At 35.3% G+C, this 72,089-nt stretch overlaps 1 pseudogene; it reads right to left on the bottom strand.

Moving 5' to 3' along the window:
- Positions 1-36,134: 36,134 nt before the first annotated feature.
- On the bottom strand, positions 36,135-47,298 carry LOC131876667 (glutamate decarboxylase-like; annotated as a pseudogene).
- Positions 47,299-72,089: the final 24,791 nt, after the last annotated feature.

Raw genomic sequence — 72,089 nt, 5'->3', positions numbered from 1 at the left:
GATCAAATACTGAGCGTGGACAAACCAGGTCCAAATCCAAGGGGCAAAAATGAATGAAATGTTGGAACTGTGGCAAGAATCAACATGCCAATAAGGATTGTAGGTTGCCAAAAGCAACCAAGGAGAATCCTAATACACCTGCATCTTAGGCTAACACTGTAGAAGTTCAAACACCACTAGAAGATGGAGAGGTATTAACTACTAATCTAAGAGGTTCTTTGCTTCATGTTTGGATTCTTGATTCTAGTGCTTTCTCTCATCTGACATTGCACAAAGACTAGTTTTCTACTTATCGATCTTGTGATGGAGGCATGATTTAGATGAGAAATGACAACCCATGTGAAATTGTTGGTGAAGGTGAGGTATGGATCAAGATGTTTGGTGGAGTAATTAGAACTATTCATCATGTTAGGCATGTACCTGGTTTAAAGAAAAAATTACTTTCACTTGGAGTGTCTGATGAACAAGGTTATTGATTCACTGGTGAAAATAGCTATCTCAAGGTAACAAAGGGAGTTTTTGTTGTACTAAAGAGAGAGAAAGCTAGCAATCTCTATAGGATGGCTGGACAAACTAACATTGGAGAGGTTGTTGTGCTATTTGATGTAGAGATGGACTCATTATCAACCTAGCATCAAAGGCTAGGCCATATGAGTGAATGAGATCTCAAGGTATTGCTAGACATAAATCTTCTCCCAGGTGCAAAATCTAAATATTTAAGTTTTTGTGAACATTGTTTGTTTGGAAAATAGAATAGACTGAGTTTTTCTAGAAATACTACCTGAAGCAAATATGTATTAGATTTAATTCATTTAAATACTTGGGAAGCTCCTATAACATCTATTGGAGGTTCATTGTGAGGCCTCACCTCGACTCAGTTTGACATTCAGTGGATTTTATATTTTAGACTACTATGGATACTTTGTTTTGATGCATTTTGAGACTTAGAAATTATATGATTTCAGGATATTGGATAACATTGCTATGAATTGATGTTTTACTTACATGCTTTATGTGATAGAACACTACATGATTATTAGATAGAATGATATTGCAATGATAGATGTCGTTAATGAATTTGCAGGACTTTACTTTGAATATAGAACTATGATGTATGTTTAGTTTATGTGAATTGGGATGAAAATTGTTTATGTGAATTTGCTTGACAAAAGATGTATTCAATCTGTGCAGATGAAAATTGTATGCAAGTAATGATGTGCATTGTTGTATAATTGATTATATTTTATATGAATATTTGGGAGTACTAATGTGTAAATTGAGATGCGCAGGAAATTTACCATGTGACCATGGAAAATTACGGAGAATCAAACCTAGACTTATGTATGTTCGTAAAGCCAGGGTTTGTCTATTTGGAGAGACAACACTCCGTTTGTGTTGTATTTTATTCGTATCAGTATATGCTGCATGTGTGTTGTGTGTTATTTAAATTTATTGTGTAAAAACCTCAAGAGACAATTTCACGTTTATTTTTGTAAAAAGTATTTTATTAGTGCCACTTGACACATGTGTGGATTTAAATTTTAATATTTTATCTTGTCTCTTGATGGGAAAGTGTTAATTATTATTATTTTTAAATAAAATAATGTGTTGTCAAAAAGATATTTTGAGAATATAATATTTGGTGTGGTCAACTTATGTTTGACCCGAAAATAAACTCCAGAGGGGTTTAAAATGGGTTAAATGTACACCTAGGGGTAGTTTATTAGGGTTTCCTGAAGCCCATAAGGTATACCTAGGGGTTAGGGGTAATTTTAGGCAAGTTTCTACTTTATTATGATCTTTTTAACGCTTTAAAAATTGGCTTTTTTGAGTTGAGCGAAAATTGAAAATTGAAGGAAAATCAAATCCAGATTTTTCCTCTTGGAAGGAAAAGTCTTTTTTGCATTTTTGCTTTCTTCCTTCTTTTTGTTGATTTTTCTTAGAATCCTGCGAGAACTCAGTGAGTGAGCTTCTTAAGGAGGATTTTTGGGAATAGCTGGTTAATCACCCACTCTCCATTTTTGGAGACAGAAGAAAAATTTGGAAGAAAAATAATGTTATGGGATAAAGAAATTGATTAAGGAAAATAAAGGATTGTGGATTGGGCAGCTCTTCTTCAGATATCATTATAACCTTTGGGCAGATTAAGGTTGGTTTCATTTTTACTTTTAATGACTTGTTTTTGTTTATTTCTGAAAGTTGTTGAATAAGAAAATCTGTATTCTTGAAAACGAATGTTTGAAAATCTTTTGGTTTTGTTTTATGAATGAATGTGTTTTGGGAGTTTTCTCAAGATCTCTCTTTCTCTTGGGAGAGAAGAGGATCTTGAGGGTGGTAGCAGTGACAGCCCTTGAGTGAGAGACTCTCTTTAGAGAGCGATCACAAGGGATCTTTGTGTGACCCTTGTTGCATGGCCTGTTTGTGCAATGGGGGTCATAAGGAGGGTTATAAGGCTAGAATGCCTTTGGGGGGCATAAGGATTATGGGGTTGAGATTTGATATTTTATTTGTGCCATGAGGTGGCTTTCTTGTTATTACATACTTGCAGATTCTCCTCAGGGTATTTGGTCCACTACCACCCTTTGAAAATGTTCACCACCAGAGTGTGGTGCTGTGAAAGCGAGGTTGGGAATGTGTCTGGAATATTTGTATGTTTTGGGTTTCTTTGTGTTTGCCTGTTTGTTACCCATCTAGGAATTGGTTCTCCGAGCTCGGGGGTGGCTACCAGTTAGCCTAGGCTGGGAGGTGAGCACTCCGTGGTCAATTTTGTGTTTTCTATTATGCAGGAAATTCAGAAGAAAGGGGATAGGATTCATGAAAGATATTCAGAAGATTGTATTTGAAGATATTTGAATTCAGTTGCAGATGTATGTTTAAAGTTGTTGTAAATAAATGCCTCAATTCAAGAGAAAGGAGAAGCAAGTTGAAATTTGTATTAGTAGACTTGAAATCTTAATGTTGTGACTGTTCAGAGAAATCATTCTGTAAATTTGGTAGAGTATTTAGAGATGTTTTAAAGAAAGAAAAGCTTGTTATTTCTACTTCTGGTTTTATAAAAAAAAAAGGGGTTAAATTGTGTTGCATGCAAAAAAAAAAGCTTCTTGTATTTTGGAGAGAAATAAAAGATTTGTTTTTTTTATTTAGACTTTAATTATGTTTCACTTGTGGCAAATAAAAGATTATTGTTGTTGATAGATTTCTGTATTTTTTTTATAAAAAAAAAGTTGTTTTAAGTAAATATTCTATTTTAAAAAAAAAAAGAATATATAGATGGATATCTTTATTTCCAGAAAAAAAAAATACAATGTATCTTTATAAAATACTTTGAATTGTATTTTTGTTAACATTGATTTAAAAGCTAGCTTTATAAATGAATTTATATATATATATATATATATATATATATATATATATATATATATATATATATATATATAAATATATATTTCTATTTTTGATTAAACTTAATGTTATCTTTTTCTTTATTATATTAGTTTAGAATTTTGTATGTAAAATTCTCTTCAAAAAAAAACCTTATATAAATTTATATTGAAATAAATTTCATTTTTATTTTTATTATGCTTATTTAAGTTATTTATAAATATATATATATATATAAATATATATATATTTATATATATATATATATACATATATATATTATTATGTATTTTTAAATTAAAAAAAAAATTAATTTTAAAAAAAAAAGGAAATGAGTTTTGGGGTCCCCGCGGACTCCACTGTGTGTTCACACAGTGGACGACCGCGCGGCGCCCACTGTGTGCACACACAGTGGAGCCGCTTGCGGCTCCCACTGTGTGGGCACACAGTGGACGGCCACGGCCGCCACTGTGTGGCCACACAGTGGTGCCGCTAGCGGCGCCCACTGTGTGGGCACACAGTGGTGCCGTGGCGCCCACTGTGCGCTCACACAGTGGCGCGCGCGCGGCCAAACTTGTGTTCTCTCCGTGACCTGCAATAAGAGGGGTTTATTTTCCATGGCCGCCAAGGGCTTCGGCCCAACTAAGATGTTTAACAGTTAAAAAAAGAAATATAATAATTTATAGGGTTTAAAACCCTAACCGAGTGGAGGTTAGGGCAGTTAATTAAAATAATTATTAAAATATTTACCAGTTTAGTAAATATACATATATATATGTTTCCATAAATACATATGGAAATTATATATATGTATGTAAATGTATGAATTTGAGCATTTTTGTATAAGTAATTAAATTTTAAATATATAAATATATGCAAAATCAATTATGTATATATGTATATATTTAATTAATCCCGATTTTAACTTTGGTTAAATTATAAAGAGAAATATAAAAGAATTAAAAAGACTATAAAGTCATATTGGAGAATAAATTAAAATATCTCTCCTAATACTTTTAGTATGAATAATTTAATAAAACTATTAATTAAATATCTTTTGGAGATAAAATTTAAACCAGTAGGTTATTCCGCGATTAGAATATAACCGATTGTCGATGCTTCGTTCGTTTCAGAATGAGCTCGAATTTATTAATGGAATTTTCGTTAACGCTTGTCGCAAGAGTGTGCTTGTTAATTAAATCAGTATCTTTTAAAAAAAAAATTTGTTCCGTTTTTGCCCTAAATTTTGGGCATGACATTTTGGTATCAGAGCAAGGTTTCCACACTAGGAGCCTTACTCACTTACGTTTCGCCTTAGAATATTTAAAAATTATTTTGTTAAATGGAATTTTGCATCTAAATAAATTTAATTCTAAAAGAAATAAATTAATTGTTTTGTATTATTTTCCTCTTAGGATGCCTCCGTTGACGCGACAAGCTCGCAAGCGCGGACGGGGTCCTAGACGTGAGCGCCTAGCTCGCGATGAGGAAGAGAGGGAGGCATCGGTTCCAGAGGAGAACCCAGGAGCACCTCCCGAACAGCCAAATGAACCTAACGGTGACCTTCTAGCAGCCATTCAGAATCTCATTGGCATTGTTCAGGAAAGGATTCCTGCAGAGAACCCTCCGGTTAGGAGTCATGACTCTGGGAGTCATAGATCTATTGATAGAGAACGAAGCAGGAGCCCGGCTCCGATTCCTGTAGAGAGCCAGGGTGGTAATGAGCCAGAGTCAGTGCATATGCCAGGACCACCTCCTGCAGTGGAACCAGTTTATTTTGAGAGAGGTCGTCGAGATCCAGGGGATCTCATCAGAGAGGTCATGCGCCTCCAACCACCATCCTTCGGAGGTTCTACAGATGGAGTAGAGGCCGAGGCATGGCTTCTGAGTCTTGAGAGGTGCTTTGCGTTGCGTTCTTATGAGAGCAACTTGAAAGCACGTGTTGCAGTTCATCTTCTGAGAGGGACTGCCTCCACCTGGTGGAGACAGGAAGAGTACAAATGTGGATTAGTACCTGATACACTCACTTGGGAGATATTCACCGAGAGGTTCCGTGAGAGGTACCTATCAGAGCACTTCAGGCAGCGTCGTATAGACGAATTTCATGATCTCCAACAAAAAGGCTTGTCAGTAACCCAGTATGAGAGTAAATTCTTTGAGTTGTTGCCATATGTAGATTATCTAAAGGATGAGAAACTTCTTGTAAACCGCTTCATCAGGGGATTGAATGCCGGTATAGCCGGGCCTGTTAGGATGTCCGCTCCAGAGAGCCTTCGGGTTGCTATAGAGAAGGCACTGATTGCCGAGGAAATTCAGGTTAGACCACAGGACAATAGGGATCGGTATCAGAACCGAAATCCCGCACCTCAGACTTATGGATTCCAGAAACCACATTGGAAGGGGAACAACCGAAATTCTCAGGGGTTCTCCAAACCCCCTCCTCCACAACAGACACCACAGAACCAGAGGCAGAAGCCTCCACAGTATCCGCAGGGCTCCAAGCCCAAGCAGTGGCAGACTCAGGGACAGAAACGTGATCAGAGAGCACAGGGGCAGTACACACAGCCGGCGGGGACTCAGCAGTCCTCCAGGGGTGGGTACAGCGGATCCAGTAGGACAGGAGGACAGGGTTTTTCTAGGCCTCAGGGTGCCCAGTTCCAGGCACGGGGTGCTTGCTTTACTTGTGGAGCCATGGGGCACTTGGCGAGGGATTGCCCTCAGGGACAGGTAGCAGGGAGTCAGCGGATGGCCGCTTCAGAGCCGACAGTTGGTGATATGGGCAGGTCCCATAGAGTATTCGCAGCGGTTGACAACCGCCAGGCCGACCATCAGGCCACGGTTATCGAATCTTCAGGTATAATCAGAGGTAACAATGTATCTATTTTGTTTGATTCAGGAGCTACTGACTCCTTTATATCTCCATTGGTTGTGGAGCGTTGCGGGCTAGTGGCAACTAGGCAGAGTGTCAGTTGAGAAGTGGAATTAGCTTCAGGGGCTAGAGTGTCAGTGGAATCCGAGGTTAGGGCATGTCAGTTGCAGATTGGCAAGACCACCACTGTAGTAGACCTTAGAGTGACTCCACTTGGATCTTACGGAATCGTACTTGGCATGGATTGGCTTTATGCCCACAGAGCCAAGATGGATTGCCGCCTGAAAAAGATCGAGTGTGAGGATGATCATGGTTCGCCCATAGTTATCACCGGGATTCAGAGGCCCGTGTCTCTTCGGATGATCTCCGCAATGCAGCTCAAGCGGAGCATGCGGAAGGGATGTCAGCTTTTTGCTATCACTATCAGTGACAGAGGAGAAGAGGAGGAAAAGGAAACATCGCTCGATGACCATCCTATCCTTCAGGGATATTCAGATGTATTTCCTTCAGAGTTACCGGGAATGCCTCCCCGCAGAGAGATTGATTTTCATATAGACCTAGTACCAGGAGCCGAGCCAGTTTCCAGAGCACCTTATAGAATGACCACAAATGAGCTTAATGAACTTAAAATTCAGCTTGAGGAACTTCTTGAGAAGGGTCATATCCGTCCTAGCGTATCCCCGTGGGGTGCACCAGTTATCTTCGTTAAGAAGAAGGATGGATCTCTCCGATTGTGTATGGATTATCGGCAGCTAAATAAAGTAACCATCAAGAACCGATATCCTTTGCCTAGAATTGATGATTTATTTGACCAGCTTCAGGGTGCCAAAGTCTTTTCCAAAATAGATCTGAAGTCAGGATACCATCAGTTGAGAATAGTGGAAAGTGATATCCACAAGACCGCTTTTCGCACTAGATATGGTCACTATGAGTTTACCGTAGTCCCCTTTGGACTTACGAATGCCCCAGCAGTTTTTATGAGTCTCATGAATGGGGTGTTCCGTACCTTTCTGGACCGTTTTGTTATTGTGTTCCTCGATGATATATTGATATATTCTCGGAATGAGAAGGAGCATGAGGAGCACCTGAAACAGGTATTGCAGTGTTTGCGAGATAACCAGTTGTTTGGCAGCCTATCGAAGTGTGCTTTCTTTCGATCTGAGGTCAAGTACCTTGGACATGTTATTTCCGGTGATGGGATCTCAATGGACCCATCAAAGATTAGGGCTATTATGGATTGGCCAGCGCCTACCAGTGTGACAGAGGTCAGGAGTTTCATGGGTTTAGCAGGATATTACCAACGTTTTGTCGAAGGTTTCTCCAGAGTCGCACACCCTATTACCTCTCTTCAGCGTAAAGGGAAGAAATTTGAGTGGACAGAGAAGTGCGAGAAGGCCTTTCAGGAACTCAAGAAGGCACTTACTAGCGCTCCTATCCTTGTTGTACCAGATCCTTCAGCTGATTTCATGGTTTGTACCGATGCTTCCTTAGAGGGTTTAGGGGCAGTTCTTATGCAAGGTGGTAGGGCCATAGCTTTCGAGTCTAGGAAACTTAAGACTCATGAACTTAATTATCCCACTCACGACCTTGAGCTCGCGGCAGTAGTGCATGCACTTGTGAGGTGGAGACACTTCCTTTTAGGACATCACTTTGAGTTGCATTCAGATCACCAGAGTCTTCAGTATATCTTCACTCAGCCGAACCTTAATGCACGTCAGAGGAGATGGATGGAGTTTTTGTGCGAATATGATTTTGACGTTCACTACATCAAGGGAAAAGAAAATGTAGTTGCAGATGCCTTGAGTAGGAGACGTCATGAGGTTTGCACCATTTCCATGGGCACAGACTTGAGGGACCGTATACTTCGGCACTTATCTGAGGATGGATGGTATGCAGAGGTTTGTCAGGTATTACGTTCTCAGGTCACTCTAGAAGGGAAATATGTGGATTATTCTTTGGAGTCCGATGGACTATTACGCCATAGAGGGCGCATTTATGTACCTTCCTCCGGAGGGTTGCGAGAGTTCATTGTCTCGGAAGCTCATAGAGCTCCTTATGCAGCGCATCCCGGGGTTAAGAAGTTGCATGCAGACTTGAGGCAGTTGTATCATTGGCCAGGAATGCGGCAGCTCATTGCTGAGATAGTAGCTCGGTGTCTCGAGTGTCAGAGGGTAAAGGCAGAGCACCGCCATCCAGGTGGGTTGCTTCAGTCTCATGCTATACCAGAGTGGAAGTGGGATACTATATCCATGGATTTCATCGTTGGTCTCCCTATGTCTTCTCGTCGCCATGATGCTATCTTGGTGACAGTTGACAAGCTGACCAAAGTAGCTCACTTTTCACCAGTCCGTACTACATTCACAGCTCCTGCAGTAGCACAGGTGTTCTTGCGAGACATTGTTAGACTTCATGGCGTACCCCGCAAGATTATTTCTGACAGGGATTCTCTTTTCACTTCTACCTTTTGGAAGTCATTACAGGCAGCTATGGGCACAAAGCTCAATTTCAGTACAGCTTATCACCCGGAGACAGATGGTCAGACAGAGAGAGTCAATCAGGTGTTAGAGGATATGCTTCGTATGTACGTCATGGATCATCAGACCCGGTGGGAGGAGTATCTTCCCTTAGTGGAGTTTGCCTATAACAATGGGCATCACACTTCTTTGGGAATGCCACCCTACCAGGCATTATACGGCAGGCCTTGCAGGACACCCTTGAGTTGGGATCGCATAGAGGATAGAGTTGCTATTGGTCCTGAGTTAGTTCGAGATATGGAACAGCAGGTGGATTTGATTAGGCAGCGTCTCAGAGAGGCTCAGGATAGACAGAAGAAGTATGCCGATGCAAAGAGGATTGACCGTAGTTACTTGGTTGGAGACAGAGTTTTCTTGAGAGTGCGACCGCATAAGAGTCCGATCCGCTACGGAAAGGGTTCTAAGCTCGCACCTCGCTTTGTAGGACCTTTTGAGATTCTGGAGAGGATAGGCCCAGTTGCCTACCGTTTAGCTTTGCCACCTAGCCTGTCACGCATCCACGATGTGTTTCATGTTTCAGTTTTGAGAAAATATATCTATGATGAGTCTCACCTTTTAGATTGGGATGCCTTGCAGGTGGAGTCGGACGGGCAGCTAGCTTTGGAGCCCATTCGCATTTTGGCACGCCGGACATTGGCCCTTCGAGGTCGAGAGCTGGACCAGGTTAGGGTCCAGTGGGATTGTTATGATGAGGTTACGGCTTCATGGGAGGACGCAGCACGTATGAGATCAGAGTACCCTCACCTCTTTGATGAACTCCAGGAGGAAGTTCATGCCTAGAGGGGGAGGATGTGAGGCCTCACCTCGACTCAGTTTGACATTCAGTGGATTTTATATTTTAGACTACTATGGATACTTTGTTTTGATGCATTTTGAGACTTAGAAATTATATGATTTCAGGATATTGGATAACATTGCTATGAATTGATGTTTTACTTACATGCTTTATGTGATAGAACACTACATGATTATTAGATAGAATGATATTGCAATGATAGATGTCGTTAATGAATTTGCAGGACTTTACTTTGAATATAGAACTATGATGTATGTTTAGTTTATGTGAATTGGGATGAAAATTGTTTATGTGAATTTGCTTGACAAAAGATGTATTCAATCTGTGCAGATGAAAATTGTATGCAAGTAATGATGTGCATTGTTGTATAATTGATTATATTTTATATGAATATTTGGGAGTACTAATGTGTAAATTGAGATGCGCAGGAAATTTACCATGTGACCATGGAAAATTACGGAGAATCAAACCTAGACTTATGTATGTTCGTAAAGCCAGGGTTTGTCTATTTGGAGAGACAACACTCCGTTTGTGTTGTATTTTATTCGTATCAGTATATGCTGCATGTGTGTTGTGTGTTATTTAAATTTATTGTGTAAAAACCTCAAGAGACAATTTCACGTTTATTTTTGTAAAAAGTATTTTATTAGTGCCACTTGACACATGTGTGGATTTAAATTTTAATATTTTATCTTGTCTCTTGATGGGAAAGTGTTAATTATTATTATTTTTAAATAAAATAATGTGTTGTCAAAAAGATATTTTGAGAATATAATATTTGGTGTGGTCAACTTATGTTTGACCCGAAAATAAACTCCAGAGGGGTTTAAAATGGGTTAAATGTACACCTAGGGGTAGTTTATTAGGGTTTCCTGAAGCCCATAAGGTATACCTAGGGGTTAGGGGTAATTTTAGGCAAGTTTCTACTTTATTATGATCTTTTTAACGCTTTAAAAATTGGCTTTTTTGAGTTGAGCGAAAATTGAAAATTGAAGGAAAATCAAATCCAGATTTTTCCTCTTGGAAGGAAAAGTCTTTTTTGCATTTTTGCTTTCTTCCTTCTTTTTGTTGATTTTTCTTAGAATCCTGTGAGAACTCAGTGAGTGAGCTTCTTAAGGAGGATTTTTGGGAATAGCTGGTTAATCACCCACTCTCCATTTTTGGAGACAGAAGAAAAATTTGGAAGAAAAATAATGTTATGGGATAAAGAAATTGATTAAGGAAAATAAAGGATTGTGGATTGGGCAGCTCTTCTTCAGATATCATTATAACCTTTGGGCAGATTAAGGTTGGTTTCATTTTTACTTTTAATGACTTGTTTTTGTTTATTTCTGAAAGTTGTTGAATAAGAAAATCTGTATTCTTGAAAACGAATGTTTGAAAATCTTTTGGTTTTGTTTTATGAATGAATGTGTTTTGGGAGTTTTCTCAAGATCTCTCTTTCTCTTGGGAGAGAAGAGGATCTTGAGGGTGGTAGCAGTGACAGCCCTTGAGTGAGAGACTCTCTTTAGAGAGCGATCACAAGGGATCTTTGTGTGACCCTTGCTGCATGGCCTGTTTGTGCAATGGGGGTCATAAGGAGGGTTATAAGGCTAGAATGCCTTTGGGGGGCATAAGGATTATGGGGTTGAGATTTGATATTTTATTTGTGCCATGAGGTGGCTTTCTTGTTATTACATACTTGCAGATTCTCCTCAGGGTATTTGGTCCACTACCACCCTTTGAAAATGTTCACCACCAGAGTGTGGTGCTGTGAAAGCCAGGTTGGGAATGTGTCTGGAATATTTGTATGTTTTGGGTTTCTTTGTGTTTGCCTGTTTGTTACCCGTCTAGGAATTGGTTCTCCGAGCTCGGGGGTGGCTACCAGTTAGCCTAGGCTGGGAGGTGAGCACTCCGTGGTCAATTTTGTGTTTTCTATTATGCAGGAAATTCAGAAGAAAGGGGATAGGATTCATGAAAGATATTCAGAAGATTATATTTGAAGATATTTGAATTCAGTTGCAGATGTATGTTTAAAGTTGTTGTAAATAAATGCCTCAATTCAAGAGAAAGGAGAAGCAAGTTGAAATTTGTATTAGTAGACTTGAAGTCTTAATGTTGTGACTGTTCAGAGAAATCATTCTGTAAATTTGGTAGAGTATTTAGAGATGTTTTAAAGAAAGAAAAGCTTGTTATTTCTACTTCTGGTTTTATAAAAAAAAAAGGGGTTAAATTGTGTTGCATGCAAAAAAAAAAGATTCTTGTATTTTGGAGAGAAATAAAAGATTTTTTTTTGTTATTTAGACTTTAATTATGTTTCACTTGTGGCAAATAAAAGATTATTGTTGTTGATAGATTTCTGTATTTTTTTTATAAAAAAAAGTTGTTTTAAGTAAATATTCTATTTTAAAAAAAAAAAGAATATATAGATGGATATCTTTATTTCCAGAAAAAAAAAGTACAATGTATCTTTATAAAATACTTTGAATTGTATTTTTGTTAACATTGATTTAAAAGCTAGCTTTATAAATGAATTTATATATATATATATATATATGTATATATAAATATAAATATATATTTCTATTTTTGATTAAACTTAATGTTATCTTTTTCTTTATTATATTAGTTTAGAATTTTGTATGTAAAATTCTCTTCAAAAAAAAACCTTATATAAATTTATATTGAAATAAATTTCATTTTTATTTTTATTATGCTTATTTAAGTTATTTATAAATATATATATATATATATATAAATATATATATATTTATATATATATATATATATATACATATATATATTATTATGTATTTTTAAATAAAAAAAAAAATTAATTTTAAAAAAAAAAGGAAATGAGTTTTGGGGTCCCCGCGGACTCCACTGTGTGTTCACACAGTGGACGACCGCGCGGCGCCCACTGTGTGCACACACAGTGGAGCCGCTTGCGGCTCCCACTGTGTGGGCACACAGTGGACGGCCACGGCCGCCACTGTGTGGCCACACAGTGGTGCCGCTAGCGGCGCCCACTGTGTGGGCACACAGTGGTGCCGCGGCGCCCACTGTGCGCTCACACAGTGGCGCGCGCGCGGCCAAACTTGTGTTCTCTCCGTGACCTGCAATAAGAGGGGTTTATTTTTCATGGCCGCCAAGGGCTTCGGCCCAGCTAAGATGTTTAACAGTTAAAAAAAGAAATATAATAATTTATAGGGTTTAAAACCCTAACCGAGTGGAGGTTAGGGCAGTTAATTAAAATAATTATTAAAATATTTACCAGTTTAGTAAATATACATATATATATGTTTCCATAAATACATGTGGAAATTATATATATGTATGTAAATGTATGAATTTGAGCATTTTTGTATAAGTAATTAAATTTTAAATATATAAATATATGCAAAATCAATTATGTATATATGTATATATTTAATTAATCCCGATTTTAACTTTGGTTAAATTATAAAGAGAAATATAAAAGAATTAAAAAGACTATAAAGTCATATTGGAGAATAAATTAAAATATCTCTCCTAATACTTTTAGTATGAATAATTTAATAAAACTATTAATTAAATATCTTTTGGAGATAAAATTTAAACCAGTAGGTTATTCCGCGATTAGAATATAACCGATTGTCGATGCTTCGTTCGTTTCAGAATGAGCTCGAATTTATTAATGGAATTTTCGTTAACGCTTGTCGCAAGAGTGTGCTTGTTAATTAAATCAGTATCTTTTAAAAAAAAAATTTGTTCCGTTTTTGCCCTAAATTTTGGGCATGACATTCATCATATTTTATTTCATTTATAGGTAATTAATCCTGTAAGGTGTGGATTTATTTTCTCAAGAAGAAATTTGAAGTGTTTTCTTGTTTTAAGAGGTTTATGGCTCTGGTAGAGAATCAGAAAGGTAAGACAATAAAAATTTTGAGAACTGATAACAGAGGTAAGTTTTGTTTAGCATAATTTAACCAATTTTGTAATGGCATGGCATTGCAAGGAAATTAATGGTTGCAAGGAAATCACAACAAAATGGTGTTGTTGAACGCATGAACCATACAATTATGGAGGGAGCCAGATGCATGTTGAGAACTACTAGTTTAGAGCATAAATTTTGGGGTGAGGCTATAAATTCAACTTGTTTCTTGATCAATAGATCTCCCACTACTACTCTTGATAATAAAATTCCTGAAGAAATATGGAAAGGTAAACTAGTAGATTATTCATTTCTCCATGTTTTGGGCTCTGATGCTTATGTACATATTCCTAAAGAGAATAGAAATAAGTTGGACAAGAATTCCACAAAATGTATTTTTCTTGGCTATGTAGAAGGTACAAAGGGGTACATATTGTGGGATACTATTGCCCACAAGATTATTGTTAGAAAAGATGTTTATTTTAAAGAAACATCAATGCAAAAAAGTAAAGAACAACAAGGTATGGAATTATTCCAGTAGAGGTGGAATGGTGTGATAATCATCTAGATGTGCTTGATGAAGAGAAACTAGATGAAGAGCAACTAGATGAAGATCAACTAGAAGAACAACAACCAGTTGAGCCATGGGCTGAATCATCACCTGTTTTAAGAATGTCTAGAAGAGTAATCAAACCACCTGTAAGGTACTCTCTTACTTGTAATTCTACTTATGCATTACTAACTAATGTTGGTGAACCTAGTTCATACCAGGACACTTGTGGAGTTGAATGTGCGAGCAAATGGAGAGTTTCTACGGAAGAGGAGATGAAAGCTCTGCATAAGAACAAGACACAGGAGCTTGTGCCATTGCATAAGGGGAGAAAAGCTATTGGAAACAAGTGGGTCTTTGAATTGAAGAAAGATTTAAATGAAAATTTGGAGAGATATAAAGCCCGGTTGGTGGCTAAGGGGTATGCCCAAAAGTCTTCTACTGATTCTGATGAAATTTTTTTACTTGTTGTATGGTTGAGTATTGTTAGATTTCGTTTAGCTCTTATTTCTAGTCTTAACTTGGAGTTAGAATAGTTAGATGTTAAAACAACCTTCTTACATTGTGATCTCTCTTAGGAGATTTATATGCAGCAGCCATAAGGTTTTAAGGAAAGAGGCAAAGAGAATCTTGTTTGTAGGTTGATAAAATTGTTGTATGGTTTGAAACAGGCACCGAGGTGTTGGGACAAGTGGTTTGATTCCTTCACGATGAGTTTGGGTGTTAGTAGATGTGAGGCTAATCATTGTGCCTATGTTCAAACGTGTGATGATGTAAGTTTTATTATTCTACTACTGTATATTGATGATATGCTTGTAATAGGTCCCAACATGTATAAAATCATCCATTTGAAAACTCATCTTGATAGAGAGTTTGAGATGAAGGACTTAGGTAGTACAAATCATATTCTTGGAATGAGGATACATAGAGGTAGCAATAACAAGAAATTATGGTTGTCATAGAAAACTTATGTGGAGAAGGTTATGTAGTGCTTCAATATGCATAATTCAAAACTAGTTAGTACTCTAATTCCTATTCATATTAAATTGCCTTTGGAACTGTGCCCTAGCACAAAAGTAGAGAAGACTTATATATCTCATGTACCATACTCATCAGCAGTAGTCTTATGTTCACCATGGTGTGCACTAGACCAAACATTGCACAAGTAGTAGGAGTTGTCAATAGGTACATGGCAACTCTTGGCACTAATCATTGAACAACTATGAAGTGGAGTATCAGATATTTGAGAGGCACTTCAAATGCTGCTATATGTTATAGTGGGATTAGTCTTCAAGTTAATAAGTATGTGGACGCAAATTTTGGTGGAGACAGAGATAAGAGAAAGTCTACAATAGGTTATGTTTTCTCTTTAGCTGGAGGTGTTATTAGTTGGGTGTCAAATCTATAGATAGTGGTGGCATTATCTACTACTGAGGTAGAAAATATAGCAACAACATAGGTTAGAAAGAAGGCAATCTGTCTTCATAAAATTTTGAGTGAATTGCAAGTGAAGCAAGATAACATGGTACTGCATTCTGATAGTCAAAGTCCTTTACACTTAGCATGGAACTCAACATACCATTCTAGAACAAAGCATATTGATATTCAATGTCACTTTGTTCATGGAGTGGTAGAAGGAGGACAAATCTCTTTGTCCAAGATTCACACTGATGTAAACCCTACAAATATTATGATAAAACCTATTAGTAGAGATAAGTTCATTTGGTGGAAAACTTCTCTTGGTCTAAAAATTATGTGATGATAGGCAACATTAGTCATGGTCTTTCAGTAGACTTGAATTATTCACGAGTTTGAAATTTAAATTCAAGAGGAATAATGTTGGAATATGAAGTCCAAATTGGATTCCCATCTTGCAGTGGTTGAGTCATCTTGGATTCCCATATTACAGTGGTTGACTCATCTTGGATACTCTTCTAGAAGTGGTTGAGTCATCATGGATAAATAATAATTTCGTTAAGAAACTTAGTATACATAGTAATTTCGACATGTGTTTTACATGTAGTTGTCCGAGTCATACTTACTATATTTAGTAAGTTGTCTTCAAGTAGGACTCTACAACTCGGTTGTTTTCGGCTGCTTGAAGTCATGTTTTGACGTATAGTTTTTAAAGATTGTTGTAACTCTTTAATTCTTGAGAATCAATATGAAAGATAATTTGCCTATGGCTTTTTACTGGTGTATTTTTGTAGAGCCCCTCCCCGATCAAGGTCTGGTTAACTCAATTGACCATGGTTGACCTTACTAATAAATAATATAATTCAATAGAATGGGCTATGTTAGATGGATAGATTGGTGAGAAAAGTAATTGAACTAGGTTACAGAGTCATTTCACCTTGAAGTGTACATTTTGATGTGTTATGGATACATAACTTTATATGATTCTAAAATAGGATAACTTTGAGACTATGTATGTCATTATTGGATTGCAGGACTTTACTATGATGATAGAAATAGGATGCATGTCTTATGTATGGATCAAAATTATGAGGATTATGATAATTGCTTATGTGGATTTATTTGGATATAAGATATATCAATTTATTTAAATGTAAATTGTATGCAGAGTGTTTGATGTGTATTCTTATTCATGTGTTTAATATTATATGAGGTTATTTGGAATTACTAATGTGTAATTGAGATGCACAGGAAATTATCCATTTGACCATGGAAACATTATGGAGAACCAAACCTAGACCTATGTACGTTCGTAAAGCCAGGGGTTGTCTATTTGGAGAGACAACACCCCATATGTATCGTATTTTATTTGTGAAAGTAAATGTTGCGTGTGTGTTTGATTAAATTTATTAATTTGTGTAAATCTAACAAGAGAAAAATTTCATGTGTAATTTTGTAATGTATTTTATTGTGTCACTTGACACATGTGTTGATTTATGTCTTGATTTTTGATTTGTCTCTTGGAGGGAGTTGTTTCAACCATAGCTTTTTCAAACATTTGAATGTGGTTCTAAATTTTCCTTGGGTAGAGAGTCTTTGGAGTGGTCAGCTTAGGTTTGACCCGAAAGTTAACTTCAGATGGGTTTATAAGGGGTCAAATGGACTCCTAGGGGTAGTTTAAAGGTGTTTCCTAAAGTCCATAAGGTATACCTATGGGTTAGGAGTATTTTTAGGCATGTGTCTACTCCCATGTGACTGTTTAGTCACCTCAAAAAGTGGGTTTCCTAAGGTGAGCGAAAATTCAAATTAGAAGGTGCCATCTAGGTTAGATAACCTTCCCTTTTGATGTGAGATCCTTTTTCAGTTTTAGAAACCTATGATAACTTTCACTAAGGTCTTTTTAGGCAAGAATGAGAGACTTTGTGGGTAATCACCCACTCTCCATTTTTTGGAGATCATGCAATTTTGAAATAGATAGTTTTTGGGATAGAATTTTGGCTAAGTGTAGAGGGTAGGATTGTGGAGTTGGGCTGCTCATCCTCAAACTAGTTCTAGCAAACCTTTGGGTAGATTGAAGGTTGGTTCATCTTCTCCTTTTGTTTCTTTTTACGTTGCATGTTTATGTTGGAAAGATTGCTTGTATGTAAAAGTTGGTTTCTTGTATTTTCCGTTGTGAAAACTTATTATGTGACCTATCTGTTACTTTTTTTATGCATTTTCTTGTGATTTGGGAGTAACCAAGGCCTTCTACTCTTGGGAGAGTAGGATGGTATTGTGGGTGGTAGAAATTTGATGACCCTTGAATGAGAGGCTCTCATTATGAGAGTGAACTCAAGGGGTGTATATGTGACCCTTGCTGCATGGCTTGGTTTATGCATTTGGGTGTCATAAGGGGAGAAAGTATGACATGAATGCCTTGGGGGGGCATAAGGATGTGGGGTTAATGAACTTATGATATATCTTTGTTTTCTATGAGGTGGCTTTGTGATCTACTATTCTTGCAGTCTCCTTAGGGTATTTGGTCCACTACCACCCATGTAAAAACATCACATTTTGTGATGAAGTGTAGCCTTGGTTGGGAAAGTGTTTGTTATATGTTTTTTTCCCTTGCTCGTTGTGTTTGCATGTGTGTAACCTATCTAGGGCTTGGTTCTCCAAGCTGAGGGTTGGCTTCTAGTAAGCCTAGGCTAGGAGGTGAGCACTCCATAGTCAAAACCTTATGATTCATTTGCAAGATTGCTTGGAAAGAAAAGAAAAAGACAAGCTAGGAGTTGCTGGATTTACTTGATTTGCAAAAAAGGATTAGGGAATGGAATATTTTATATTTTAGTTGTAGCAATGAAAAAGGAAAGCTATATGTTGTATTTATTTGAAAAAGAAATGTATTCATTTTGTTTAAAATCCTCATTTAATAGAAATGAGAGACTAGATGGGTATCTCACCCATTTGTAATGTTGACTATATTGTCTTTTATATATACTTTAAAGAAATGCATTATTTTTATTAAACTATTACTACAAATATGAAATACTATCTTTGGATTAAGTTCCTATAGTTAATGAAATAATATTTGTTGTATGCATGTTAGTTTTGAAAATAAAAGTTCATTTTATCTCCTTATGCATATTGAAATAATGGAAATGAGCAAAGTAGAAAGCTTGCATGTTAGTAAGAGAAAAATTGAGCATCAGTCCTAAATATTTATTTCCAAATACAAATCATGGTTTAATAGATTTAACATGTCTTTCTCAAAGGTTAATTTAAATGATTCTAGACTAATGTAGTTGCTGAATAAAGTTTATTAAATTCTATAATTTTTTCTTTTATTTATCGCACAAAATAAATCTAGAATTAGCAGTCTATCTCTAAAGTTAGTACCTGGATTGTCAATGAAAAAAAAAGAAATGTTACATTTAAATCTGTTACTTTTGAAAACCTGCTTTAAGTGATGTTAGGAAAAAGAAATATAATCAGATTTTTTTTTAAGTAAATAAAAGAAAAATTTCCCCTCTTTCCATGTTGTCATTACATTGTTAATTTTTGCATAATTTTAGGAAGCAAAGAAAACAGTTTCAAATTTTATATAACACACACACACACACACACACACACACACACACACACACACACACACACACACACACACACACATATTTATTTTATATATAAAAAAAAAAATTTAAAAAGGGGAAACATGGCATTTGTTTTCGGGGAGCCTCGGCCCCCCCGCACTATGGGCGGTGGCCGCAGCCACCACTATGGGCCACAACCCACAGTCGGGGACGCTTCGGCCCCCCTATGGGCAGCGCCCCATAGTGACAGCGCAGTCGGGCTGCGGGCCGTGTCTCACAGCGGTGGCCAGGGCTGCCTCTGTGGGCCGCGACCTGCAGGTATGATTGCGGCCATCCCTGTGGGGAGCCCCCACAGTCTCCACCATTGTTGCACCTCCATTAACCCTGTGGCAGCCTCTAAATGCCTCTGCTCGCTCACCCTCAGCCCTGCACAAAAATATAAAACCCTAACCCCGTTCGGATTAGGGTAGTTTGAAGTTGTAAATAAAAATATGGATTGGAAAGGCATTTTATAATATTATTAATTAGGTTGCATGAATATTTTTTTAATAAAGTTTTTTTAGAAAATAAATTTTCCACATATATAAATATATATATATATATATGTTTAATGTAAATATATATATATATATATAGCATAAATTATGAGTGTATAAATTTAACTTGAGTTTAATTATTTTAATTAAACATTCATATTTAATATATGTTTATATAACATGTGAATATGATGTTTTAAATTATATTGGATTTTAATCCCTTAGAAAATTTATAATGAATTTATTCTGTTTGTAAGTTATTTGACTATAGGGGGATTATTTAGTGCACCTAAATTTTGGCTATTCCAGACTAAATTTTATAGGGCAATTTATATTATGGATTTAATTGACCCTTTAATCGAATTAGTTTAACCACATTTTAATTACTGTTAAAATAAAATATAGGCATTAATACTCTAAGTGCTAGGACTAATTTATTTAGTTCCTAAAAGCAATTAATGGTTATTGGAGATTAATATTATCTTTGTCAATTAATTTAGAGATTTTTGCATAAATGAATTTATTAATTTATTAAATGGTGGGATAATAATAATTTCTTTGGAAGAGGATATCGTGGTGGAATTATATATATTCAAAAATAAGTCCAAGACCTTGATCTTGCGAACTCATTTAGCCTAGATGGAATCTTATACTAAATAAAGCAATTAACATTTTAACATTTGACACTTCAATTTTCAATTGCTCGATTAATTAATATTATTATGTTAAAATCATATTAATAATTAATTTATAGAAGTAAGATTTAATCAAGTATAAAGGGAGGATGTATTATTATGGATGGAGGAAACTTGTTAGGAGATAAATAATTATTATTGAATCAAGTAATTATATTAATGCCTATTTAGTAGAAGTCGATCTAATTAAGAATTATAATTTGCAACTGTAATAAAGGGGACATTCGATGTAAATTTATTATTATCCTTATAAAATCATTTTGTTTCGTTTGATTATAGGAGTTATCATCATTTGATATGTTAGGGATATCCTAACTTTGTCGTCTAGGAGTTTTATAGAAACCTAAGGCTTCTAGATAAATTTGTTCTATTCATTGTTCACGTTAGAAAAATGTTTTATTATAATTTAAGATTTCTCTTGGAACAACCTTTTAAGTTGTCACATCTAATTAAGAATAGGTTGCATATAATTAAGTGTTTCAAAAAAAAAAAATTGTTGTTTGGGTTTTTGCCCAAAAGTTTGGGCATGACAATTTTTACTAGGTTTTTCCACGTAAATCTAAGTGTTATGTGTTATTATTCTTCTTTGCAATTTTCTACGCTTGTTAAATTTCTCACAATGTACATTAACAACATGGAGGGTATCGAGTGAATCATCATTTTGTATGAACAAAGAATTCTTTCTACTTCATGTTAAAAGTTATTAGTACCTCTCTCAAGTTTTGACCTAAATTTGAAGACTATTATAATGATTGGTGATATTAACACATTTGCAATCCAAGGAGTGACAAGATCTGTCTATCTAAATTTGAGAATCACAAGTTTCTACTAACATTATGCTTTGGGAGATGATGTAGAAGTAGTTTTGCAACAATTGATGAGAGAAAATAATGTTCCATTTTATGCCATATTCTAGCCTATTTCTTGCACCCTCATACCCACTTCCACATTCCATTTCCATTCCATATCAACCATTTTTTACTTTTATGTTGCATAAGGTTACGTATATATAAGAGGTATTTAATATAGTTTTGAGATTAAATTATGAAAATTAAATATTGATTGTCCTTATTGATAAGCATTTTTATTTTATGCTTTGGAATATATATCTTGCAACATGCTTCCTAGCACCTTTTATGTAGGAACCTTATTGTCACTCATTATTGCCACATGGACTCTTTCCACATCAGTTCAAAGTATTATTCCTTTCAACAAAATTACCAAGTTGTTTGCATATCACTTCAGCATATGAGATGATTTGTCAATTATTACAGACATGTTGTATAAGATTTATGGAAGTATGTTGAGGAGAAAAAACTGTGATAAAGAATAGTTTGTTGCAATTTTGGAGGAAATCAGAATTCAACCATTTCCTATTTCTTATGTGTTGTTCTAACAAATTTGTTTGTAATATGCATCCACTTCAAATCATGCTCAAATGTTCCCAGTTAAAAAATGCCAGATAAGAATAGTCAATTTTGTATTGTAATTTTCAGGTAAATGAGGACAAATCTCAAAAATCCAAGACATGGGTTTTATCTAGAATGGGCTCGATTAACCTTCCATAATGCAGAATTCTCAGAAAATGAAGGAGCAGACAGATATAGGTGGTCTTATAAAGACATCATTTTTTGATTTATTGTTGCGACCAAGATTACATGTACACCATTATTTTGTTGTCACAAAGCTTAGCCACCTCAGCACTCCCCACATATCCAACGGGAGATGTATTTGTTGTTGTTGAAAATGGAAATATGTTTTCAGCTGTGGGTGTAACAAAATTGTTTTCAATGTATAGAAACTAAGGTTTCCCATGAGCCAATAATATTTAGTTGGTTGGTTGTAGACTGAAACAAATCATCTATATTTGTATGTATCTGTTACTTATTGGAGTTGTATATATGAGCCCCATGATAGACTTTACGGAGGTAGTTTGGTGTGGGTAGAATATTGTAAAGAGATTTTTGTACGTAGAATTTGTAGTGATTTTCTGATAAATAAAATGATACTATTTCTTTTGATCTCATAGAAAGACATCCATGTTCCCTTCACTTGCAAGCTATGGAGCAAGGGCCCACTCTATGTTGTAGCACATTGATATTTATTCTATTTTATTTAATATTAATGTGTTTATGGTACGTTTTATACTAATGCTTTTTATCAGAATGTTTAAAGTAGATTTTAGAGTGGTTGATTTCCATATTATTAAATTGATGTTCTTTTATTTTTATTAATAAATTGTTAGTTTCATTGTTAATTATTGCTACCACAGATTACTATCATACTGTCGCCAAGAAGTGACAGTTCCTGTCGCTAGAACTATTTTGATTTGTTGTAGGTTTAATTTCATAGTTGCATTCATCCCCACTCATCTCACAAATTTCACCCCTTTGTGGCATATAGCCCCAACACCTTTCACAAATCTACAATCCCCACATTGACATTTTAGGAACAAATTGAGGAAGTTAATGTAAAACTTTTATAGCAATTTAATCTCAAGTCTTGATCCATAGTTTTGTCCATCATTTTGGCATCGTTTCTGAGGAAATGTGTCAAAGGCATGTTAGCTTGGTGAGTTGAGTTAGGACTAGTGTGTTAGGAAGAAGGTTCGTACAATTGTCAACCTTGCTTGGGTGACTACTCCTAATTTGCATTGTTTAAATCATATAGATGCATGGCTTGCATTTGTAGTTAGTTCTTAGAATTTAAGAACCATTTATATTTTATCACTAGTTGTTGTAAGTCAATTGAATATGAAGTAGTAACTTTGAAGAAACAACATAAAAAATGTTAAAAAATGTTGCAATTTCAAAGGAATTCAAACACCTCAAGTTTGACCCCGCTGGTGGCTACTGCCCCCAAAACCTCGCTTTTAAATTTAAAAACCAAAAAGGAATTTGGTGGGGAACTTGCATCAAACCAAGGTGATGATTTTACACCTGTTCTTCCTAATGAATGAGACATAAATTATCTTGATCTTCCATTACCATTGTCACAAGAATATACAAATTTAATTTCTATAGATGAGAAAGAACATATAATTGAAGAATTTTTAGAACAATGGAATTGTGAGAATGAAAATTTTGTCCATTTGTTGTTCTGATTGTTGCAAGGAAGATGCTAAGTGCACATGCCAATCTTATCAAGAGGATGTGGTGACAGAGATACCAGCTAAAAGTGGCCCTCAACATGACAAAGGTGCAAGTGCACAAGAATTCTTTGTGATTAAAAGCCAACTTCACACATCAAATTGGGAAGATTAAGGTATGGTTAATGATGCTAACATGTTTTATCATTCTATTCGATTAAAAAGACAATATGTCTCTTCACCTACTATGCATGGTGGATGGAAAAATGAATGCTCACAACAACCACAATATCAATTAATACCATCTCCACCATATCCATCTTACTTATTCCAACCCACTCTATATCCACCACAATTTTTGCATTTTCATTATTTAATTCATATCATCTACCATACACTTCCACATATCCACCAAAAGAAACCATGATGCCTAATACAACATTACATAATAAGGTGGTTGAAACTGCATATAATAATGCAAATTCATGGATCCCTTTACATTCAGATAATTTGCTTAAAATTGATCAATCACAATTGAAGAATATTGCTGCAATAATGGGTTGTGATTTAAATTTGCTTGAATTAGAAGAACAATATGATCAATTGAATGATATTAAACATGGTTCTTCTTACTTAATTAACAAATCATAACCTTTAGAGGGTAATCACACACATGAGAAAACACTTCACAATGAGTTTAGTTTAATTATGGAACTCATAAATCTATGTGTTGACATTAATCATGCATTAAACAATGTTGAACTAACTACATTGAATATTCAAGAATTGTGTGAGATAACAAATGAAATCCTACAAGACCTATCTTTTAATATTTTTACACTCAACTATATAGATCTTTGGAGGCCTATGGTAAAACTACGTATTCCTCACATACTCATTGATTTAGGCCCGCCAATATTTATTTTATTCTCAAGCACAATTAGATGGGTTTGAATGCATTAATGACCATACTAAACATTGACAAGGATATATTACTACAATGATATATTGATACACAATAATGATTATTCACTGACAAGGATCAAGGCATTAATATTTGCATCTTTGTCATTCTTGATTCTTTTTCTTAAGATGAGCATTCATTGAAAAAAGGCTCAAGGTGTTATTATATCATTGTATTTATTGATTCCTTGGATGATCCTAATGCCCTCATGCTTTTTTAGTATGAGATTAAGTTGGGGTGCAAGGAAATCCCTTGAATTTTGGAAATTATTGATTGATGTCTTCATTGATTATTTCACTAGTGCCTCTTACACAACCACATGTGTGAGCTTTGGAAAAAATCAAGGTGTGCATTCTTGTGTTAGTTTGAACTGAATTTATATCATGTTTACACAAACATTCCTTGTACTTCTTAAGTATTTATTCATACATAAAACTCTACCATTCATTTTCTCACATATAAGTTTATTATAATGGTGGAGTTATTGGATGGATGATATTTCTTTACTATAATTGATATGTTTGGTCTTGAGAATGTGGTTATAGGTTTATTATGATGGCACCTTTGCACCAGTAGCAATTCGCAATGCTTCTCTACATGGGTATGCAAGACACACTTTCTTAGCCTTGCTACCTAGATGGTGAGGAGAAAGTTTCTTCTGTTCACAAAAGGATATTTATGTTGTGTTTAACATTAATGAATATACATTCTCTTTTACACCATCCTTGCTGGTAAGACCATGTGGAGGAAACAATTCCAATTGATGTAATAATAAATCATGTAGTACTATGTTCATTGACTAATTTTTCACAAGCCACACATCCAAAGACAACTTCAAGACACATGGAGGATGTACAAGGAGCTTGAGTGTATTGCACTATAGATCAATGCACTTCATCATAAGGATTGCTTCATCTACCTCTCTAAAGATATATGGATCAATTGAGAGACTACCATTTCTCTTTCACTACATTTGCCTTCTCTTTGGTGGATTGCTTCTTTTATGCTACCAATTTCAATAGTGACTTTCATTGAAGAGGGCTTCAAAAGGAACTCCAAGTTTTGGATGGTCTCACTTCAACATCCATATGAGAGTTTGATATTATGTGACCATTATATGTAGTTTTTCAAAAGAAAAAAATAAAAAAATAAAAAAAGAATGAAGAATAAAAAAAATAAAGAAAAAAATGACAAAAGCGATAAATTCTAACAATGAAAACCTTTAGGCATTGTTAGACAACTACGATTTGAAAACCAGTTTCTAGCGAGTTGTAGTTGAAATAAATTCTTAGTGGTGAAAACTATTTTTACAATGCCACTAAGCAGTGAGTGATTGAAAACTGGTTTACCAGCGGTCACTTATCGTTATAAAAAATAAAAAAGAAAAAGGGAAAAAAAAGGAAAAAAAAAAAGAAAAAAACAAACAATATATATATATATATATATATATAGAGAGAGAGAGAGAGAGAGAGAGAGAGAGAGAGAGTACCATAATTAGTGTTCTTTCTCTGGACTCATAATTTTGTAGGTACACTCAAATGCTTCTATGGAGTTTGACTCTTTGGGTGTTCCTAGCATCTCTTGTTGCTCACTTGTGCAACTATGCTCCAGTTTGTTCTAGTAACCATTTCTTTGATCACTTATAGGTAGTGCTACACATTCAGTTTAGGTGTTACAAATAGTGAGATTAGCTAGCCACCACATGTTTTATGATGCTTTAGTCAGATCATAGTCTTTCATGGTATTGCAATCCCTGTCCAAATTTTGGGTTCCTTCCTTGCTTGAAGATCACAGTTGCTGAGTTCTTTTGGCTACTTGACCTTGGCATAACTGGACATGCTAGTTGGTAAAACAGTCAATGTTATTGTTCATAGTTTTATCTCCTAATTTTATTAATATTTCTTATTATATTGATCATATATGCAACATCCCTACCTATCCCCTCCTTGTTTCCTGAGGATGGTCAACCCTTTAAGTTGGGGGGAGGTATACCATCGAGTGAACCCACAATAGTGGGTTACACTTTTTTGCCAACTTTGACACTGCAATATTCATTTTCAGAAAAAGCTTTAGATTCGGACACCTATTACTTCTAGACCGTAAGGAATTTGTAAATGATGTGAACTAGTGGTTTGTGTCATTTTGTAAGCAGATTCTAAAAATATTTTTTTAATAATTTTTGGAATAAATTTGCTTTCATTTTTCTATCTCCCTTGAAAACTAGTTTTTTTCAAAAAATAACATTTTTTAAAGAGTGATACTCACTCTGTATAGCATAACTTTTTTATATAATAGATATGAACGTAATTCTTTTGAATTTGGTTTTTTAACATCCATATCTAGTGTCTTCCATTGGCTTTGTAACATTATCTTCAATATTTTATATTTTATTAAGATTTGACATTGAGTCAATGGTAATTTTGACATATGTCCATTTGATATTACATAACTCGTTATATATGTAACAAAAATCATTTTTTTTTTGTTGGAAAGAGGACTTCAATACCTAGTACGTAGATATTTTTCTTTTTTTTTTTGGTGACGTTTACTATTGTTTCATAAGCATTGTTCAACAAAAAAGTTCATGTTCGATGAAAACCCCACATTCAAAAGAAATAAAAAATATATTAATGAAATTAAATATATTAAAAATTGTACTATTTCGAAAGCTTATAATAAGGGATAAATACTTACAAAAGAAAAACTTATAAATGAATTTATTTGACCCCCCAAAAGCTAATACAATATTGGTTTTTTATCAGCATTGGATAGATGCAAAGGAGACTCCATTGCGAGTATGATCTAGAAGTAGAGAGGTTCTATCCAAGAAATTTTGATCTAAGAGCCTTTGATCTAATTCTCTTCAATTAATTACTTCAAATGGGACCTATTAAAGCTCAAATCATTATATTTTCTAAAAAATATATGATTTCAGCAAAAATCAGGATGTACGAAAAAGTGGAAAATAACATTGTGAGTTCACCCCATCCCTATTACATATCTTTTCACCCTTTATTTCATTTTATCCTTTATAACTCCATCTAGTATAATTTGACCATACATACTCATTTCATATTGCTCATCCTTTCACCCTTCATTTTCCTTATTATTTCATCCTTCATGTTGCCTATCATTTCATCTTTGATGTTATATAGAATGAACAAAAATGAAAAGTGAAAAAATAAAAAAAAAATAAAAAAAAACAAAAATGAAATAGAAACAAATGGAAGAAAAATGAAAAGTTGGAGGAGGATTGGATAAATTGAAAGATTGAAAGAAAACTATAATAAAGTGAAAAAATCAATCTTGTTCTAAAGAGATGGTGAAAAATAATTTAAAGTTAATCCGTGAGGCTTTCTATGAAGCCAGACTCATGAAAAATGTGATGAGGTATAATAGTCAAGGGTAAAGAAGAAGGCCAAAGCTATCGGTCCAAAAGGATACCATTCAAATCAAACACCTCTTGATCATAATGATTGCATGAGGATGTGAAATATGCTAAGTTGGGGAGAATGATGAGAGCAAATAATGTTCCATTTTATGCTATATTCTAGCCTATTTCTTGCACCCTCATAGCCACTTCCACATTCCATTCCCATTCCATATCATACCATTTTTTAACCTTTATGTTGCATATGATTACGTATATATAAGAGGTATTTAATATAGTTTTGAGATTAAATTATGAAAATTAAATATTGATTGTCTTTATTGATAAGCGTTTTTATTTTATGCCTTGGAATATATATCTTGCAACATGCCCCCTGTCACCTTTTGTGCAGGAACCTTATTGTCACTCATTATTGCTACATGGTCTCTTGCCACATGAATTCATAGTATTATTCCTTTCAACAACATTAACCAAGTTGTTTACATGCCACTTTAGCATATGAGATGATTTGTTAATTATTACAGATATGTTGTATAAGATTTGTGGAAATATCTTGAGGAGAAAAAATTGTGATAAAGAATAGTTTATTGCCAGTTTGGAGGAAATCAAAATTCAACCATTTCCTATTTCTTGTGTGCTATTGTAACAATTTTTTTTGTAATATGCATCCACTTCAACTCATGCTCAAATGCTGCGAGTTAAAAATGCCAGATAAGAATAATCAGTTTTATGTTGTAATTTGCAAGCAGATGAGGACAAATCTCAAAAATCCAAGATATGGGTTTTGTCCAGAATGAGCCCACTTAAGTTCTCTCCTGAAAGAATTCACAGACATTGAAGGAACAGAAAGATACAGGTGGTTTTATAAAGGAAACATTTTCTGATTTATTGTTACGACCAAGATTACATGTACACTATTATTTTGTTGTCACAAAGCTTAGCCACCCAAGCACCGCCAGTATATCCAATGGGAGATGTATTTGTTGTTGTTGAAATTTAAAATATGTTTTCAGCTATGGGTGTGACAAAATTGTTTTTATTTCATAGAAACTAAGGTTTCTCGCGAGCCAGTAATATTTAGTTGGTTGGCTGTAGGTTGAAACAAATCATCTATATTTGCATGTATATATGTTACTTATTAGAGTTGTATATATGAGCCCCAAGATAGACTTTATGGAGTCACATTGGTGTGGGCAAAATATTGTAAAGATATTTTTGTATGTAAAATTTGTAGTGATTTTCTAATAAGTAAAATGATAGTGTTTATTTTGATAGCATAGAAAGACAACCACAATCCCTTCACCTATGAGCCATGGATCAAGGGCCCACTCTATGGTGCAACAAGGTGATATTTATTCTATTCTATTTTATACTAATGTGTTTAAGGTACATTTTATACTAATATTGTTTATTAGAATGTTTAAAGAAAATTTTAGAGTGGTTGATTTCAATATTATTAAATTGATGTTCTGTTCTTTCTATTAATAAACTGTTATTTTCATTGTTAATGCTTGCGGATTGTTGTTATTATTGTTAATTGTTGTTGCCACAAATTACTGTCATACTGTCACCAAGAAGTGATATTTTTTGTTTCTAGAACTATTTTGATTTGGTGTAGGTTTAATTTCATAGTTGCATTCATCCTCACCCATCTCATAGCTTTCACCCCTTTGTGGCATATAGCCCCAACACCATTCAGAAGTCTATGATCCTCGAATTGACATTTTAGGAACAAATTGAGGAAGTTAATATAAAAAATTTATATCAATTTAATCTCAAGTCTTGATCCACAGTTTTTTCCATGAGCAATGATTTGCCAATATTATCCAGCCATAGCCTTACTCCCATTTGTTGATATTATCCAACCATAACCTTAGTCCCTAGACAATTTTCATCGCAATTAGGAAAAACTAAGAACTAATAGTTAGCTAAAAAATGCTACATAGGATCTACTTAGGAAACTTGTGTTAGACACTTATGACAAAAATCATGTAATTATTTGAAATATAGCCGACTATGTTCTTAGTACATGAGTCCAAATTTGTACTAACTCCATATGTCTACCAAAAATTTTGTTCAAGTCTAATACACTTGATAATAAATGTAATAATATCTGAGGTCTGTCATTAACATTATTCTTTAGAATAAAAAGTATAAAGGATGAAAAATTAAAAGGTTCTTTAGTTGACATATGTCATTCAACCCTTATTGGAATCTAATATAGGAGCATCTCTAGTTCATGGCAATCTTGCATCAACCAAAAACATTTTCTTTAGTTTATTTATTGTTTTGCAATTTCAACATTTTCTTTGCATTTGCTCACGAGATCTTGCGAAGATAGATTTTGTTCATAGACACGTTCATCTACCTTATTCTAGGTCCGCTAGACTTTTGGATCTTTTTTTGGCAAGTTATCGCTTCCAAAATCTAAGACAATTTTTTGGCTTGGAACATTGGAACCGCTTGGACCTATTTGCTATTAGTGAATCTTGTAGATATCTTCCATAGCTTGTGGGAATTTAGTTCATTGTTTCCAACATTCCTTTGCATGTGGTCACCCTTCCCTTGGGCCCACACTTCATCCTATTGATTTTCTGAAAGGATCTCTTTGGCGGAGGCCGACCTTGTTGTTTGGCATTTTTTTCATCTTGGGCTGATGCAGATCACTCTTGATCATATGAATCAATTTAATTAAGTATTTAGAAATCATTTATGAGAACATAGAAAATAAATCAGAAGGTTAGCGGGTACGGATTTGGCTCGTACTCTTGTTTGAGTCAGATATTGTAATTGAACATGTATGTAAACATGCCTGTGTGTCGAATCTTGTAAGCTCGCATGTTGCCGATAGATTGTAATTGATTTTCATGATATAATAAAGTGTGTTATGCATTTCCTCCATCACAATTGTGATGTTTCTATTGTGTAACTCTTGTTGCACAGTCCAGACTGTTCTCTTTGATACCTCTCCTATTGTGACTGCACCTAGTGGTATGAGAGTGAGTTTCCTTTCAAATATTGTGAAGATTTTTTTGTGGGGTGGCAGATTGTGGATCTAACCTGTAGCTATAGAGGACTAGCGTAAAGATGGTCTGAAGGAATGTTAAAGGTGGTGGAATGCATGGAAATGCATACCATAATGTGATGAAAATGTTGAGAGGAATTGTAACCCAATTGGAAGTTGTTGAAACGGGCCAAAGAAGAGGTCGAAATATTGAAGATGTGAGCGAAGATGAAGAAGAAGTGGCAGTTAGAGAACAAGGAGAAAATCCACCAATGAATGACCTAGATGAAGAAAGGTTTATAAGAACATTGTCTAGAGCGAATACCAAACCACATTGTACCCCACTAGATTATGATGGAAAGTTGGATTAGGATGAATTGCTAAATTGGATCATGGAGATGGAAAAGTATTTTGATTTTGAAAGCAGTGTTGAGGATAGGAAGGTGAGATATGCTTGCACTAATTTGAAAGGACTTGCATCTCTTTGGTGGAAACATTTGTAGGTTGATAGACAAAGAAGAGGTAAAGAGAAGATTAAATCTCGGGAGTGGATGGTTAGCAAGTTGAAATCTAAGTTTATGCTTGTTGATTATCAAGTAAATATGTTCTGGAAGTTACAGAATTTGAAGGAGAAGGAATATAGTCTAAAGGAGTATACTAAAACATTCTACATGTTGAATATCAGGTCCGAACATATTGATGATGAGATTGAACAAGTTGTCAGGTATTTGAATTGGTTGCAGATGTCTATACAAGATGAACTCAGTCTAATCAAGTTACAAAATGTTTAAGAAGCTTATCAATATACTCTAAAGGTGGAGGATAAATTGAACAAAAGACATGAGTAGAAGAAAAGAGATAGAGGAGGAAGATTTCATGAAGGAATATTTCAAGGAGGAAGAAGCTATACCAGAGGAAGAGGACCTTGTACAAATTAGAATAAAGACAAGGAAGTTAGTAGAGATGGAAGTTCATAGAGGAAGGACGATAGAAAGTTTTATCAAAGAAGAGAAACTGATGGATATCAAAATGAGGGTTATGGAAAAGATGACAAAATACAAGATAAAAGAGTCTTTAGAGGAACCTTCTTTAAGTGCAGAGGAGACGAACATCATTATTTTGAATGTAAGAAGGTAGAAAACACTGGGAGAGCAACATCGGTAGAAGAAGACCATACTTAATTAGTTAATAAACTAGAAGATGGAGAATTGTTGGTGATGAGGAGAGCTTTGTGTCATACCGGAGATGATGAAGAGCCCTTGCAAAGGAGGAATTTGTTCAAGACCAGATATAAGGTATCTAGTAACTGTTGTAAAGTCATTATTGATAGTGGTAGTTTAGATAATATTGTTTTGGAGGAGATGGTGGTTAAGCTGAAGTTGAAAAGATTGAAGCACCCTAAGCCTTATCAGATAGCATGGATTTAGGATGATCATAAGATAATGGTAAGTAAACAATGTCTGGTGAAATTGAGATCTTATCATGATGAAGTGTTGTGTGATATTATGCTTATGTATATTTGTCATATCTTGTTGGGTAGACCTTGGTAGTTTGATAGATAGGCAATACATGATGGGAGAAAGACCATATACACTATTGGTGCAAATGGGATGAAGCAAACCCTATTTCCCTTGGAGGAGCCTCTAAAAGATGAAGTTTGTACAAGTGCTAGAATTATTTTGGTGGATGGAAGAAAATTCCTAGATGGGATGAGACATGAGAATGTATGTTTTGCCTTGGTTCCTAACAAGACCGAAGATTCAAAGCATGAAGGAGAACAACCAGAAGAAATAAATGAGTTGCTGATAGAGTATGAAGACATCATTTCAAATAATGTACTTTATGGATTACCCCCCGTGAGAAGTATCAATCATTGCATGGACCTGATTCTCGGAGCTAGTTTGCCTAATAAAGCAACACACTAGATGACACCGATAGAGAATGAGGAGCTGAATAGACAAGTGCATGATTTGTTGAGGAAAGGTTGGATCAAAGAAATTTTGAGTCCTTGTGCAGTCCCAACAATGTTAGCACCTAAGAAGAATGGAGAATGGAGGATGTGTACTAACTCTAGAGTAATAAACAGAATCATAGTAAAGTAAAGATTCCCTTTACCTAGGATGGATGAGATAATGGATTTTTTGAGTGGATCCAAATACTACACAAAGATAGACTTGAAGAGTGGATACCATCAGATCAAACCCAAAGAAAGAGATGAGTGGAATACAACATTCAAGATAAATGAATCACTATATGAATGGTTGTCGATGCCTTTTGGATTGATTAATGCACCAAGCACTTTCATGAGGTTGATGAATGAGGTATTGAAGAAATTCTTGGATAAGTTTGTTATTGTGTATTTGATGACATTTTGATTTTCAGTAAGAGAAAGGAAGATTATATGTTGCATTTGAGACAAGTTTTGTAGAGGTTGAGAGAAGAGAAGTTGTTGATAAACATTAAGAAGTGTAGTTTCATGAAGGAAGAGTTAGTTGATTTGGGATTTTTGATATATGTGGATGGATTGAAGATGGATCCTGAGAAGGTAAGAGAAATTTTTTATTGGCCTACACCAGAAAGTATTGGAGAGGTAAGATCATTTTATTGATTGGCCAGTTTCTACAAAAAGTATCCAAAATTTTAGTTCAATTTGTAGCCTTATGATAGAAGCAATGAGAGGAGATAGAAAGGATTTCAAGTGGACAACCGGAGCAATTAGAAGCTTTGAATTGTTGAAGAAAAAGGTGATAGATCATCATGTGTTGGCTTTACCATATTTTAGTAAAGTATTTCAAGTGCACTGTGATGCAAGTGGGATTGCAATCAGAACAATGTTAAGATAGGAAGGAAGATCGGTAGCTTATTTCAATGAGAAGTTGAATGATGCAAGGAGGAGATATTTAGTGTATGATCAGAATTTATATGCCATAGTTCAAGCATTGAAGAAATGGAGATATTATTTGTTACCTAAGGAGTTTGTGTTGTATACTGATCATCAAGCTTTAGAGTATTTGAACAGTTAGAGTAAGTTGAATCAGAGACATATGAGATGGGTGGAGTTCTTGCAGAGTTATACCTTTTTTTTGAAGCATAGAAGTGGGAAGTCAAATAAAGTTATTGATGCCTTGAGTAGAAGAAGGAACTTACTAATAGAGATGAGAGTGGAAGTATTGGGTTTTGAGGAACTGGAGAACTTCTATGAGGATGACCGAGATTTTGCATAACCTTGGGAAGCTTGTAAGGATACGGTTATTATGGACAGAAGTAAGTGGTTAGATTATTTCATTCAAGATGAGATGTTGTTTAGAGGAGTTCAATTGTGTATACCTACGATTTCTATGCGAGAGAATCTAATAAAGGAGAAACATAGTGGAAGATTATCTGGACACTTTGGTGTTGACATGATAGTGGCATTGATTAGAGAGAATTAATTTTGGCCTTAGATTCATAAGGATGTCAACATTTTTGTGCAGAGCTGTAGAATTTGTCAACTTGAAAAAGGTAATAGTCAGAATGTTGGATTGTATAAGCCTTTGAAAGTTCTAGAAAGACCTTGGGAGGACATAAGCATGATTTTTATACTTGGATTACCTAAGATATAGAGAAGAAATGATTCTATATTTGTGGTCATGGATAGATTATCAAAGATGGTACATTTTAAACCCTACAAGAAGACAACATATGCAATACATGTTGCTGACCTATTTTCAAGGAGGTTGTGAGATTACATGGATTACCTAAGAGAATAGTTTCAGATAGAGACACTAAGCTTTTTGAATATTTTTGGATGAGACTTTGGAAGAAGATGAAGACTGATTTGAAGTTTGGTTCTACTTTTCACCCATAGACTGATGGACACACAAAAGAAGTGAATAGGTGTTTAGGATGTTTGTTGATATTTTTAGTTGGAGAACAAACCAAAAGTTGGGACTTGATTCTTGCATAAGCATAATTTACCTACGATATTTTAGTGAACAGTACCGAAAGAAAACCTTTTGAAATTGTCACTAAAGAAAACCCTTGAGGCATGTCAGAATTGAGAGACATCTGTGATGAAGATTATAGGAGTGTGGAAGTAGAAGAATTTGTAGAGCATATGAAGACAATAAATAATTAGATCAAATAACATTTGGAGGACATGATCAATAAGTATAAGGAGAAAGAAGATGAGTAGAGGAGACATAAGTAATTTGAAGTTGGAGATGAAGTAATGGTGTATCTGAGAAAGGAGAGATTTCTAGTTGGAACCTATAACAAGTTGAAGATGGGGATGTTTGGGCATTGTAAGATCTTGATGATATTCAGTTCTAGAAATGCATATGAAGTGGAGTTATTAGATAGTTTGGATATTTCACTTATATTCAACATTGCAGATCTACATTAGTATCATGAGAGAATTCAGTGAGCATATTGTAGTAGACTTGGAGAAGAAGATACCCCTGAGGGAGCTAGATTAGATGGATGACATTTTGGATAGTAGGATTAGGCATAGCACTCGGAACAACCATTACAGAGAGTATCTTGAGAACTAGAAAGGCAGACTAGTTGAAGATTCGTCATGTATTTCTTAGGTAGAGGTAGACTATCTTGGTTTTTCTCTAACACTAGCAAAGTGAGGGACTCACTTTTTCAACAACCCTAGATGTTTGATGTAGGAGCATCCCTAGCTCATGGCAATCTTGCATCAACCAAAAACATTTTCTTTTCAATTTATTTCCTGTTTTGCATTTTCAACATTTTCTTTGCATTTTCTCACTGAATCTTGTGGAGATGGATTTTGTTCATGGACATGTTCATCTACCTTATGCTAGGTCCATGGGATGTTTGTATCTTTTTCTGACAAGTTATCACATTCAGAATCTGATACAATTTTTCGGCTTGGAACATCGGAACTGCTTGGACCTATTTTCTATTGGTGAATCTTGTGGTTCTCTTCCATAGATTGTGGAGGTTCAGTTCATTGTTCCAATGTTCCTTGGCATGTAGCCAACCTTCCCTTGGTTCCGCACTTCATCCTATGGATATTCTGGAAGGATCTCCTTGGCAGAGGCCAACCTTGTTGTTTTATACGTTACATCTTGTTCTTTGGCATTTTTTTCATCTTGGACCGGCATGGATCACTCTTGATCATATAAATCAATATAATTAAGAATTTATGAATCAGTTGTGAGAAAATAAAAAATAAACCAGAAGGTTAGGAGGTCCAAAGTTCACTAGTAGTCTTGCTTGAGCTAGATATTGTAATTGAGCATGTATGTAAATAGGCCTATGTGCTGAATCTTGCAAGCTTGCATGTTGCGGGTGCATTGTAATGGAATTTTATGATATGATAGAGTCTATTCCACATTGCCTCCATCATATTTGTGTTATTTCTGCTATGTAACTCTTGTTGCATGATCCAGATTATTCTCTTTGAGGACTCTCCTGCTATAACTACACTAGAATATCAAACCATCTTATTGGTACGCCAAACAACCCATTAAATTCTAGCATAAATAAGTCGATATTTGTGCCCACTTACATTGGTGCTCCTCACCAATGGTATCCTGAAGTCCCACTCCAAATTTGGATGCAGAAATGATGTAATGAAGACATCACTTGTAGCATCAACATGTATTGGAGTGTCCAACCTAAAAATTCACATAATCACATTCTTGAGAAATACCCAAATTACTTCAACTACAAGAAATTTACTTCATAAATTTGGAAACAACTAATTTGTGTTACTTCAGACATGGTTGTTATTGTTCTTCCCCATCAAAATATTATTGAGCAGTTTCATATCCTCAAATTAGCCATTATAAGTATACCCTAAAATGGCAGCAACACAAATGGTGTTGTCATCTACAAATTCTACAACTTTTCAAGGGTCCATAATATACTATCCTAATCTCAGCTTCACCTCTTTCAGTTTCCACCTCAAAATACTGAAAAAAACTTCTCCCAACAAACCTGCAAAATAATTCCACAAACAACATTATTTGTCATTACCAAAAATTGCAAAGCACAGCTAATTATTTTAAGATTGGAGTAAAACAAAGTAAAAGGAATTAACTTGCACCAATATCTTGCACTTTATTAGAAATAGGTGCATAAAACATTCGAGCTATTATATTCACACACTAGTTTTGAAATTCCAATTCACGAAACAAATTAAACACCATCCCATGTCCACATCAATTCTATCTAAGTACTCTTAAACCAAAGAAAATGATTTGCAATAAAATAGAGCATTCCTTTTTTGAAAAATACAAAGACAAAGTTTAAAGGAGATCTATCAAGATAAAAAATTCCAATGACCTCCTCTAAATCATTTCTTAAACCCCTCGTCATTACAACTTAACTATCAGATGTTAATTGATAATCAAGCAAAATATATCCTTGTTAAATTGAAAATAAATAATGACTTGAAGCTCAGTAGTGACATGGTATTCATCCATATCAACATAGTTCTTATTGATAGCTTCCATTATCTACTTATTACACTCGAGCTCCATCCATGTTGTCACAAAAGAGGCCAAATTAAGCCTTAGATTGCTATCAAGCATAATCTCATCATTGATAATTTAATATGCAGCCTACTTTAAAGTTGATTTCCCAAGAAGCTTAAACCTACAAACTGGTTCATGATAAAAGATCTTAAAATAAATTGAATCAATGTAACTATGAAATAATTTGAGATCTAGCCATGTTATGAATGAAAAAGACAAATATGAAGAAAAAAATGGAGTTTTTTAAAACCTAAGTACAACTAATCTTGAGTAGACCCTCCAGGACAATAGTCATGCTCTTAAAAAGCTCATGCAAATGTGAACAAATAGAAGGATCCTCCTTCTTCAAAACACCCCTCAGAGTGGTTGGCAATGAGCATCTTTTTTTAAAACTGGTTATTTTAGGTATGCCTTCTAGCACTATCAACATGGAGCACACAACAAACATCAAATATTTTGGAAATTTTGGTAGCTCCAGCTAAGAAGGGCTCTTCCTTGGAGCACAAGTATATGGATTTTGGGATGCATATTTAAATTTGAATAACTTACATGAGCACATGACTAAAGATGCACCTATATAACCTTCCAATATAGTCACCACATGATACAATGCGGGTATGAGCATGAGGCATGTACCACATCCTTGAACTCAGTGTTCAGGTAACTAGTTGATAGCGAAATAATGGCATCATTTAGATTCAGAGTTCTGGTCTTTACTAAGTAGAGCTTTAGGATCTACAACTAGCATGCCACACATATTATATGAATAGAGCGGGCCCTAGTAGAACATGCATCTAATTATGAAAACTAAAAGAACAAGTATACATTTTACCCTAATTAAAATAAATGTGCTCCACAAGAAGAGAGCTAAAATTGAATGGCAAAAGATATCCAAATCATTTATCTCTCAAGCATCGATACACAATAGAAAATTGGATGCATGATTACAATTCCATTACATTTCATAGAGAAAAACATTTTTGCCAAAGACCCCAAATTATTATAACCATTCAACCAAATTTTCGTAAAGACACAAAAATCCTTATTTCACACACTGGAAAAAAATAAATTACCATTTAAAAAATTAACATAATTTTCAAAGAAACTTAGAATAATGTTCTTCACTTCCAACTGAACCGGAAACCATTTCAAAACCACCATCATCCTCATATAATGTATATTCTATTGGCATATGCACACTCCAATGAGACAATGTAGATGATTGAAGGTTTTGTCACTGATGGCAACCTTGCAATCCTATTGCATCGGCAAGGCATTACACCGACAGGATAGTGCACCGACATCAACAGATCACACTCTACACCGGCACTCAGGACACCAGCACCGGCGCAAAGAAAGGAAGTATACCGACACTGAGGCTGACAGGATTTTGTTATATTATATTTTATTTATTATTGTAAAAAACTTTGTAAGCCGACTTGGAAAGTTGTAAGATGACTATTATATATAAGAGAGATCATTTAGACATTTTGTCAGTAATGAAAGTGAAGAAAAATAAAAAATATAAGGCAGACCTATTATGCAAAATATAGGCTAAAATGTTCATGTAAGAAGCAGAGCAGCAACCAGTACTAGATCTGGCATTATAGATGCTATTGTAAAGCAGTACAAGATATTGGATTTGTATAATCCACATTGTAAGTCAGTGAGACTTCCCATTGAGCAATGAGCTCTATGCAGTTGGCCTTCCTGCATGTGCAGGCTCCTATTGTAAGTAATATTCTCTTATTGGCCAGTGAGTGAATATTGTGGGTCACAAATCCCATCGAGGTTTTTCCCACACCAGGTTTCCTCGTTAAATCCTTGTGTTATGGTGTTCTTTTCATGTTGATGTTCTTGATTCTATTTATTGCATTATTTCTTGCATACCGATACTCTATTATAATATGTTCTGCATGTTTTAAGTTAAGAAATTATAATTACTAGTTAGCTACTAATTCACCCCCCCCTCCTCTCAGTATCTGTGGGATTCCTAACAATTGGTATCAGAGCTTGGTCCTCTATTTTCAAAAGCCTAACAACTTGAGGAAGATCTTGACACCGGTAAAGATGGAAAATCTGATGAAGCAACTGGAAGGAGCTCTTTCAGACTATGATGTAGAGAAATTGAAAAATATCAAACTAGAAGATGATTTAAGGGTAGCTTAGGATATCATTCAGGCACTTCAAGAGAATCTTACTGTTGCAAGAAATAAGAGAAGAGAACTTTGTGAAAAATTGCATAATGAGAATGATGAAAGGAATCACTTAATGATCAGATAAGCAAGTTGAAACAAGAGAACATGACAACAAAGAATGAGATGCAAGATATGACTATGAGATTTTGTAAAGAGATTGAGGATAGGAAGAAGAATGAAGAAGAATTGACTGGAAGACTAAGTGATGCACAAATGAGAACACAAGACTTAGCTATGAAAATGACATGTTGAAAACAGATCTGATGCATACTCAAAATGACTCAAATGAACTAATGAGATAGAAAGAGGTCTTAGAAAGAGAACTAGAAACTGCAAATCAACATAAAGAAAAATTCAAGAAAAGCTCAGAGGAACTTGGCACCTTGCTGAAGAATCAAAAACCTAAAGGTGACACTTCTGGAATTGGCTTTGAAGTTGGTGAAAGCTCTGGTACTGCAAATACTTAGGATCACAGCAAACCGGTAAGACAACCTAATGCTTATAAATTCAATGGAGAATGCTTTAACTGTAATAAGTATGATCATAGAGAAAATGAATGTAGATCTAGAAATTATCAGAATATCAACACACCCATCGGTCAATGTTCAAAATGCAACAAAGTTGGTCACAACTCTAAAAATTGCAGAATGAATGTGAGATGTTATGTTTGTGGAAGATTTGGACATTTATCTAATCAGTGTAGAACACAAACCGGCATAGATTATGGGAAATCTATTCAGAAGAATAATGTAACTTGTTATGCATGTAACAAGATTGGGTATATTGTAAAATTCTGTAGAAGTAAAGGATCACCGGTAGACAACAAAATTTCTAGCTTGAAAGGCAAATAAAAAGTTGAAGAGGTTAAGCAAGAATTATCAAAACAATGGATTAGAAAAGCTGATCTAAATATTGGGAATACTCCTCCACTAGTAGAACCAATCAATGCTTCATTGGCAAGACAAAGTGATGCTCCATTGATAGGATAGAGCAATACTCCATTGGCATGAAGTTCTTCATCAAATTAAAGAAATTTTCCTTGAGGGTTTGGAAATCTAATGACACGTGTGCTATTATTCCCTAGGCTAGAGATAAGAAGTTGGAAATTACTTGTTACCGGCAGACAATGTTAAGTGAATACTTAACTGGCATGCATTTAATGTGTTAGATGGCAAAAAGGTACTATAAATTTGAGGTTTGGGCTCCATTTCATTTCACCGAGATTTCAAACCTACGAAGAGCATGAAGATTCCAAGCTAAGGCATTTTCAAGCAAGAGGTAAGAACACTTCAAGCAATCATCCATCCTAAAGGTAGTAAAAGGTATTTTATCATGGCATCCACCTCTGCAATTGAATATATAGAAAACCCTACTGTTGTATAAGTGATAAAAAGACCTAGGCCCATATTTCAATTAGTTCCCAAGGTAGCAAAGAAAGATGATACCTTAGGCACTTTTTCCCAAATTCCTAAGGGAGTTGTTTATGCTGAAGACCCCAGAATTTACATGCACTGCAACATTGAGGAATTAGGAGATGAAGAGATTAAAACCATGTTTAAAACTGTGATATGTGATGAATCTGGCAATGTAAAAGATGAACACAAGATCATTGAGACCCTAGGATTTACAAAGATCCTTAGCATTCCTAAATTCCCCAAGGATGTGATTAGGATAGTCTTAAGCAGGGTACATGGTGAATTTTTCTGGCCAGATGCAATCCACAAAATCACTAAGGAAGTTGTGAAATATGTCACAGGGTTACCGACCACCAGTAAAAGACCAGACAAAACTAAGAAGGTATCCAATGACCTAGTTACAAACCTAACTGGTGCCACATTCGATAAAAGGTCCCTAAGAGTAAATGATGTAACAGACATTAATGTGAGATTTATCAGCATGATATTAGGGTATGAAGCTACTCATGTAAATAGACTTAATTTAGTTTCAGGTTTATGCATTAAGAGTGCTTATGATATGGTCACTGATAATGCAAAGATTGATGTATGTGAGTGGTTAAAGGATGAATTAATTGACAACCTTGGAAAGATTGAGAAGGAGAAGAAAGGAACTTTCAGGTTTGGAAATCTGCTAGTATGTCTGATGCTACATATAACCAATCAGGATCCTAGTATAGGCTATAAAGAACTTGGATATGATATACCAATAGGCAAACAGTTAACCGAACTATTCAATAATATGGGAGAAGATAAGGAAAACAATATTCATGATTTCTTTCAAGAACTAAAAGTCAAAATGAAGAAAAGAATTAGGTTATCACAAAAGATTGTTGACAAATATAAGGATGAAATATCCTTTGTAATCAAGAAAGATGAGATCTGGATGGAAGCAGTCATCCCCAGGACTGTTTGGGTAACAGAGATGGGCTACGAAATAGATGATCATATAATTGAAACTTATGCTAAAGCACTTCTAGAAGCCCCTAGAGAACCTAAGGAAGAAATATTTGGTAGTGCAGAAACTATTGAAAGCCAAATACAATCAAAGAAAAGAGTGAAAAAGGTTGAGGTAGTTGTAAGAAAAGGTTCTAGACAAGCAAAGGCCATTAAAGAAGATTTGTTAAAGCAAACTGGTATAACAGGATGAGTTAGCAGCTGCACAACTTGAAACTCACCTATCACTGGTAGGTACTTCTTCGAAAAGTGACATGCCTACAACTTTCAAGAGAGTTGTAAGGAAAAGAGATCCCTCACCGGCAACCACACCCTCACCCAGGAGGACAAGACAAAAACAACAAGTAGTAAGATCTTCGGTAAGAAAGGCTACACCAAAGAAGAAGAGGATAAATAAGGACTTGGCCCCTCTTGACATACTGTTGAATGAAATAATAGAGGAAGGGAAACTAAAAAATATAGAGAAAATATATGACACTCTAATAGCTGATGAAAAAGAACAAGTTGAAAACAGTGTTATATTGCATATGGATATGTATAAGATATTTTTGATGGAAGTAGTAAATGAAATTCTAGATGAACTATTTAAGAGACTGGAAGCAAGAAGACAAGCATTAATAGAACTGGACAAGAAAACAAAGATTGAAAAGCTACTTGCTGTATATCTGGTGAATTCACCCAAAGAAATTCATGACTTAATTGCTCAAGCCAACTGGTCAGTATTTTCTACTGCACACTGACACATTGCTTTAATGGTTGGAAGAGTTAATGAGGTGACCGAGGAGTCAGAAAATGCATGGGACATTTTCCTTGTGGAAAAAGAAAAACAAGGAAAATATAGGAACCCTAAACCTATATAATTTTATCAGAAAGAAAGAGACAAGGGTAAAGGTAAAATTGGTGGACCACCTAGCATAAAGGTTAAAGACAACTTACCCCCACCTCCTTTGATTACTCCACCAGTTAAAACAATAGCTACAAAAGATCAATCAGTAGCTGAAAGTATGGATGTAGAGGATGGTAATCCTAATCTTGAAGTCTTATATACTGTGGATGTTGATACTCAAAAGATCAACATTGTGGTAGACAAAGATACAGCTGATAAGACTGACATGGCTAGTGAGCCTTCGATAGCTGAGCTAACTGATAACACATAGAAGAGACCGACAGAAGACAAAGAGAAAAAGGTAGAGACTCAGACCCAGACTGAGACAATGCAACAAAAAGAGAAACAAATAGAGAAAAAGGCTCCGGAATAGCAATAGGAACAGGTTCATAAGGAAACAGTGCCATCGGCAACTAGAGAAGTAGAAAAACCATTGCTTAAGGAAATGCAGACACAAACAGACCTACCAGAGGTCAATACAAGCTTGGTTACTTCGACTGATGATATTCAAAATGTTGGTTCATCATCAAGCTACAAATCAACTAATGTGACTAAGGTACTATTAGACTCAATTAAAAAGATAACAGATTGCAGCTCACAAGCTTATAAGGCAATTGATGACACCATACCAATTTTGAAGGTAATTGCTTCTAATTGTAATATAGACAATAAAGATTCTTTAGGACAACTTGATACCTTGTTTAAATATATCACAGAAAACATTGAGAAAATAAAGGAAGAGACATTGAAAGATAAAGTAGAAATTGAAAAGCAGAAATTCTTTGATGAGCAAATAAAGAAGTGTAATAGATATTTTGACACACTTCTACCGAAATTGTTTAATTTATTAAAAGAGTACAAAACTCTATACAAAGACACATGTAAGACAAACCTTTTGACTATAGATATAGACAAGAAGATGAGCAAAGTACAGGATGAGATCAATAAACTTGTAGATAATTTTGTTAACTCACCTAAATACACTATTAGTTTTTGAGGAGAAGATAACAAATTTTGAAGAAGATTTACTTAAATTGGAAAGACAGAAAGAAAGAATAGTGAATAAGGCAAAGCATCTAAGATTAAAACTGAGTCCAAGATTGGACTGTCTAGCATCACTACGAAAGGAAGTATCTGAGGCACTAATTCAGGGACAGAAAACACCGGCAGAGCACTTGCAGCATCTCACTGGTATAGGTAAGAGAACATAGACAGCAATAAGAGATAGTAAAAAGTTTATGGAGAGTATAAACTTGATTTTGCCAGATCTATTTCAAATTGACTACCCAGTTACAAGGTTGAAACCACAAACTCTACTGACATCTTGATAGGAGAAATTCAACATCACAGGAATCACATGCTCAGGGGGAGCACACACATTTTTGGTAACATTTTTGGACTTCACATTTTTTGGATAATTTCTGGATACACTTTTTGAAATTTCTCATGAGTGTTGCCATAAATGCCAAAGGGGGAGATTGTTGGCATATGCACACTCCAATGAGACATTGTAGGTGATTGAAGGTTTTGTCATTGATGGCAACCTTGCAATCCTATGGCACTGACAACGCATTACACCGACAAGTTAGTGCACCGACATCAACAGATCACACTCTACACCGGCACTCAGGACATCGACATCGGCACAAAGAAAGGAACTATACCAGCACAGAGGCCGACATGATTTTGTTATATTATATTTTGTTTATTATTGTAAAAAAATTTGTAAGCCGACTTGGCAAGTTGTAAGATGACTCTTATATATAAGAGATATCATTGTAGACATTTTGTAAGTAATGAAAGTGAAGAAAAAGAAAAAATATAAGGCAGACCTATTATGCAAAATACAGGCTAAAAGGTTTATGTAAGAAGCAGAGCAGCAATCGGTACTCGATCTGGCAATATAGATGCTATTGTAAAGCAATACAAGATATTGGATTTGTATAATCCAAATTGTAAGTCAGTGAGACTTCCCATTGAGCAGTGAGCTCTAGGCAGTTGGCCTTCCTGCATGTGTAGGCTCCTATTGTAAGTAATATTCTCTTATTGGCTAGTGAGTGAATATTGTGGGTCACAAATCCCACCGAGGTTTTTCCCACGTTAGGTTTCCTCGTTAAATCTTGTGTTATGGTGTGCTTTTCATGTGGATGTTCTTGATTCTATTTATTGCATTATTTCTTGCATATCGGTACTCTGTTATAATATGTTCTGCATGTTTTAAGTTAAAAAATTCTAATTACCAGTTAAATACTGATTCACCCCCCCTTCTCAATATCTGTGGGATTCCTAACATATTCGCCAATCCTAATACATGCATTCAATTTCCATAGAAAATGATTTAAAACCAATCCTCTTAAGATAAAATTTCAAAATAGAGTTTGGAACAACATAAAAATAAAGTATAGTCAATGGGCCCTTGGTCTACTGGTGAAATTGAATGGCTCCAAATGAGCACACTAGAAATCAAGTCTTGCTGAGTGTAAGACTCCAACATCATAAGGGATGAGGACTGGCAACTCCCATAGAATATAATAGGGACGAGAATACTTGCATATGGATAGCTTTTCTAAACCCTAATGACTAGGGAGAGGGGTTGGAGAAGAAGTTGTGTAAAAGAAAAATCTCTCAAGAAAAAATGACTATATTGTACCCCATCAAAGGAGGGCAGAAAGTAAGTAATCAATCTAGGATAGGTATTAAATTTTTATTTTTTTACAATTTTTATAACCCTAATTTCCAACTATAGAAATTAATTATTACTTTCTCTATATTCTGCACCAGCTCACATCTAGAGACCTCGCAGGAAGTTCTTCTACACCAACTCTTGTGATGCTCTGTAGAGACCTTGCACAATGTGTGTTCTCTAGTCTCGTGACTCACGCTTTTTTTCCTGACAATCTATTTCCACAAACCTCAATCCAATAAAATCACAGGAAAACATTTTTCATAAATTTTACTTAAAAAATACCTTTCTTTATTTAAAGATAGATTAAAAGATACACTAACAAAAATATGAATTTTAATTGGTTGAAGGAATTAAAGAATAATCAATATTTAAAACTATCCTCATGTACTATCCATGCGTAGCAGGAACTAAAAATTCCTGTGCTTGGAGAGGAAAGGTAAGAGAATGCACTCCAACTTCATCCATTGCAATTTATAGATCCCTAAAACCTTCTGTTGTGATTCCCAATTGTTTGTCCAATTGTTTGTCCAGCTTTTGGATTGCACATATGATAATTGAAAAAATAGAATACAAAAATATTTTTTATTTTTAATTGATGCAAAAACAAATGCTAGATGATAAATCCCTTAAGCCCCATAAGCATAATATAAGAAAATCTGAAATGATGAAAAGGAGCTTATGAAAGTTCTTGAAATGAAAACAAAGGGTTTTATAATTGCAGACTATAGAAAATTTGGAATCTTGTTCACCTGCTAATTGTCTTGTGATGATGAATATAATATAAAATGTTTTAAAAATAAAAAAGCAGATGACTCAAATGAATATGACAAAGAATATTGTCAAGCATCTAGACTCTTCTATTGTTATTATTAAAGATATGATATCTAAGAATTTACTGTTCACATGCTCTAACAAGGGATGCAATGCGTCAAGTTCCTTTCAATAGTGTGGTTAGTTTAGAGTAGAAAATAAAAAATAATTTGGTTAGTTTAGAGATAAAGATAGAGGGGGTAATATGTAGAGAGAAGTAGAGAGAGGTAGATATATACATATAGAGGAGAAAAGAGGAACATAGATAGGGGAGAGATGGAGTGAATAAAAGAGAGATATCGAGCTAATGAGATATAGATATAAAGCAAGAGCAGGACAGATGGAGTGAATAAGAAAGATGGAATGCAACCAAGGTCCGAGTGATGATTTAGATATGGAACTAGATGATGATAGGATGCAAGATATTGATATGAAGCTTAAACTAGTATGAAAATGATGCTAAGATGAAGCTAACATGACATGAGATTAACATGATATATCTAAGATTATAATGCTAACAAATGATATAAAATGCTATTCTATCAAAGAGAGATAATATGCTTAATGTTATGAGACTATAAGTTTGATGCACAAAGACTTGATTTGCTCTCTATTTTTCTTGGTTTTTACCATGCACTAAAACAGAGACTGGATGTGCTAACTCAACCCTCATTATCATACATCTCATAGCACATCATTATCATACATCTCATTTTCAAGATACATCTTATAGCATATCAATATCATACATCTTATTTTCAAGATACATCTCACAACATCATGCATTATCACATCATATTCATCACATATCAAATCACATGCATCTAAGCATTGCATCATCATCATAGAAACATCAAAATCATATAGAAAGAATCATCCATAACACATCACATGAGGATCAAGGAAAATGGTGTAGTATATATATCTCAAAAAAGATCAAGTACAAAATATGTCATGTCTATCCCAAAATACAACAAAATGATCAAAATACAAAAGAGACAATGTCTCTCAAGTATGACTATTTCTTAAGGGTGACGGTCTCACAGTAGATGTCCCAGCACCAGGATCCCCAGGTGGATCCTGACGAGTAGGCTTTGCCATGCCTCTACTCTCTGTCCTCAACCCCATCTGCCTAGATCAACTGGATCTCATCACTATGAAACTAGGAACTCTGCACTCTCGGAGCATCGCATCCTCATAATGCCTCCGATAATACTCAGCCTCCTTGGCTATATAAGACAAATCCCTCAGGGTGTCTCTCATTGAGCCACCCGCAACCGCTCTGTCAAAAGTCTCTGCTCGAGCCTCCGCTCGACCCAACCACTCCAAAACTGTATCTCGCTCAGTGGTAAGCTTTTACATATGCTTCACTGTCAGTGGGTTACTTCCTTAGTAGTGTTTTTGTTAATATTGTTAATGCTACAGCCCGCAAAATGACCAAGAGCAATAATGGTTGGCTTGGTGGCAACAACCTCAACTGAAACCACCTTGATCTATTTTACTGGTTTCTTGATATTCTCAGTGTCCTCAACTTTTTCAGTTACCTTTTCTGGTCATGCCAGTACAAGCGCAAACCAATAGTTCCATATGAGGCTTGTACAAAACAATCACAAAATGAAACGTAAGCATTCATTACCATCTCATCATTCCCACAACTCGGTTCCTTAAGTGTAGTCTGTGAATAGAATGGATAAAATTTGTCTAGTTCTTCAATCTCCTTTTTCTTTTTGCCTCCTTTTGTCTTAGCAATATAATTCAGGTCTCATTGATGTCAATTTCTTGAAAGAATTGTTTTCAATTGTCCCAACATGCTAAAAGGACCTCTTTGGTACTACTATTGTCATTAGACTTATTTACTCGTAGCTATATGTATCAATCAATTATTTGACTTTATTTTATAAATTGTTCTTGTTAATAAATTATTAAAATTTATATTGATTCAAAATTAAATTTTTTAATTAAAATATTTACATTATTTAATTATATTTTATGGAAGTAATAATATATTTTTAAATAATTATTAAAATTTTGTTTCTATTAGTAAACAACTTTGTAATAAATATATGAAAATTGTTAGAAGAAGTAATTTCTCTTATGTTTAGTCAGTTAGCAGTCAATTAAAACTGAAGTGCAAATTTGATGTAGTCGTTATAACTGAAACATCTTCTCCTTGATCTGCTCCTTACATGCAACTAGTATTAATAAACTTCAATTAGAAAGTTCAAATCTCTCCCACGTTTTGTAAAATAATGAAGATGATTTCTTGTGACTGCAGCTCTAATTTGCACATTTTCAGTCTTCTCTTCATGTCTCTCATTCTATAGACTTTAGTTATGTTCTTGATCTATCTGTCTTCATAGTGTAAGATCCTCTATAAATGAAAGGCATTGCAATCTGTTTTAGTATCAATAAATATCAGTCTTGTATGTTTTAGCATATGTCCATCTATCTCTCCTATTTGTTTTTGTTATTTTTATTTTTTCTCTACTCTCATATTGGTATCATTTGGTAACGATCTCTTCAACTTTTGACAATATGACTTATGCTTCTGCAATTATAGCTTTGGCTAATTTGGTTGATTTGTTTGGATGACCTTGAGATTTTATGGCTTATCCCTAACCAATACAAATCTGGAGTGGTTTTGACTTACCACAAACCATCACACTAAGTGGTTCCATATGACCAAAAACTTTGCACAAATCTCACATACAAGTGGTTTTTGGTTGACCACGAACCATTATGATAGGGAAACTAGTTTATAATGCGCAAACATTCTAATCATCACTAATTTCTATGGAAAACACAAAATATGTACCAAACAAAAATAATGCCACAACAACAAAGCTAAACTAACATACCATTGATCTCTTTTGATCTCCATATATTCCAATTTGCAAAACCATATTTGATAGCAACAAAAACCTCTACTCTATAGTTGTTATAGAGGTAGTTGTTGAGGCTTGATGGAATGAAACAACATTTTTCAAACATTGTAGCTTACCTCTATTCACTTTGATGACTTATTATTCAAACTTCAATGAATACTTTCTTTGACTGGCATCCTCTAACATTTTATCAATTCTGGAATTAAAATAATCTTCAAATCTCTTGGTAGCTAGTGGGCTCTTTCTGACTGCGATAGTAGTTAGCACCCAACTCTTTCTCTCATGGTTTTGGGCCCTCCCGTGAGGGAGTTAGGCCCATAACAACTTTGATAACCCTTTCTCTAATACCAGTCTCTAGGAAGAAGAAAAAATGAAACAAAAAATGTGTTGCTACAACATAAAATAATATATTTTTATTGATGCATATAATGAATTACAACTCCTCTCTTTTATAGAGGATTTCACAGTAACAACAAAGCCTGAGAATTGGAATAGAATTGGGGCTTTTTACATGGGTGGAGGAGATCACCTCCCATTAATTTAGGAAATGAAACTGTCTGACTTCATGCATAACAAAACATAACATTAGTTTATTTAATGTTGTCTGCATGCACCATGGTAATTAACAAATGCATTGAACTACAGTTCAGTTTCAAGTCTTCTTACATTCTTCCTTAATTTCTTGCACTGATGATTTTAGCTTCAATCATTCCCAAATTTTCACGTAGATATTCAATTTTTTCTCTAGGTAGTTCTATAGTAAAATATCAGCTAATTGATCTTCGGATCTACAAAACTCAAGAAATATTTCTCCATTGTTGAGTAGCTGTCTAATGAAATGATATCTCGTATCAATGTGCTTGCTTCTTTGGTGAAAACATGATTTTTTGATAGTGTAATTGTTGATTTATTGTCACAAAAAACTAATGTTGGCTCCTCTTATCCTTGCAATAGATCCTTCAATATTCTCCTCATCTAGATTGCTTGGTATGCTACTAATGTGACTGCTACATACTCAACTTTAACTGATGAGAGTGTGACTATGGATTTCCCCCTTAATTTCAACTACAAATTCTGATTCCATTCTTAGGCTCTTTCACTAATGTTGTTGCATTAAAAATCTTCTAAATCTAGAGATCAAATTGAGGAAGTCCCATGTTGTTGTTGGGATGCTCTTACCACAAGCCTTGACCCTTTTGGTTACCAGTCCATCATAGGTTTAGGTGTGCTTCACCTTCTTTATCAACACCTCCCTTAGAGTCACATTGCAGGTGATCGGGGATCTTACTATGAATGGGCACTGCAAGCCCCAAATATTGTTTTAATAGAAAAATAGAATGCTCTTTGCTAACAAGTTCTTTAGAACTTCTCTCTTCTTTCAAACTTCCTCTTTCTCCTTTCTGCATCCTCTTTGCTTACCAATGCAATTTCTATTTGGCTTCTCCTTTCAATGATGACTCCTTTATTTTCTACAATGACCTTATATGATCTTGGTGGTGATCTCCTATGATCTCTTCATTGATTGGAAACTGTAGACGTGTAAAAATGACAATATTCCTAAATGAATATTTAATGTTCATTTTATTCTCATTCCTCTATTTAGTTAAATCTAATTTAATTAAATCACCACATTCCTCTATTTAAATTAAATAAATTATTGAATTTATTTATTTAAATTCACTTAAGCCTTTTATATCATTTAATTGAATAAATCATTTTATTTAATTAAATCCCTTCTTTCTACTTTTTAATTAAATTTACATTTAATTAAATAGTTCACCCCAATTAAATAAATCTAATTTATTTAAAATCCCCAACTCGCAACCAAATTGAAATAAAGCAATTTATTTTAAATCCTATTATTCCTCACCCACTTGCATTTTCCTACATCTCCCACTTGCCTCCTAACCCTCTTCCTAAATTCTTCTAGAACCTATCTAATCTTAATCAATTAACCTAAAACCCTTCAATTATCCCATTTCCCTAAATTTGAGGAGGTCACTTCTCGAATTTGGAGTAAAGTCTTCCAAAGGCATTAAAGCCTTTATGCCTTCAACAAGCTAACTTGTTGAAAACCCCCAAATTTGGAAGGACACTTATAAATTTGTCCCCAAAGTCTTCAAACCATTAATAGTTAACTAACCCTTAGTGGCATGGTTAGAGATGTTTCGCCTAACTCAACCCTCATCTAACCCAGGGGTCTCCTCCAGCATTCATTGCTTTGACCATGGTTATCCCTTTAACCCTTTCACAAGAGTTTATCCTTTGGATAAAAGCTTTATCCAATGGATAACCTTAACCTAACCTTAACCTTTACCCCCTAAGGTAACCTTCATGTCTTCTCAAGCATTTAATGCTTCTTATCTCTCCTCTCAAGCAGTCTTATGTTGACAATTGTCACCATTTCATTGGTGAGAATTGAAAAGATGGACTGATAACTTTCAATCCTGACCCTTGATTAGATCCTTCAATCATGACCATCCATTGCCCTATTTTTCCTATAAATAGAGCTCTCATTCCTCCATTTCTAGAATCCAAGTCTTTAGCATCATACGTATACTTAATTTTAACAAGCATTTAACCTCTCTTTGCAATAGAAATAAATCTAATAATCCTTTTAGAGTGTTTCTATCACCTTAGATTAAATCATATAGCTAGTATAAGATGTTAGGATATTTTTTTTACTAACCTTGTCATCTTATCATCTAGTTTAGTTCATTTACTAGAATCATGCATAAATAGGATGCATTCATACTAAATTCAATCAAAAGTATCCCCCGTTCTTGCATTCTTCATCCCTAAGTCACTTTTCTCAGTGATCTGAGAGTAAAGGCATTGGCTTGAGGGACCTTGTGAGATAGAGAACCATGGAACACTGCTTGGGAAGTTGAGTCATTCCTCATGCTTCCATAACTTGCACCAAGAGTCCCATGGGTGTGTGGGAAAGTCCTTGAAATATTTTTGCAATTTAAGTTTCATCAAACTGCTTTTCCCGCATACATTTCTGTCGCCCACCGTGGGGCATAACCCGATTAATCAAATTGGTTTTTGAATTTAACCAATTTTGCAGGTACGCGGGAAACAAGAATCGGTGCGTAGGGAACTTTTTTTAGTGCATCTGGTTAACATTCTAGCGCATCTAGTATACTATTTGATGCGTGGGACTCAAATCCTAGTGCATAGAGACCCTCACTTAGTGGATAGCATTCTTAAAAATTTTCCTATAGATTTTGGCACGGGAACCTAACAATATAGCACATTTCGAAAATAGCTCAATGTGTCGAGTTTGTCTAATAGCGCATCCAGGTAATTCTGTATCACATAAAAAGTATTCTATAGGGTATCACAGACAGAGAACAAGAAATACTTTGTAACCGAGATCAAAATTAGACTTGTGAAAGTCCACAAAGCCAGTATTTTGCTAACACATTTAATTATTGTTTTTGCAGGATTTCTTATAGTTTCTTTTGCAGCTTTGGGAGTCCATTTTATTTTAAAGTTAAGATTTAAACTAGTTTGAAGTTTTTACTAACTTAGCTAAGTTAGTTAAAAATTTGAATTCTTTTAATTCTTGTTTAAAGCTAAAATTGAACTCACACCTCATTTGGGCACTTAAAAAGAATGACAACAAAAATATTTCCTTTCTTTCATAGGAGAAAACTTTCCTTTGGGTTGCTAAAAAGAACCAACAAACTTTCTATTTTTGCAAAAAGAGTTTGGAAAAGAATCTCACCATCCTTTGGTGTATAAAAGGATCATTCTTTTAAATTTTTGCAAGGAAAAAGAATCACACTTGTCTAAATTTTGTTTTCAAGTTAAAGAGGGAAGTTCTTCCCCTTTTGTCGATTTCTTTTGTTGACCGCGAAAATCAAAATTTTGCTTTGTTGACCAAGTTCCTTTACTAGATCAGATAATCACTGATTTGATAGGATAAAATGAACACCATGTTTTTGTGGAGTAATATCTCCATATAGATTTTACCAAATCATTGCAATAAAAGGTTAAAAAAAACACTTGTGTGCTTTGATTTGAAAGTGGAAGGAATATGCTTTCCCCTTAACTGGGTGATCAAAAAGCTAGACCACTCTTACGCTTTCAGTGTTTTTAAGCATTAAAACCTTTAGTAGGCCTGCCCTCTCGAGTAGTTGAAAAACTCTTAAAGACATTCTTTGGCCGGTGTGAGGGGAATGACCTAAGTGGGGAATGGCTTTGATGCCAAGTGTCCAGAAATGTATGTTGGAAATGTGGTATCAACCTACAAGAGGAGAAAACAATTCAAACACAGACATGAAACAATGCATTAGAGGTTATAAATCAATCAAAACAAGTTAATAGATCTAAACTCTTAAAATCATTCCATGTTTCTCTATCTCCAATGATCTTCAAGATTCAAGGTGGCTCTTAGCTTGGAAGAGCACTTGATTCTTTAAGATGACAACCTAAAGTATGAGATTTAAATGATTCTAAGATCTAAATGGAATGCAACCAAGATCTAAGTGATGATTTAGATATGAAACTAGATGATGATAAGATGCAAGATATTGATATGAAGCTTAAAATAGTATGAAAATGATACTAAGATGAAGCTAACATGATATATCTAAGATTATAATGCTATCAAAATGATATAAAATGCTATTCTATCAAAGAGAGATAATATGCTTAATGTTATGAGACTATAAGTTTGATGCACAAAGACTTGATTTGCTCTCTATTTTTCTTGGTTTTTACCATGTGCTAAAATAGAGAGTGGATGTGCTAACTCAGCCCTCATTATCATACATCTCACAACACATCATTATCATACATCTCATTTTCAAGATACATCTTATAGCATATCAATATCATACATCTCATTTTCAAGATACATCTCACAACATCATGCATTATCACATCATATTCATCACATATCAAATCACATGCATCTAAGCATTGCATCATCATCATAGAAACATCAAAATCATATAGAAAGAATCATCCATAACACATCACATGAGGATCAAGGAAAATGGTGTCATATATATATATATATATCTCAAAAAAGATCAAGTACAAAATATGTCATGTCTGTCCCAAAATACAACAAAATGATCAAAATATAAAAGAGACAACTTCTCTGAGGTATGAATATCTCTTGAGGGTGATGGTCTCCCAGTAGATGTCCTAGCACCAGGATCCACAGGTGGATCCTGACGAGTAGGCCCTGTCATGCCTCTACTCTTTGTCCTCAACCCTGTTTGCCTAGATCAACTGGATCTCATTGCTGTGAAACTAAGAACTCTGCACTCCCAGAGCACTGCATCCTCATAATGCCTCCGATAATACTCAACCTCCTTGGCTATATAAGACAAATCCCTCAGGGTGTCTCTCATCAAACCAGCCATAACTGCTCTGTCAAAAGTCTCTGCTCGAGCCTCCGCTTGACCCAACCGCTCCAAAACTGTATCCCGCTTAGTGGTCAACTGTGTAATTTGTCGTTGATGTGCTAGTAGCTATGTCTGTAGGTGCTGCACTGATAACTGTAAGGATCTAATCTGATCGTTCTCCCGGTGAGTAGGAATCCAAATCTAGAGGGGTACCTATGTAGTGGTACCCCCTATCCCTCTCCATGTCCTCGGCGTTGGTGGGGTAAAAATATGACCTCCTCTTCTAAGCTGGCCATCTAAACTCATTTGTCCCTCCTACCATTGCTATCACCTCTCCTATCATCTCCTCACCCCCAGCTCCAATAACCAAACCTCCCCTCCCTCTATCCTGCTTAGCCCATCGCACTACACTCTCCACCCGTATCCCTCTGTTACCACCAGTTCCACCTCTATCCACTCTCTTCCCTTGATCAACTCTCCACGTATCCCCACGCTGACCTCGGCCACCTCCTCCGCCGTCTCCATTGTCATCAACTCCACAATCCCCACCTCCCTCATCCAACTCCTCTCCCTCCTCTCCCCATCTCCCTAGCCTCTCGAGCTGCTCATCCTCATCATCATCAAAAGCGGGAACCATCTCCAAAAGATCCAATATCCTGGCCACCGCATGAGCCACAAAGAGTGTTGCAAACTCATCAGTCATCCCTGCATCCACTATCCCGTAGGCATAGTCCCATATCTAGTCAACTAGGTGAAAGAACTCCTCAACTAACACCACTCTATCAATAGTGGCTCCCCACTCTGGTACATCCTGCCTTTGTCGAGCATACAAGCATGCTCCCTCTGGTATCCCCTATTGTCATCCATACTGCCACAACACTCGACTGTGCAGAAATATCTCAATAAAAAAGAGCATCCACCCTATCAGAAATCGAGACATGTAGACATAGAGCATCTCCATCCCATTCTCTGCCCACACCTCACAATTTGTATACAATCTCTAGACAACCATATCAATATCATCTAGCACTCACCTCCAATGCTCTAGTTTGCCTAGCTTACGTTGGACAACTATCCCTCTATATCCATATGCAAATGCATGACCAACTAGCCTATCTCTATCAGCAAGTGGCCTAGTTGCAGGAATATACTCCCACACCCATACTTGTAGTAGCGTGACCCCGACTGATGGACTGATGTATCCCAAGTAAACCACCTAATGCAGATCCTTGTATAAGTGGGCCAACATAGCAGATCCCCATGTAAATCAGCAACCCTGTGTCACCATGTCCTCCAAGACCAACCCCCATTCTACTGCCAGTCCGTTCGACCTACGATCGGGATATAAAAAGCCACATATGAATACTGCCAGCACGTATGGTAGAGGAGCATAATCCAAATCAATAAACTCCTGCCATGGGATCTCATACCCACAAATATTCTCATCATGCAGAATCTGGCGAAGAGCCTCTGTCTCACCCTCCTTAGTCTTCTCATATGGTAAAAGTGCACTTACCATGAGAATCCATAGAATCTGGTAACAATCCTCAGGTGTCACTATAATCTCACTTGTCCCCAAATGAAAGGTGTTGGTGTCACTATGCCACCTCTCGGCCAAAGTTGTCAATAAACCCTACTTAATGATATACCGGGGCATCTCTAACAAAGAGGATAGTCCAAACCTCTCAATAATATCCCTGTCTACATGTGTCAATCATGGTATCAATGACCATGGTTTCAAACATCTCTCTAGCGACTACATAACCCCAAGTCGCTCATGTTGCAAGCAAAACATGTCCAATATCGGTTTCCTCATCAAATCAATTCATATCAACTTGAAACATTGAAAATATAATAAAGTTCCACATAATATCAAATCCATATCAATATTAGATCATATCAACTTGTTAAACAACTCAAGTTCCACAGCCATATCAACTTGTAAAACAACTCAAGTTCCATAGCCATATCAACTTGAAAAACAACTCAAGTCCCACATTTATATCAACTTGAAACAATGCATATCAAATCAAGTTCATATCACATCACAAATCCATATCAGATCCACATCATATCATATCAATATTAACATTAGATCATATCAACTTGAAACATTGAAAATCGAATCAAGTTATCTATCAAAAATCCAACATCAGAACTCATATCAGACAAATTATCAAAACAATGACTGAAGACATGGATACTAACTATCACACCCATCCCAACAAAACTGGCAAACACCTAACTATCTTTCTTCATTTCATAATCCTCACCAAAATCCTACTTTCACCAAAAAAATTTCCCATGCACTAAAAACTTTTATGCATGCGCTACACAGCTCGGCATGCGCTATCCAAAAATCTCCATGCACTATAGCAATAACCCTAAGCACTAAGATACACCTACGTGCTAGCCTACGACCCTGCTATGCTAAAATGAGTCTATGCGCTATCCTAATCTGGCCTTGCACTATGATACTACCCCTATGCACTAGGTCACACCTACGCGCTAGCCTAACCTACCCATGCAACCCCCGGCTACCCCTAAGCGCTAGGTCTAAACGATGGGCTACCTGATTCCGCCTGTGCGCTATCCTATGAACCCACTGTGCTAAACTCGGTCTATGTGCTATCCTAACCCCCCTCTATGCTATCTTAACCTACCTGGATGCTATCCTTGTTCCTAAGATACTACGTGCTACGCTTTGTTTTGTATGCGCTATGGTTTCCACTGGACGTGCTAAACCATTAATTTCCATGACAAAAAATGAAAAACCTGACTAAAAATGACAAAAAAAAAATAAAAAAGGGGTCAAAAATGATAACTTACTAGTGGTCCATACATGGCGGGCCTTCGATACCTCTGAAAACGCTCGAATCAATGATAAGAATAGGGAACCAGAATCTTGACTTTCTCTACAAGTGTCACTTTCTTCAAAGTCAACAAGCATAAATGAGATAAAATAAATCACTTTTTACATTTTTATAGGGTAAATGGAAATTAGGGTTACGTAGCAGAACACGTAAATTGCTCATGGTCTCCCGTCTCACCCTAACAAATATCATTATCGAGAGATAAATCAAATTAACGCATTCAATATAGACAAAAAATTAAAATCTAATCAAATTTATCAACTCAAATCAAATTTTCAAATTTTTGATTCATCTCCCGAGGGGGCATTATCAACATCATTTATCAAATCTGGGACACAACATGAACATCTTGATACAAAATCGCATTGATGATAATCAAATTTTGATGACACATCATTTTTCTTTGAATCAACATGTGCACACACATCACTTAAAAGAGGGGCAAAATGTAGACGTATAAAAATGACCATATTCCTAAATAAATATTTAATGTTCATTTTATTCACATTCCTCTATTTAGTTAAATCTAATTTAATTAAATCACCACATTCCTCTATTTAAATTAAATAAATTATTCAATTTATTTATTTAAATTCACTTAAGCCTTTTATATCATTTAATTGAATAAATCATTTTATTTAATTAAATCTCTTCTCTCTACTTTTTAATTAAATTTACATTTAATTAAATGGTTCACCCCAATTAAATAAATCTAATTTATTTAAAATCCAAAGCTTGCAACCAAATTGAAATAAAGCAGTTTATTTTAAATCCTATTATTCCTCACCCACTTGCATTTTCCTACATCTCCCACTTGCCTCCTAACTCTCTTCCTAAATTCTTCTAGAACCTATCTAATCTTAATCAATTAACCTAAAACCCTTCAATTATCCCATTTCCCTAACTTTGAGGAGATCACTTCTCAAACTTGGAGTAAAGTCTTCCAAAGACATAAATTCCTTTATGCCTTCAGCAAGCTAACTTGTTGAAAACCCCCAAATTTGGAAGGACACTTACAAATTTGTCCCCAAAGTCTTCAAACCATTAATGGTTACCTAACCCTTAGTGGGATGGTTAGAGACATTTTGCCTAACTCAACCCTCATCTAACCCAGGGGTCTCATCAAGCATTCATTGCTTTGACCATGGTTATCTCTTTAACCCTTTCACAAGAGTTTATCCTTTGGATAAAAGCTTTATCCAATGGATAACCTTAACCTAACCTTAAACTTTACCCCCTAAGGTAACCTTCATGTCTTCTCAAGCATTTAATACTTCTTATCTCTCCTCTCAACTAGTCTGATGTTGACAATTATCTTCATTTCATTGGTGAGAATTGAAAACATGGATTGATAACTTTCAATCCTGACCCTTGATTAGATCCTTCAATCCTGACCATCCATTGCCCTATTTTTCCTATAAATAGAGCTCTCATTCCTCCATTTCTAGAATCCAAGTCTTTAGCATCATACTTATACTTAATATTAACAAGCATTTAGCCTCTCTTTGCAATAGAAATAAATCTAATAATCCTTTTAGAGTATTTCTATCATCTTAGATTAAATCATATAGCTAGTATAAGATGTTAGTATAGTATTTTTACTAACCTTGTCATCTTATCATCTAGTTTAGTTCATTTACTAGAATCATGCATAAATAGGATATATTCATACTAAATTCGATCAAAAGCATTCCTCCTTCTTGCATTCGTCATCCCTAAGTCAATTTTATCAGTGATCTGAGAGTGAAGGCATTGGCTTGAGGGACCTTCTGAGATAGAGAACCATGGAACACTACTTGGGAAGTTAAGCCATTCCTCATGGTTCCATAACTTGCACCAAGAGTCCCATGGGTGTGTGGGCAAGTCCTTGAAATATTTTCACATTTTAAGTTTCATCAAACCACTTTTCCCACATACATTTCTGACGCATACTATGGGGCATAACCCCATTAATCAAATTGGTTTTTGAATCTGACCAATTTTGTAGGTACGCAGGAAACAAGAATCAGTGCTTAGGGAACTTTTCTTAGCGCATTCGGTTAACATTCCAGTGCATCTGGTATACTGTTCGGTGCCTGGGACTCATATCCTAGCACATAGAGACCCTCACTTAGTGCATAGCATTCTTAAAAATTTTCCTATAGATTTCGGCACAGGAACCTAACAGTATAGCGCATTTCGAAAACAACTCAGCGCAAGGGGTCTATCTGATAGCACATCCGGGTAATTCTGTAGGACATATAGAGTATTCTATAGTGCATAACAGATAGAGAACAAGAAATACTTTGTAACCGAGATCAGAATTAGACTTGTGAAAGTCCACAAAGCTAGTATTTTTCTAACGCATTTAATTGTTGTTTTTGCAAGATTTCTAACAGTTTCATAGCAGTTTTGGGAGTCCATTTTATTTTAAAGTTAGGATTTAAAGTAGTTTGAAGTTTTTACTAACTGAGCTAAGTTAGTTAAAAATTTGAATTCTTTTAATTCTTGTTTAAAGCTAAAATTGAACTCACACCTCATTTGGGCACTTAAAAAGAACGAAAACAAAAATCTTTCCTTGCTTTCATAGGAGAAAACTTTCCTTTGGGTTGCTAAAAAGAACCAACAAAATTTCTATTTTTGCAAAAAGAGCTTTGAAAAGAACCTCACCATCCTTTGGTGTATAAAAGGATCAATCTTTTAAATTTTTGCAAGGAAAAAGAATCACACTTGTCTAAATTTTGTTTTCAAGTTAAAGAGGGAAGTTCTTCCCCTTTTGTCAATTTCTTTTGTTAAGCTCCAAAATTGAAATTTTGCTTTGTTGACTAGGTTCCTTTACTAGATCAGATAATCACTGATTTGATAGGATAAAATGAACACCGTGTTTTTGTGAAGTAATATCTACACATAGATTTTACTAAATCATTGCAATAAAAGGTTAAAAAGAACACTTGTGTGCTTTGATTCAAAAGTGGAAGGAATATGCTCTCCCCTTAACTGGGTGATAAAAAAGCCAGACCACTCTTATGCTTTTAGTGTTTTTAAGCATTAAAACCTTTAGCAGGCCTGCCCTCCTGAGTAGTTGAAAAACTCTTAAAGCCATTCTTTGGCCAGTGTAAGGGGAATGACCTAAGTGGGGAATGACTTTGATGCCAAGTGTCTAGAAATGTATGCTGGAAATGTGGTATCAACTTGCAAGAGGAGAAAACAATTCAAACACACACATGAAACATTGCATTAGAGGTTATAAATCAATCAAAACAAGTTAATAGATCTAAACTCTTAAAATCATTCCATGTTCCTCTATCTCCAATGATCTTCAAGATTCAACATGGCTCTTAGCTTGGAAGAGCACTTGATTCTCTAAGATGACAACCTAAAGAATGAGATTTAAATGATTCTAAGATCTAAATGGAATGCAACCAAGATCCGAGTGATCATTTAGATATGGAACTAGATGATGATAGGATGCAAGATATTGATATGAAGCTTAAAATAGTATGAAAATGATACTAAGATAAAGCTAGCATGATATGAGATTAACATGATATATCTAAGATTTTAATGCTATCAAAATGATCTAAAATGCTATTCTATCAAAGAGTGATAATATGCTTAATGTTATGAGACTATAAGTTTGATGCACAAAGACTTGATTTGCTCTCTGTTTTTCTTGGTTTTTACCATTCACTAAAACAGAGATTGGATGTGCTAACTTAGCCCTCATTATCATTCATCTCATAGCACATCATTATCATACACCTCAGTTTCAAGATACATCTTACAACATATCAATATCATACATCTCATTTTTAAGATACATCTCACAACATCATGCATTATCACATCATATTCATCACATATCAAATCACATGCATCTAAGCATTGCATCATCATCATAGAAACATCAAAATCATATAGAAAGCATCATCCATAACACATCACATGAGGATCAAGGAAAATGGTGTCGTATATATATTTCAAAAAAGATCAAGTACAAAATATGTCATGTCTGTCCCAAAATACAACAAAATGATTAAAATACAAAAGAGACAATGTCTCTCAGGTATGACGATCTCCTGAGGGTGATGGTCTCGCAATAGATGTCCCAGCACCAAGATTCCTAGGTGGATCCCAACGAGTAGGCTCTGTCACGTCTCTACTCTCTGTCCTCAACCTGGTCTTCCTAGATCGACTAGATCTCATCGCTGTAAAACTAGGAACTCTACGCTCTCGTAGCACCGCATCCTCATAATGCCTCCAATAATACTTAGCCTCCTTGGCTGTATAAGTCAAATCCCTCAAGGTGTCTCTCATCGAGCCACCTACAATCGCTCTATTAAAAGTCTCTGCTCGAGCCTCTGCTCGACCCAACCACTCCAAAACTGTATCCTGCTCAATGGTCAGCTATGTAATCTGTCGCTGATGTGCTAGTAGCTGTGTTTGCAGGTGCTGCACTCATAACTATAAGGATCTAATCTGATCATCCTCCCCATGAGTAGGAATCCAAATCTGGAGGGGTACCTATTTAGTGGTACCCCCTATCCCTCTCCTTGTCCTCGCTGTTGGTGGGGGTAAAAATCTAACCTCCTCCTCTATGCTGGCCGTTTAAACTCATCTGTCCCTTCTACCACTACTATCACCTCTCCTATCATCTCCTCACCCCCAGCTCCAATAGCCAAATCTTCCCTCCCTCTATCCTTTACAGCTTGTCGCACTACTCTCTCCACCTGTATCCCTTTGTTACCACTAGCTCCACCTCTATCCCCTCTCCTCCCCCAATCAACATTCCTCCTATCCCCATGCCAACCTCAGCCATCTCCTCCACCATCTCCACTATCATCACCTCCACAATCCCCACCTCCCTCATCTATCTCCTCTCCCTCCTCTCCCCGTCTCCCTAGCCTCTCGGGCTACTCATCCTCATCATCAAAAGAGGGAACCATTTTCGCTAGATCCGATATCCTGGCCACCGCATGAGCTGCAAAGAGTGTTGCGAACTCATTTGTCATCCCCACATCCACTATCCCATAGGCATAGTCCCATATCTGGTCAGCTAGGTGAAAGAACTCAACCACCACCACTCTATCAATAGTGGGTCTCGATTCTAGTACATCCTGCCTCCGTCGAGCATACAAGAATGCTCCCTCTAGTATCCCCTATTGTTGTCCATCCTGCCGCAACACTTGGCTATGCAGAAATCTCTCAATAACAAAGGGCGTCTGCCCTATCAGAAATCAGGACATGTAGACATAGAGCATCTCCATCCTATTCTCTACCCACACCTCGCAATCCGTATATGGTCTCTAGATGATTGTATCAATATCATCTAGCACTCACCTCTAATGCTCTAGTTTTCCCAGCTTACGTTGGACAACTATCCCTCTATATCCATATTCATACACATGACCAGCTGGCCTATCTATGTCAGGAAGTGGCCTAGCTGCAGGAATATGCTCCGACACCCATGCCTATAGCAGCGTGACCCCGACTGATAAACTGATGTATCCCAAGTAAACCACCTGATGTAGATCCTTGTATAAGTGGGCCAACATAGCAGAGCCCCATGCCAATCGGCTACCCTGTGTCACCATGTCCTCCAAGACCAACCCCCATCCTACTACTAGTCCCTTCAACCTACAGCTGGGACATAAAAAGCCACCTATGAATCCTGCCAGCATTGGTGGTAGAGGAGCATAATCCAAATCAATAAACTCCTTCCATGGGATCTCATACCCACAAATATTATCATCATGCAGAATCTGACGAAGAGCCTCTATCCCGCCCTCCTCCGTCTTCTCATATGGTAAAAGTGCACCTACCATGGGAATCCACAGAATCTGGTAACAATCCTCAGGTGTCACTGTGATCTCACCTGTCACCAAATGAAAGGTGTTGGTGTCACTATGCCACCTCTCGGCCAAAGCTATTAATAAACCCCAGTTAATGATATATCGAGGCATCTCTAACAAAGAGGATAGTCCACACCTCTCAATAATATCCCTGTCTGCCTGTGTCAATCGTGGTATCAACAAACATGGTTTCAGAAATCGCTCTCGCAACTGCATAACCCGAAGCTACTCCTGTCGCAAGTAAAACATGTCCAATATCAGTTTCCTCATCAAATCAATTCATATCAACTTGAAACATTGAAAATATAATCAAGTTCCACATCATATCAAATCCATATCAATATCAAATCATATCAACTTGTAAAACAACTCAAGATCCATAGCCATATCAACTTGTAAAACAACTCAAGTTCCACATTCATATCAACTTGTAAAACAACTCAAGTTCCACAACCATATCAACTTGAAAAACAACTCAAGTCCCACATTTATATCAACTTGAAACAATGCATATCAAATCAAGTTCATATCACATCACAAATCCATATCAGATCCACATCATATCATATCAATATCAACATCAGAATATATCAACTTGAAACATTGAAAATCGAATCAAGTTATCTATCAAAAATCCCACATTAGAACTCATATCAGTCAACTTATCAAAATAATGACAGAAGACACGCATACTAACTATCACACCCATCCCAACAAAACTGGCAAACACCAAACTATCTTTCTTCATTTCATAATCCTCACCAAAATCCTACTTTCCCCAAATTTTTCTGCCCATGTGCTAAAAACTTTTATCCACGCGCTACACTACTTGGCATGCGCTATCCAAAAATCTCCATGTGCTATAGCAATAACCCTAAGCACTAACCTACACCTACGTGCTAGCCTGTGACCCCACTGCGCTAAAATGAATCTATGCGCTATCATAATCTGGCCCTACACTACGACACTACCCCTATGCACTAGGTCACACCTACGCGCTAGCCTAACCTACCCATGTGACCCCTAGCTACTAAGCACTAGGTCTAAGTGATGCGCTACCTGATTCCCCCTGCGCGCTATCCTATGAACCCACTGCGCTAAACTCAGTCTATGCACTATCCTGACCCCCCTCTGCACTATCCTAACCTACCTAGATGCTACCCTTGTTCCTAAGATACTACGTGCTACGCTTTGTTTCGTATGTGCTATGGTTTCCACTGGACACGCTAAACCATTATTTTCCATGACAAAAATTGAAAGACTTGACTAAAAATGACAAAACAAAAATCAAAAAGGGGTAAAAAATGATAACTTACCGGTGGTCCATACGTGGCGGGCCTCTGATACCTTTGAACATGCTCGAATCGATGAGAAGAATAGGGAACCGACATCTTGACTTTCTCTCCAAGTGTCACTTTCTTCAAAGTCAACAAGCACAAATGAGACAAAATAAATCACTTTTTACCTTTTTATAGGGTAAATGGAAATTAGGGTTATGTAGCGGAACACGTAAATTGTTTGTTGTCTCCCGTCTCACCCTAACAAATATCATTATCAGGAGATAAATCAAATTAACACATTCAACATAGACAAAAAATTAAAATGCAATCAAATTTATCAACTCAAATCAAATTTTCAAATTTTTTATTCATCTCCCGAGGGGGCATTATCAACATCATTTATCAAATCTAGGGCATCATTTATCAAATCTGGGGAACAATATGAACATCTCGATATGAAATCACACTGATGATAATCAAATTTTGATGACACATTGTTTTTCTTTGAATCAACATGTGCACACACGTCACTTCAAAGAGGAGCAAAATGTAGATGTATAAAAATGACCATATTCCTAAATAAATATTTAATGTTCATTTTATTCTCATTCCTCTATTTAGATAAATCTAATTTCATTAAATCACCACATTCCTCTATTTAAATTAAATAAATTATTCAATTTATCTATTTAAATTAACTTAAGTCTTTTATATCATTTAATTGAATAAATCATTTGATTTAATTAAATCCCTTCTCTCTACTTTTTAATTAAATTTACATTTAATTAAATAGTTCACCCCAATTAAATAAATCTAATTTATTTAAAATCCCCAACTTGCAACCAAATTGAAATAAAGCAATTTGTTTTAAATCCTATTATTCTTCACCCACTTGCATTTTCCTACATCTCCCACTTGCCTCCTTACCCTCTTCCTAAATTCTTCTAGAACCTATCTAATCTTAATCAATTAACCTAAAACCTTTCAATTATCCCATTTCCCTAACTTTGAGGAGATCACTTCTCAAATTTGGAGTAAAGTCTTCCAAAGGCATTAATGCCTTTATGCCTTCAACAAGATAACTTGTTGGAAACCCCCAAATTTGGAAGGACACTTATAAATTTGTCCCCAAAGTCTTCAAACCATTAATGGTTTACTAACCCTTAGTGGCATGGTTAGAGACTTTTTGCCTAACTCAACCCTCATCTAACCCAGGGGTCTCATCAAGCATTCATTTCTTTGACCATGGTTATCCCTTTAACCCTTGTACAAGAGTTTATCCTCTGGGTAAAAGCTTTATCCAATGGATAACCTTAACCTAACCTTAACCTTTACCCCCTAAGGTAACCTTCATGTCTTCTCAAGCATTTAATGCTTCTTATCTCTCCTCTCAAGCAGTCTTATATTGACAATTGTCACCATTTCATTGGTGAGAATTGAAAACATGGATTGATAACTTTCAATCCTGGCCCTTGATTAGATCCTTCAAGCCCGACCATCCATTGCCCTAGTTTTCCTATAAATAGAGCTCTCATTCCTCCATTTCTATAATCCAAGCCTTTAGCATCATACTTATACTTAATTTTAACAAGAATTTAGCCTCTCTTTGTAATAGAAATAAATCTAATAATCATTTTAGACTATTTCTATCATCTTCTAGATTAAATCATATAGCTAGTATATCATGTTAGGATAGTATTTTTACTAACCTTGTCATCTTATCATCTAGTTTAGTTCATTTACTAGAATCATGCATAAATAGGATGCATTCATACTAAATTCAATCAAAAGCATGCCTCGTTCTTGCATTCGTCATCCCTAAGTCACTTTACTCAGTGTTCTGATAACAAAGGCATTGGCTTGAGGGATCTTGTGAGATAGAGAACCATGGAACACTCATTGGGAAGTTGAGTCATTCCTCATGGTTCCATAACTTGCACCAAGAGTCCCATGGGTGTGTGGGAAAGTCCTTGAAATATTTTTACAATTTAAGTTTCATCAAACCACTTTTCCCGCATACAGAAACTTTCTACAACCGTCTCCAAAATTGCTCTAGATCACACTTCTCCATCTGGAACTGCAACTTCTATCACCTATGTTGGGATCTTCTTTTAGAATTCCACTTTTCTTTGGCAGTGTGAATCTCTAAACCCTTCTTTTTCCTTTGCAGTGGTGCTCTTCCATAATCTCACAAACTTGAGGCCATGAGGGAGTATGGCCCAGGCGAACTCTAATGATCCTAGCTCTAATACTAATATGAAAACAGACGAGAAAAATAAAATAGAAATAAAATATATTTTATTGATTGATTCTAAAATAGATTACACTCCCTTTATTTATAGAAGAGTTTACATTGTAGAATTAGGAAATCAGAATCATAACAAACACTCAAACGTGACATAAGAGTGGAGAAATAGTCCATCGATTGAGGCTGCTAGTTGACTATCCAATTCATATTTAATTTATTGCTACATGCAAGACTGTAAATTTAGGAGATAAGAAGATGTGGAGAGGGTTATTTCTTTTATTGTTAGAAAAAATGAGAAAACAGATCCGATGATGAACTAGAGTTCAGTTTCAACATGCATGAAAATATGAGAGAAATTACTTTCTTCCAACAAAAATTATATCTCTTTTATGTGGATTCGACAATTCTTTTAACATAATTTAGAATGCATAAAAAATAATTATAATTTAAATTGGTAGCTATCAAACATATCAATTTCATACTTCATATTTAAGAGATGGACTCTTTATGATGGGCTTTGCCCACCAGAATTCAGTTTTGCATGCCATTTCTTTTGCCCTCCAACCAATTTCCTATTTCTCCTCTTTTGGCGAGCCCCACCTTGCACAACTTGTTAGTTTAAAACAAGTAGAGAAAACACATAATAGTGAACAAAAAACAACAAAAAGAATAATAGACACAACAAAGAACTCAAGACATAAGATTAATGTGGTTCACCACTAAGTAGCTACGTCCACCAGAAACGCAGGGAGAATTCTTATTAAACAATATCCAATTACACAGTATATCATGTATGGGCTGCACACAGCCATTTATATAAACATATCAAATATGAAATGAAGAGTCTTATAGGGAATACAAACAACCATGTGATTGTTGGGATTCATATACCCAACAGTCTCCCCTGTGAAGTCCAACTGGCACAGCCTGTAACATTCCCTACATCTCCATTCTAAGGCTCATACTACAACCATCTTTTGAGAAGATTTTAATATCGCCAAACTCTGTCCATGAATAGTGCGAATTAATCTTCTCCAAGTCAGATCAGAGTTAAAAATAAATTCTCTAACTACTTCATCAGGTAATCCATAATCAGGAACACTACTATCTACAGATACATAATACACTCCTCCATCAAAGTCTCTTTCTCTTGTGCTCCCTCGTAATAGAATATCTAGAAGATCACCATTATCAAATTTTAATACCCAAATATAAAACTCTCGTATAGGTGTGAATAGCCTACAAACATCACTCCCAATTCTCATGGTTGTCTCACTGCCCACATCTGGAACACACCAAATCTCATTTGGCCCCACGACATCCAACATAAACAAATCAAATGAATCATTACTACTACCATAAAATTGGCTAGATTGGAACCCATGTTATCTCTTCATTTGACCAACACTGGATACAATATTCTTATGCAATTGGGCTGCCACGAGATCTGATTTTGAGCTTCCAACTATAGACCTTGCACCAACGGGTTCCATATCAAATGAATTTGTTGTATTTTGTGCAGAAACTTGTGTAGTACTTGCAATCAATGCATTCCACTTTGCATCTATTTCTGCAATCTTGAGCAATAAATCATCACTCTTTTGTTCTTTTTGAAATTCATTTTCTTCAAAGACCTTATCCTCAGCCTTTCCGAAGTCTTCTAGATCTTGTGCAGCCTTGATCTAGAGGCTCTATCCCGCCTTCGTGAGCTCTATAATCTTTGCACTCCTGGGACATTCAATCTCCAGGCACCTCGAATCCTCTTGTGGATTCTTTCCACCAAAGAAAGGCTTTCCTATCAACAAGGCATACATATTTGTGAGGAAAGAGTCCTCTGTTAGGATCTTCCCATCACTTTCCTCTTGTTGAAATACGGTCTGTTCGAAAAAATCCCATTCTTTCTCAAAGTTATCTTTTCCAATATTCATGATGCGACACAAAACCATCAACTTCTGGTCCATACAAATCAATTTGTCAGTGAGTAGGAGATTCTCTTCCTTCAACCTCATAAATTTTTCTTTTTCATAATCCTCTTGAGTCTTGGTCTCAACCTCATCAAATTCATCCTCACTCACTTCAGCATCCTCTTCTTCAGTTGAATCAAGAAAATCTTCAAACAATGAATACTTCAAACCCTCTTCGTCTTCAATGGAACTCTCCTCCTTTTTCCAGCCATCCCACCAATGAACATGATGTTTTGTTTTAACTTTTGCTTGCACAATTTTACTCTCCACCGAGTCTAAATTTGCATGAAAATCTTGCAAATCTTTGATGACTGAATCAGTGTCTTCATCTTTTGGTTGTCTTTTAGCCTTCTCTAGAAACCAACAATTTCTTTTTACGTGGCCTCGCTTTCCACAATACCAGCAACTAATTTCTCTAACTTTGAACTTTTGTATCTTCTTAAGAACTTTCAATCCTTTATCTAGCTACCTTTCCATCTCTGCTCAATCACTTCACCTAAGATCTGATACAAATTATTAGTTTAAAATAAGCAGAGAAAACACATAATAGTGAACAAAAAATAGCAGAAAGAATAATAGACACAACAAAGAATTCAAGACACAAGATTAACATGGTTCACCACTAAGTGGCTACATCCACCAGAAACACGGGGAGAATATGTATTAACCAATATCCAATTACACAGAGTCATTTATATAAACATATCAAATATGAAATGAAGAGTCTTCTAGGGAAGACAAACAACCATGTGACTGTTGGGCTTCATATACCCAACACAACCACGTTATCATTTATTACAAATGTACAGTATTTCCGAGCCTTCATCTCTGCTAAAAAGTTTCGGCACAACAAGAAATTAGCCAAAGAATGTCAGGGTTGCCTCAAAGAGGAGAAATCCATGCCTTTCCAGATCTTCTTCTACACAGCACCAACAAGATCCTTTTGAACGAACTATGTTTATAGTTTCTATATAAGCATCGTCTTTGGCTTTTACAGCAAAACTTCTCAAATGACCTAGTAAGGATTCCTTTATTTCTACCAAATAGATACTTTATAATTTTTGCAAGGATGTCTGGAATTCAAATGTAATAGCCAAAAATCGTTACGGTAAGGGCCAATGGAAATAATTTGAGGCACATACGCATCTACATATTCTTTTAACAAGGTCGTTGATACCCTAAACATGCAACGTGATGTCTCGTTTTCTGATCCCACACTTTTATGATGACGCTTGTCAAATGTGACATACTTATGGACATGATTATACCACAAATCAGACTCCATACTTAGAGGCCTCTCTGAAAGAAATACACTTTGACATATTTCACAAGGAAACCAGAGAAGTTGATCTATTGAAGGCTTCTGTGGAAGAAATACTCATAATGCCCTTCAAACCACCAGCATGATCATACAAAAGTTTGTTTATTTTTTTTATGGATAAGAGACTAGGAAAATCATGTCTCGCCATAGTTGTATCAGTTCTATGCAATATCTTTGGGCAGTGATAATTTGATTCATAACCCACAACTATGAACAATCTGATGAAAAGATTTAAAATTCTTTTCAAAGGCTATTCTCAAATTTTGTATGGTATCCTATTCAATGTTCATAGTTTAGTAAAAGGGATGTCTTGGGTCCATCTTCAATTTTTTATTTGAAATTCAAAAGTATCACATTTATAGTTGTAGAAATGAATAATTCGTAATGCCCTTTTTTTCTAAACTGCCCTTCCACTTAAGTGGCATTTATCTCTATAGCTATTATATAGCTTCAAATGTGTTAGCTTTGATTTTGGAGAACCTTTACAAATATTCTTTTATTTTGAATATTTGTTTTTATTTATTTATTATTAACCCTCCAATATATTATATCTTGCTATCGGCGTAACCATTGCACCTTGTTGAGGTGCAAGTCTAGTTTAAAGTGAAGGGTTATTGACAATCACATTTTTTATAGAATACAAACTTGATCAAATGAAAGAAAATGATAAATTCTAACTTCTTTGTATATTTTACTTTAATTAATTTAATTAAAAAATAATATCAACGGACATCTATATTTTGCATATATCTATTTAAAAATGAAAAAATATAAATTTTTAAAATTTTATTTGTTAAAACTTATTTCATTTATATATAAATACATCAATATTTTGAAGCACTTAATTTATCTTCTATAATAATAAAATAAATAATAATACATCATATGCAAATGATTTAATGGATAACAAATTAAATATGGAATTATCTTGTATATAAATTATTTATTTTCAAATAAATAAATATATTATAAAAAGAATCTAAAATTAAAATATAATAAAAAATATTTTACAATTTAAAAAAAAAAAGAAATATATTGCAATATTAACAAAAATAACAAATTTTGCTAAATATATTGTAAAATCCAACTTCAACTTTTATAATATTACAAGTTCCTTTAGCTCAAAAACTTATCAAAACATTTTATTTGAAGACCTACCATTAAATTTTAGTGCATATCATTTGTTTTCTACATTATTTGTAATATTACTAACTATTAGTTATTTTTATTTATTTTTGATAAAAGTGGACAAGCCACTAAACTATATTTTATTAATTTTGAATTTTGAAAATACAAACGGGTTCAAAGGGCATACTGACAGGAAAGAACCCACAAGAAAACCTCCGGTTGTGGCCCAAAAAAGTAAATTTAAAACCCCATTAACCCAATTACATATTTGATTATGATCCCTCACCCATTACATCACTTTTCAAAGATATACATATCACTATCCAAAAGAAACCCCCATATACCCAATTACATGTTTGAAATTGATCACCCACCCATTACATGGCTTATCGAAGATATACATAACATTATCCAAAAAATTATGAGAAGTAATCTGTAGAGTAATCTTGCCATGAGGATATATCAACCGATCAGAAACCTACATCAAAAAAAGACAACATATTTGCACACAAAATTAGTTCTGAAACCAAGTGCTTGAGCTCTCAATAGGGGGCTTTCTATCCATGATCAAAGGAGGAATGCTCTGCAAGGGAGATTCCAACCGCGGAGGAGCTAAAGCCAAAAAACCAAAAGAGAGCAGAGAATGCAAACCCGTAAGCACCACTAAGGCTTTATCCAAAAGCTATGAGGGAACTAATTCTAGCAAGGATTCAAAAGCATGCAGTGTGTCCCCCAATCTATCACATAATAATCCCATTCTCAATTCGAACAATAAAACTCCACAATTCCCATTATCCAGCAGATCAGAGCGAGGAAGAAAACCCCCATAATAAAAAGAGCCCAACTCAAAATGATAATTGTCCAATGCAGAATTAACAAGCTCCCAAGAACAAATCGAGGGAGAGATAAACGTATGAACCAAGAGGTGGAGTAAATCTTTATCAAGCAAAATATCATAACAAATAGTGAGAAATCGAGACAAAATCTCAGAGCCAGAAAATAAAAGACCAGATTGCAACCAGA

This window comes from Cryptomeria japonica, chromosome 6, assembly GCF_030272615.1.
Source record: "Cryptomeria japonica chromosome 6, Sugi_1.0, whole genome shotgun sequence".
NCBI classification, from domain to species: Eukaryota; Viridiplantae; Streptophyta; class Pinopsida; order Cupressales; family Cupressaceae; genus Cryptomeria; species Cryptomeria japonica.
The sequence above is the reverse complement of the archived record's forward strand: the minus strand, read 5'-3'. Positions and strand labels throughout refer to the sequence as shown.